We start from the raw sequence: 71,443 nt of genomic DNA on the forward strand, positions 1-71,443 counted from the left end.
TCTTTATATTCAGCTAGAATTTACCAAACTTTAATTCCCCTCATTGCTCCCAGCCATACCCTCAGAGGAGCTGGAATCCTCAATGACCCTCTCTGTTGTATAGATGAGGACACCGAGGCATTGAATGTGATGAAGCTGGGTGAGCAAGCTCAGAATCACAGGGCGTGAGTTCAAAACCACACCCGACCTATTCCCAGACATGAACGCCATAGTACAGGAGGGTCTTGGTGCAAGCCCTCACACGTGCCCACTGTGCCCCACTGTGGTCTGTCACAGGGTCAGGTCTGGGGCTACAGAGGTGGGAGACATGGGCCTTACCCCCACAGGGTCCCCAGCCTGGTCAGGGAGGCTAATGGGTGTGGAAGGTGAGCAGGGCACTCGGAGAACACAGAGAAAGTGAAAGTAACCTGGCGTGGGGGCATCTGGAGGACTTCCTGGAGTCAGTGATAATCACTGTTCTCCACTCCCTTGATATATGACTCATGCCCCATGCTTCCAACCAAGGGCTCAAGAAGGTGACCTGAAATAGCGCCCTCAGGGGTCAGAGATGCCCTCACCCTAGATCAGTGATGGCAAACCTATGACACGCGTGTCAGAGATGACACACAAACTCATTTTTTTGGTTGATTTTTCTTTGTTAAATGGCATTTAAATATATAAAATAAATATCAAAAATATAAGTCTGTTTTACTATGGTTGCAAATATCAAAAAGTTTCTATATGACACGGCACCAGAGTTAAGTTAGGATTTTTCAAAATGCTGACATGCCAAACTCAAAAGGTTCGCTATCACTGCCCTAGATAGTGGTCAAGGTTGCACAACTCTGGGAATATACTGAAACCCATCGACTTGGGCTTTTTAAAATGGGTGAATGTCATGGGATGCAAATTATAACTCAATAAAAGTGCTTTCAAGAGCCTCGCCTTGAGATTTTATTCTCGGACCCACATTTGGTGCTCACCCGCAAAGCCCAGCCCCGTTCACCCTGGGGGTGCCTGCCTCAGCATGAGCCACCTCACAGCTGCGGTGCTGCTGGCTCCCAGCTGTGCTCCTCGCTTTCCTAATAGCAACCTGACGACCACCTCATCCAGAAGGGAGCCCCTTTCCAGCCCATGTCTGTTAGTTTCACGCAGTATTGGGGGGCCAGACTGGAGGCATTTGAACAACAGTCCACTAAGCTTATTACCCAAAAGCAAGCCCTGGACCAGCAGCGCCCGGCATCCTTAGGGGGGGAGGAGAGGTCAGCCCTGCAGAAGCCCCAGCGCCTCTGAGCAAAGGGTATGCACACAGTGTGAGAAGCCTTGGTCTCAGGAGCTGCTTCGCAACTTGGCCTTTAAAAAGGTCGCCCGAGTCCCACCCCAGAGGTCTGGACTTCCATGCTGGGGGTTCACCCGTGTTGCAAAGGTGCCCAGGGGGATGCTAACGTACAGTCACATCGAGAAGCCTGGTCCTGGGCTCATAGAAGCTTTGCTCCCTGCGGTTATTTGGTCCACAGCCAACCCGGTTCGCTCCTCCTCACTTTGTGTCTAGGGGCCAGAACCCGGCCTGAGAAGCGCTGCCGTGGATCCCCTCGCACCCAGCACCGCCCGCGGATTTTTCTGTTTCATCTTCACGGAGCAATCACGGCCATCGGCCATCGCTGCGCTCATTGTTAAACTTGGCCCTGACCACCCTGGGGCTCACAGCAATTGTCCAAATACCCAACTTCAAACAAACAAAGAGAAAATAACATTGGCGAGCCCTTTGTGATAAGCCGCCTTTATCAGCCCCGGTGGCTGGCAGCTGGCATGGCTGGTCAGAGGGCGCTCTTTACACGCTGTAAGTAAACATCACCTGTTTGTCCAGGGTGACACCGGGGCAGCTCCTGCTCCGGGTGTTATCACGGAGGAAGCACTAGGTTGGGTGTGTGCGTATTTGGACAATAACAGCCGCGCTGGCCCTGCCCCAGGGTAACCAGATCGCAGCAGCGGAGAGTTTGGCTGAGGCCAGCGTGGTTATTGCTTCCTGGAAGGGGGGCTGCTGAGAAAGGGGACTTTCACTTCTTCCTGCCTCAGTGGCCCCCTTTCCAGCGTCTAGACTTGGCGTCCACAATGGCCAGGGCCTTCCGGATTCCATCCTCTGTCTGATGCCAGTTTCCGAAGCCGCAGATCTAAATTGGGATTTCCTGGATTCCCAGAGCCTGAGTGTTGGAAGGGGTCCTGGAGTGCGGTGAAGCCAGCCCCTCTCTCCCTTGACAGAAGGGGGGCCCGCAGAGCAGGGTGGTGGAGGTCAAAGGTCACACGACCGGTCAGGATGCGCCCGGGCCACAAGGCTGCCCCTCTGCCCGGCTGGATCTGAGCAGGACCCTTCTCTCCTGGGACACGCATCTGGCAGCAGACACCTCGGCCTGGTATCGGCGTATCCTAGGGCACTGTTTGTACAACGCCGTGCGGCTTTTGCCATAGCTCTGCGGTTTCCTTGTGCAAGCCTGATGGCCAGTTCTCTAACAGCGCAGAGTGTAGAGTGGTGATTCTCACGCCTTCAGGTGCATTCGTGTCCCCTGGGAACCTTGTTAAAATGCAGATTCTGGTTCACGGGGCTCAGGGCAGGGCCTGGGAGTCTCGTTTCCAACCAGTTCCCAGGCAATGCAACGCTCCTGCTGCAGGGACGGCACTTGGAGTGGGGGTCCCAGAGCTCCTTGGTGTCAGGCCACAGAAGTGAAGGGCAGGAGCCCTGTCCCCTTTCCCCGCACTGGCTGCTCACACTTCAGAGAGTAGGCAACCCCATTCTTGTGTGGGCTCCCACCAGGGCGTGGATGGGGTCACCTTGTTGCTTCTCTGCTTGGGGCCTCTCACCCAGCCACACCTGCAGGGATCCATAGCCCTGGGCAGTCCCTCTCCTGGAACCCGGGCTGGGATTGCGGCCACTTTAATAGAGGGTGGTGGCCATTCCAGGCCTGCATTCCAAGGGGTCCTGGCAGCTTCTGCTTCTGCACCGTGGGGAGCCCTGAACTTCCACATAGACAGAGGCCGCATAGAGAGGGAGTGGCCCTGGGGACATGGAAAGGCACCCCTGTCCCAGCGTCCCAGTGGAGCACAGCCCGTCAGATGACCACCCTCAAAAGAGCAGAAGAACCCCAGAGCTGACCCAGCCCAGGCTGCTGACCCGTGTGCAAATAAGGCGGTGGTTGTTGTCAGCCACTATGTTTGGGGGTGGTTTGTTACACAGCAACAGATATCTAAATAGGGACCATGTAATTTATCATCCAACCTGGATATTTTGAGAGTGAAAGGGGGTACTGTCAATAATTACACCAGAACCACAGTATAAACCAGGGCCGCCCCCGGAAAATTGGGAGGTGTGACCACCTAGGGATGGTTAGCACTGCGACCAGTCCATGAACCTTTCCTACGTGGGGGGCATTATCACAATTGTCCCAGTTGCAAGTGACAGAAATCAGACTCTACCTGGTTTAAGCCAGGAAGACTGTCTGTGGACTCAGAATTAGAAATACTGTGTCAGGTATGTTTTGATCTAGGGGTGCACAAGGCTCGGTCTCTCTTCATCTCTGTTTTTTTTTTTTTCTCTCTTTCATCCTCTTTCTTCCTCTCTCCCTCCCTTTCTTCCTTCCTTCTTTCCTTCCTTCCTTCCTTCCTTCCTTCCTTCCTTCCTTCCTTCCTTCCTTCCTTCCTTTCCTTTTCTTTCTTCCTTCCTCACCTAAGATGTTTTTCATTGATTTTATAGAGGAAGGGAGAGGGAGAAAGAGAGAGAGAAACATCTATGTGAGTGAGAAACATTGATTGGTTTCCTCCCATATACACCCTGACGGGGATTGAACCCGTAACCTGGTATGTGCCCTGACTGGGAATCAAACTGTGACCCTTCAGTACACAGGACGACGCTCTAACCACCTGAGCCACACTGCCAGGGCTCTGCCTTTCTCTTTGTTGGTGCCATTCTTTTCCAGCTCTCCCTTGAAGCAGCAAGGTGGTCCCCTACCCTAGCACCGTCAAGCTCATGTGAAGTTCAAGCTCCACACAAGTCCTAGAACTCAGTCTGCGGCACTGATTGGCCACGTTGAGCCCCATGCGGCGAGTCAATCACTTCAGCAGGAGGAAGTGGTACTCTGATGGGCCAGACCTGCGTTGCAAGGACACCTGGGATCCAGGGTAGGATCATCCCCATCCTTTTTTTTTTAGGGCACAGCAGGGTTGCCACAGAAAACCTGGGCTCTTCTGGAACCTGGGAATGGAGTGTGTGGGTGCAGAGGGCCACTTGGCAGCACGCATGGTCCCCTAAGCCCCTGAGTCAAGCGTGTCTGTGTCTCTCTGTGTTGCTGCTTTACACAAAGGTTAAACTATTACTACAGAGCTGCCCTTAGAACAGCCAGCAGCAGCGAGTATATGGCCGAGGCCTATAGATGGTGCTAGTGAAGGTCTTAATGGCAGTCAGGTCCCCGCGTGTCTGGCTCAGAAGCAGCTCACAGGGGCTGCTACTTCGAAGAGAGATTGTCATCCCCGGCATTCCACCAGATCATAACCGAGAGCCTCGGGGGTGGGAGGGCGGCCTTTAAAAGCCGTCCCTGTGCCTTCTGGAGCACAGCTGGGCCAGCCTCACTCAGTCCAAACCTGGGAGAGGGCGGATGCTCGGATCACCAACTCCTGCGGACACCGTGGTGAGTCCGTGGGTTCTCCCGGGGGACAAAGATTCAGAGACTCGAGGTGGAGCCGTGCCAGCATGGCCATTTCCACCAGTTTCCCTGAGCATTTGGCACGAGGTCTGACACTGAAACATGCGACGGAGGCGTTTGGTAAGTGGAGTGAGTGGGTGTTTTGCCTGCAGAGCGTTCGCCCAGACCCTGTGCTCTGTAGAAGAGCCGCCCTTTCCTATCCTGGGACTTGTCCTCCTCCCCGCTTGGCCGGGCAGCCCTAACCTTCCCTTCAGCTGCTGACTCTCACCGTCCTGTGGTCTCTGCTTGCTTTTTAAGGACCGTCACTGTCACTGTGTCCCTTGGCGGCCCACCTCAGTGGCTTACAGCAGCTCCTTATTGTTGGTGGCGCAGCTGGGTGGCCCCCAACTGCCATCTAAGGGCAGCTGGGGCTGCCTCCCCGGAAGGTCCCCTGTGCCGGCCATCCAGGGGCTCAGCTACATGGCTGAGTGTGGGTGGTCCGCTGGGGACACGCTGGGCTGCCAGTGCCGTGTCCACACGTGGCGTCTCCACGTAGCTCCGGTCTCCCCTTCATGGCCACTGGGTTCTGAGAAGGAGCATCCGAGAGAGGAAGACACAGCCTTTTTCTAAATCACCTGTGGGTCCCAGAAGAAACCTCAAAAGCCGTTTTAAAAATGTACTGACATCAATGAAAACAAAAATACGGCTTATCAAAAATTGTGGGATGTGGTGAAAAATGTAGCGTTAAATGCAAATTTAGAAAGGAAGCTCTAACGCCAATAACAGAGCTCCCACCTTAGGAGACTAGAAGAAGGAGGAGGCATTTAGGCCTAAAGCAAACAGAAAAAAAATAAGTTAAAAAAACTGAACAGAAATCCAAGGAGGTAAAAAGAAGAAAACAATAGAGAAAATCAACAAAGTCTAAAGCTGGTTCTTTACAAAGATCAGCACAATTGATTAACCTCCAGCCAAACTCACCAAGGAAAGAAGAGTGAAGACACACAAGGCCAATCTGAGCAAGGAAAGGGGGTGTTATTACTGATCCTTTTTAGGGATGAAAAAGACAGGAAGGGCATTCTACAAGCAAGTCCATTTCCACCATTTGATGACTTAGAGGAAGTGGGCCTATGCCTTGAGAGACGGAAACTACAGGAGGAGAGGCAGAGCTCAGGTAAGGGCCGGGAAGGGGAACAGTTCCATTTCCACCATTCTGTTGGCCAAAGCAGGTATGGGTCTGCCCAGGTTCCAGGTGGGGAATAGTAGACACAACCACTGTGATAAGGAGCATCCTACACACTTACATGCCACCTCTTCCAGGAAGGCCTCCTTATCGCCCCTTTAGACCCCACCCACCCCCTTAGTGCATAAAAGGACTTAGTTAGTATCTTTGCAATCAATATTTCTCAACCCTGGCTGCACAGGAATCTCCTCTGGGAAGCTTTTGACAAATAGCCACACCTAGAACCGCACCTGACATTCTGACTCAACCGGCCAGTGGTGGGGCCGGGGTACCTTTCAGAAGCTTCCCAGGTGATTCTGTTTGCAGCCAGGGCCGAGGACCTCTGTGGTGAACGAACAAAATTACAAGTGATTCTGACTGAACAGGACAAGAACAGCAATTTAGAAACCAAATATTTAGAAACTAAATATTGATGGAGCGGCCTCGCAAAGATTAAAACCAAGACAAACAGGAAAAGATGAGTGGTCAAAGAAAATAAAAATACAAAAGGAGGAGGAGAGAGGAGGCAACGAAAGGAAGGACTGTTGCCGTGGGAGCCTGTGTTGCCCAGTGGAAGAGAAATGGAAGCCTAGGATGTGTCTCAGAACACCTGGTGCAAACCTCTGGCCCAGGTGAGAGGAAAGATGGGAAACTTTCTCCCCAAAAGAAGGCCCGTGGGGGGGGGTCTCTTTTTTCCTAAGAGACACTTAGGCTTCATAATAGGCACAGAAAAATCTGTGTGCAACCATTTTTTTCTGCCGACTAATTTAGCAAATAATTGAAAAATGCTTCAAGATGCTTCTAGAGCCTAACTGGTTTGGCTCAGTGGATAGAGCATCAGCCCAAGGACTGAAGGGTCCCAGGTTTGATTCCGGACAAGGGCATGTACCTGGGTTGTGGGCACATCCCCAGTGGGGGGTGTGCAGGAGGCAGCTGATCGATGTTTCTCTCTCATCGATGTTTCTAACTCTCTATCCCTCTCCCTTCCTCTCTGTAAAAAATCAATAAAATATATTTTTAAAAAGATGATTCTAGATATTTCTTCCTGAACTGACCATTTAAACTGCAAGCTACATTTCCATATGTGAAATGTAGTGTGTGGAGACTTACACACACAGGGACACATGTCTGCAGACTCAGTTAGGATGGCAGAGTCAATCTGGAGAGAAGTCTCTGGTAGCTTGCCATCAGGCTCTGCGTGTAACCCTGCCCTACACACTATTTTTTTAATTGTGGTAAAAAAAACAACACAAAGCATAACATTTAACCACTTTACCCATTTTAAGTGTACAATATATGCACACTGATAGTGTTAAATATATGCACATTGTTGTGCGACAGACCTACGCACCTTTTATAAATACTTGGCTGAAAAGAAACCTTTTCATCAAACTAGAATTCCTGATGCACAGAAGCTATTCTCATGAGATGGGTGAGAAAGGAATGACTCACAAGACAGTGGACAGTTCTTCCCAGCGCTTCCCTAAAAGCCACAGGTTAAGACCGGACATTCAGGTGGTGCTTGAATAAATGTTGATGAACCAAATGAGCTTTAGCAAGTTGGAATGAAGGGCCCAGAGTATTGACATTGTTCAGAGACACATAAAATCCTTTGGGTCTAAAATCTAAGAGATCCAGAATCTAAAGTCCAGCTCAATAAGGAAGGAATGTTGTCTGGTCTTTTAAAAATATAAAACACTTCGAGCATACAGATGAGCACAGAGAATAAAGTCGCCAATAACCATATACTTAACACCCAGCTTTAGCTGACCTCACCATTTTCCATTGTTTATTTGGAAATTATTTTTATGAAAGAAATGTTGCAGATGCCTTTGGAAATCTTCTCTCTACCTCTCCCTGGTCTCATCGTCCCTTTTTCCTTCTGTAGAGTGGACCCCTGTCCTGAGTTTGGTATCCATCATTTCGTTGCATGTTTTTCTATTTTGACCACCTGTGGATTCATTCATAAACAATAGGAAGTGTTATTTCGCATGGGTTTGTGCAAATGCATATTTCCCTCTGCAGATTTCTTTGCTGGCTTCACACCATACCGTGGTTGGAGATTCATCCATGCTGATCATGGAGCTCCATGATTCAAGCTGGCCACTCTGAGATATGCTATTGAATGAACGTTCCCCAATGCAGTCATCAGCTCTGCTGTTGAAGGATGTCTGCACTGCTTCAGAGACTTTGCTGCCACTCATGCAACAGCAATGGGCACGCCTGTGTGTGGATGGAAGGTCCTCTGGGATGTAGCCTTCTAATGTCATCCTGGCTGGAAAGGACACACACACTGGACATTACTAGAGACTGACATTGTTCTCCGGAGTGGTGGTGCCAACCTGAATTTCACGGAGCATATCAACACCCCACAGCAGGCATGGGGAACCTTTTTTCTGCCAAGGGCCATTTGGATATTTATAACATCACTTGAGGGCCACACAGAATTACCAACTGAAATGTTAGCCTGCTGCATTTGGTCACACATTTAATTAACTCACCCCTACGGGCTTGGCAGGGCCAGACCATGTGGTTTCGCGGCCCTCACACGGCCCTCGGGCTGGACGTTCCCCACCCTGCCCCACAGCTTCATTTCTCCAAACTGATGAGTGCGGAATGGTATCTCATTTTGGCTAGTAGGGCTTCCACTTTTGTGAAATGCGAGTTCATATCCTCTGCCCTTTACATGTGGTCTGAATGCTAATTCTCTACATGTGCTAATACATACATGTACTAATACATACATGTGCTGCAAGATATCCTCCAGCACGAGGAGCATCTCTTCACTCTGTGTAGCATGTAGTCAGGTCTGGCAGCATCACATTCGACAACCTAATCCTTCGTGGTTTGTGAATTTTCAATCTTGCTTAAAAAAATTTTTCTGTGCCCCAATACAATACAGTTTCCTACATTTTCTTCTAGAGGATTTAAGACTTTCTTTATACATTTACAGATCCTTAACTATCAGGAAAATATTCCTGTAAATGATCTGAAAATGTAATTTATTTTTCCTGTTAAATAACCAGTTTCTCAGGACTGTACAAAACCCAATCATTTACCCACTGATTTATAAGATACCTTTCTCTTATACCGTATTTCCCACATCTTTCCAAACCCACTTCTGTCCTAATTCTTGGTGGTTCTAATAAAGATGTAAAATTCATTGCAGATGGTGCTTGAAGCCCCCTGGCCTAGACAAGCTCTTATCCATCCCTTCCATGTTCAAATCCAAGAGCATGTGGACCAATGACTATACTTCTCCTATAGTTCTAAACATCTCATCACCACCCGCTACCTTCGATGTTGCACCTCATTCCCTTCCTCCAACAGTGTATGGATTCCAGAGTTGCTGTAGTGATCCAACATCAAGTTCTTAGCAGAATGCTTGGCAAAAATGAGACACAGTAAGTTATACCTATAATTATTATGTTCCTGCAGGTCTTCCCATCTGAAGACAATGACTAGTAATTAAAATGTCCTTTAATTGTAATTACACAGCTCCTGATGTTTGAGGAAGCTCAACAACTGTCAGGATGACTGAGTGAATAAATATTAGTCCTGGCCAAACACTTCAGAGAAACAAACCAAATATCCAGTCACCGAACTAGCTCAGGGACAAAGCTTACCTCCTGTCCTTTAGGCAGTGACAGGCTCCCCAGGTAATTCTCCACGTGCACAAGCGCCGGCGAGTCCCCACAGTGACTCATCCCCCTGCAACCTCCTCCCCTGAGGGTTGGAGACCAGTGAGTCGATCTCCATGTGTTTCTGGATAAACGTTTATTTATTTATTTATTTTTTTGTTAGAAAATGATTTTTCCCAAATGACTGATTTGGTTGGTTCATTTTTCACTGACTTGAACAGGCAAGTTGGTTGAGCTGAGCAGTGGGTCAGCCAGCTGGTTTCCACACTGGCTGCACCTCTGAGTGACCGGGGACCTTCCAGCCAGCACCAGGGCTCAGACCCCAATGCCAGAGATGCCAACCCAATGTCTCTGAAATGAGGCCTGGATATGGGTCCTTTTTAAAGCTTCCCCAGGTGATTCTCGAATGTGAGGAGCCAGGATTGAAAGCTGCTGCATTGGCTCAAACACTCACAGGGGCCACCCGCACCTCCCCTCGGGGCCATGGCCACCTGAGGCGAGCAGTTGCTGAGCTGTGCGCTGGGGGTCGAGGCTCGGCTCCAAACGTCTGATGGCCATTTGGTCTTTTTTCGTGAGGAAAACGATCCGCTGGTGCAGGTGTTGGGCATGTCGGGGGCAAAGCCACTGATTGATTGGTCCCTTTGCAATGGGTCCAGATGCTCCAGCCTGGGGTGGGGGCAGCTCCCACGGAAATGCTGACAAAAGAGCAGCGCAAAGAGTGAGATGGGAAGAGTAGCTAGGTTGTTCGCTAAAGCTCCAAGTTGCCTGACACCAAAAAGAAAGTTTTACAAAGGACGGAGCAAGGTAGAAGATCTGTGTGCCCTTTGAAATGTGCAAAGCACTCAACAGCTTGCACATGCTCCTAGAACAGCTGGTTCCACAGAGGAATGGCAAACGAAACAATGCAAAGAGAAGACACCAGCCTCTCCGTATGTTCCCCTGGCAATTCCCATCAGGAGAAATCCTGGCTGTGGTTGAAATAAAGTTTTACATCAGTTTCCTATCCTTTTCATGTATGATGTCAAAAAATATCACAGGCCCCTCGGATCACCTTTGTACTTTTAATATCGGTGAATTAAGAAAATACCCTTGCAAAATGCCTTCTGTGAATTTCTAATACTCTTAATTTTAGAAAACTGATCATTGCAATAGCATGCACTTAAAACAATCATGTGTGCAAGACAGCATCTTGTCTCTAAGGATGCTGTTGCTATTATTGTAAGAAAATGTCTGTATTCTTAAAAGACATATCTATAATAATAAAAGCATAATGTGCAAATCGACTGGACAGCTGAACAGCGGAATGGCCGCCTGGACAACCTTCCTGATGACCTTCTGAATGACCTTCCAGACGAAGCCGGGGCTGCGAGGGCCTACTCTAGCACAAATTTCGTGCATCAGGCCTCTAGTATTTAAGAATGTAGGAAAGAAATGACATGAAGTCTGGGGACCATGGCAACGTCTTACATAGTCACATGTAATTGGTAGGCATGGGGAGCTCATTAGACTATTTGCCTACTTCTGTATATACATTTTCATAATAAAATTTGAAATAAAGGTAATACTTGGTCCAATATGAGTTCACAGAGCCCTTAAAATAATTTTGTCCCTTTCCCCCTCTAACATCTGTAGCCTACAGGTTGGAATCAGTGATTTTAGATTATTAGCAAAAGTTTGTCATGTAGGTTTTTTTGGTTTTGGTTTTGGTTTTGGTTTTAAGCTCTTAGGTCAAAATGGCACAAAACAATGATTACACCTCTCTTTGCTCATACACCCAGCTTTTCCCATTGCATCCTGTACAAATGATTGCCAACAGCCTATTGATCAATACTGATCAATTCCCAACCATGTGTTAGGGTCTGGAATGGGTTTAATGACTCCGAAGAGACACAGATATTCCTCCCCAAGAAGCTCACGATTGGTGGGAGATGGGTGGTGAACAATTAATGGGAAGTTAATAAATCATGGCCAGTTAATAAATCAATGTTGGAGAGAGAGGGGCAGGTGCTGCTGTAAGTGCACCGAATGGGGGCGGCTCCGCGGGCAGGTGTCGGGGGGCTTCTAGAAGGAGTGACGTTTCAGTGGAAGGCTCAGTAGGAGCACCTGAAGCCAAGAGGGAGGCACAGGCACTTCACTGGCATTCCCGAGAGCCGCAGGCCCCCACCCCCAGGTTGCCTGTGGCCCCGGCTCTGGGGTGAAGGAGCTCTCTGCTTAGCACCATCTGATCCTGGAGAGAGCAGAGGGCGCTCTGCCCGCCGCCTTCCACCCTCCTGTCAGCAGCTGGCCCTTAACAAGTGACTGATCTTCAGCATGTTTGATACGAAGCGGGGCAGCACAAACAATCACCTGCCACGGAGGCCATCTTCCTAAAAGACACGGTGACGATCGGGTTTCAGATGCGTGGGCAGCGTGAGCCCTGGGAGCTCTCCCTCTAGACAGGACATTGATCTTCCCCGGCTGCCTGGGACGGCGCGTCAAGGCACAGCTCATATTTCCCGGACCTTTCACTCGGCAGATAAACGCAAGGAGGCCGACGATAATCTAAAGGTAGAGGGGAAAAAAAAAAAAGATATACCAAAAAAAATAGCGTCCAGCAGGACAAGTGGTGCGGCGCCCTGCCCACTAAGAGGCATTCCAGAATCGGCCAAATGGCTAACACGTTTGAGTGTTTCTCAGGTGCCAGGCGCCCCGCTCGGCACTCTCTCTGTGCTGTGGGATTTACTCCTTCGGATTCTTGGATTTGAAGATTTCTCATGTTCCGATCTGAACTCTTGATCTCCCCGCAACCCCCAAAATGTCTGCTCCTCCGGCATTCTGGCCAGGCCCCTTGGGCCAATCCTGCGGTGGTCACAAATGAAAAAGGTGAAGGGAGTAAGAAGTTACAAAATAGTCACGGGATGGAAAGTACGGCATAGGGAATATAGTCAATAATGTTAATTAGCATGTATGGTGCCAGGTAGGAACTAGAATTATCAGGGGGATCACTTGTAAATTATACGATTGTCTAACCCCCATGCTGGGCACCCACAACAAATATAAAATAATATTGAATGTCAACTGTCATTGAAAAATTTAAAAAATTCCAGGGGTATTGACTCCATAGCTCTCTCTGTCCCTCCCAGCCCACACCCATTCCATGGTCTATGGTGACCCCCATAGTGAGTTGGGAAGGATGTACCCTGCTGTCCTCACTGTGGAGATGACAAAAAGGGACCCTCAGAGAGGTCGAGGCCACCTACCCAGAGTCGCCACACTCATAAGTGGTATGGCCTTGGGGCCCCAAATCTTAGTCTGTGCCTTTCTGTGACCTCATACTCCAGGATGGGACACATAAGTGTTGATTGGCATGAAAGGGGATATTTCTGGCTGGAGTGGGGGAGAGCAGCAGGAAGAGGGGCTGTCTAGGTACCTGAGAAGCTGGGATTTAGGAAATCAAGACTTGGAGACCTCCCATGATGGGGTTGCTGTGTCTGGTCTCCACCAAGCCACTGGGGGCCCAAGTCCACACCAGCCAGAGGACAGCGTCCCCCAAAGGTCCAGAGGGGCTGGCCAGGCTCACTCCCGATGGTTCCCTGGGAGACATCATTCATCCTCAGACTCGGGCCTGACGTGCCGCCTCCAGCCTCCTCACCTCACCTGCCGGCACAGTGAACCCCTCCTCTCTGTACTCCCAACCCTCTGCTCGTCTGCTCCTATTTGTATGGCAATTGTTTGTAGTCATCCTGCCCCTGCGTGAGCCTCTGAGAGGATGACATGGGGTCATTTTTATCCCTACATCTGTGTCAGCCAGTGTCCCCTTTCTCTCTGATAGGTGTCAGCATGCATGCCCAGCTTCCACCGTCCACATTCCAATTGGCTTATCATTCAACATGCCAGTTCCCCTCTTATCAAGTAAAATGCTTTCCCCACCCAAATTCATATGTTAAAGCCTAACCTACAATGTAACTGTATTTTGAGATGGTACCTCTCAGGAGGTACTTAGGGTTAAATGGGGTCATAAGGGTGGGGCCCTGCTCTGATAGAATTAGTGTCCTCATAAGAAGGAAGAAAAGAGAGCTCCCTCTCCCTCTCCCTTTCCCTCTTCTTTTCTCTCTCCCTCTTCCTCTCTCTCCCTCCCTCTCCCCCTCTCTCTCCATAATGAGTAAAAGCCATGTGAGGACACAGCAAGAAAATGGCCATCTACAAGCCAAGGAGAGTGTTCTCTCCAGAAGCCAACCCTGCCAACACCTTGAACTTGGACTTCCAGTATCGAGAACTGTGAAAAAATAAATGTCTGTTGTCTAAGCCCTCAGTCTGTGGTGTTCTGTGGTATTTTGTTATGGCAGCCTGAGCAGGCTAACACATCACCCATGGCCAATGAGTGGGCATGTCACTCACCCTGACAAGCTCTTCCTTCCTGGAATTTGAGTCTGGTACCTATGGACCCAAGGCTAGATATGGTTGGCATCCACTCACCCGGACCATGGCCTCCGAAAGCAAACTGCCCACCCCAGTCCTGGAGCTGTCCAGGTTTCTGACCATACTGTGACCTGTTTCTGGAATTCTCCTTTCAAGCTTATGAGCCATCCCAGAACAATCCATGAAATCCTTTTTTCTTCAGTTGGAAATGTTTCCACTGCAACCAAAAATCCGCAAGTAATGGAACTTTCTTTTGATCCTTCCTGGGAGTGTAATATTAGTTACCAGCCTAATTTGAATGACCCTTAACTCAGAAAAACGCTTTCACTCTTCATGTCTCTGGAGGAGCAGAAGCAGCAATGGGATTCCCTTAAGGTGATTTTTCATCTATTATCTTTTCCCCTTCACTCCTGGAGACAGGGAGATGGAGATGAATGGGAATGAGTCATCATCCTGGTTAACCTGACTTCAGCCACAACGGTAAATATGTGGATTTCCCCCCCAAAAGTAGATGAACACGATGGACTGACAGTTGGGATGAAGCCAGAGCTGTTCTGCCACTGCCACCAAGATACCGGGAAATGATCCTCCTTTTTATTTTGCCAAAGGATGATCCCTAATCATAAAGGGTAGGGAGCCAAGGGAAGTTCATTCCTCGTTGCTGTTTTGCTTTGCAGTGCTAAATCAGTAATGGAACAGCCTGGTCCAAGAGTTTTCCTCCCAGCATTTAATAAAAGGCACAGGTGTGGCTGAGGGGCACTCAGCCATGTGTGGCTCAGGGCAGTGAGGAAAGCTGGTTCCAAGAGTTTCTATCTACATGAAATCAGTCTTGTTCTGATTTAAGACGAGCTTGTTGCCAAGTAGCAAAACACAAAGAACTCCTTTCTTTTCCAGTTTGGATGCTTTTATGGGTTGTGCATGTGTGCTGCTTTTTAATAAAGGTCTAGTTGAAGGCTTATTCCAAAACCTTTGGCCAAGTCTAAGGAAAAGTGTTGAACGTGAAAAAAGAAAAAGTGGGCATAGTTTTGGCATTCCTTCACTCCAAATTAGAATCATTGAAGGGTTGTTTCCAAGGATGGAAACAGATGAAGGAAGGGATCTGGTGTGCTGGGGAGTTTCAGGAATCACCATCATCATTACTGACATCACTATTATTATTGCCATCATTGCCACCAATATCATCATCATCACCATGATCACTATGATCATCATCATCATCATCATCATCATCATCATCATCACCATCTTAACACCACCATCCTCATCACCATCATTATCACTATCCCCATCATCATCATCACTAAGTTTATTTGACCACTTATGTGCCAGGCGCAATGCAAACACCTCAATGTGCATTTGCATCTCTCTTTCCCTTTCCTCCCTACTCTCTACTCAGTTTTTCTTCATGGGACTCATCTCTACTGGGCATCACAACGTGTATATATTTGTATATTGATTTGTTGTTTCCTCCTTCTCTCTCCTGCCCAGAGTGTAAATTCCACAAGGGATTTTATTCATATCATTGACAATGGGACTCCCAGGACCTAGTCCAGTGACTGTCACATAGTAGGTGAGTGATAAACAGTAGTTGAATGAAAGAATAATATTAATGACAACTGGAGATACTATCACCACTCTCATTGTAGAGATGAGGGGAATGAAGCTCAGAGAAGCTAAATAGCTCACCTGAGGTCATGGGTACCAGTGTTAGCAAGCAGTCAGGTAATTAACACAAGTCTCAGGCTCTTTAACCTCTAGACACAGTTGTGACTTCATCTTTCCTCAGAATTAAAAAGACGTGGGTACTTCAAGACTTTTAACCCTCCACATCTCCAGTTATTTTTCTGAAGCAAATGGAATGCATCTCTGCTCTCCAAAAGAGGGAGAAAAAAACATTTTCTGAGAGTGGAAAATCACCCACATCTGCTTCTCTGCTTGACATAAAACCCTGAGCTTGTGTTCTCCAAAACTCTTAATTAACGACTTGCCAAAGTAAGAACCATTTGCCTAAACCAAGGCAGGGATAGAAGTTGATTGACAAGGCTCTAATTAAACCCCAATTTATAATCTAACAGCCTGGATCTTTCAGGTCATAAAGGACTTTGATCCTAGAAATTGTGCTAATAAGAGTTTCCCTACCCCCACCTCCTCCATCTCTGTCTGGCTTCCCTAACTTCAGGATGGGTGCTGCAGAGGTGGGGCTGCAGCCTTGTTGAAAAGAAATTAGTTCCCTGCAGTGGCCAAATGAGCTGTCTTTTAAAATAACAGCAACCCCACATGGGGTCTTGAGATAGCAATCTGACCGTGGGCTCCCTCAGTGGGGACCTTTGCATAGCGATGCATGCCAGATGGTTCTGAGACAAATTCCAGTATCTGTGATGATGGAGGGGCTGCCACTGCTGGGGTGGGGGAGGGCTGGGGATGGACTAAGGTGTGTGGAGGGGGTGCTGCTCTTGTGCGACTCAAGGGACTTAACCCTCTCTCGTGGTTTTTGGGCAGCAAGATTGGAGGGCTGGGTGGTTTGAGCATAGTGTGGATGTGGGGCAACCAATGAAATGACACCCAAGGGGAGTCCTTTCCTTAGTCAGCTAGAGAGGTCAGATAAGTAGTCTCAGATTTGGGGGCTTTGGAGACCAGGAAATTTAAAAAATCTGAGTGGGTTGACACAGGCTCGCCAATTTTTATTGCATTAATTAAGTACCTGAAAAGTAACAGGCAAACAAAAAGATTAACAAAAACAACAAATCTCTATTATCTACCACTGTACCCAATTAATGTATACGAAAAAGGTTTTGGCACACACAACAAAGTGGAAAGAACATCCTCACAGACAAAGGAAGACCTTCCCGAGAAAGGGCGGTTGTGGGCCGTGAGCATACTGGTACATACTGATATTAGCCTTATTTTTCTCATTTATCCTTTGTTGAATTTGTTGTAGATCAGTGAGCCCAAGGTCTAATACTTGTAGGATGACCATGAGTCCCAGTTGGGCTGGAACAGTTAAGTTGGGGCAATTGTTTACTAATTAATGTCTACTAATTGGTTTTTATGTCTCCTTTCATTCTCAAATGGGCTCCAGTTTGGACAACCAATTACATGGCCACCTTGAGAATTTGGGGACTTCTAGTAGAGACCTTCTCAAGACTTTGACTTTACTCCATAACCCTGTGGATATTTTCCCATGCTCTTTAAACAACACACGTTTGTCTTAAGATTTTAGTAGAAGGAAGTGGGACCTGGTGCTCTGAGAAGATTTGCTTCTCCTTCTGTCACCACCCTTCTCTCTTGTCTCTCCCTCTCTTTTTTAACTGCTTTATTGAGATATCATTGACATAAAAATCACTTATATTTAAAGTATATAACTTGCTGTTTTGTTATACATTGTGAAAATTCTTCTTTCTTCTTTTTTTTTCTTTTTCTTTTTTTTGATGGTCTGAAAGGTCTTTGTGTAGATGAGCAAGAAAAGAGATAAAAATATGCCTACGATTCTGTCAAAATATGTCATATTGGCTTAGAAAACAGAGAGAGAAATCACCTCTCCACCTGCCAGTGTGCAGAAAATTCACTGGGTACTTGGCGCCTTATTTCAGCAAATAGAGACACTCCATAAACAGGCAACAGGATGTAGTCAAAACACGGAGCTACTTGTCTGCTTCCTTGATTGTATTTTATACTCACATGGTGCAATTTGCCTTCAGGTCACCCATTAAATGATAAAAGAGACACGGCACTCTATTACCATTTTCCACACTGTCTGCAACTATGTGCATGCACCCGTGTGCTAAGGGAGGAAGGACATAAATTTGATAAAAGGGGTGTTGTCAAGATGAAAACCAAAATAAGCAACTTTATAAAAACACAATGTTTATGTTCATTGAGGGAGAAACAGTGTGCCTGTTCTAGAAAGACCACTGTCCTGAATGTTAGGTCCACCTAAACATCCCAAAATGCCAGATGATGATGATGGTGGTGATGACGATGATGGTGGTGGTGATGATGGCGGTGGTTGTGGTGGTGGTGGTGGTATCAGTAACCAAGGCAGCCCCTGAGGTCCACGGGGCATCCCCGCTTGGTCAGTGCTGACTTCTGTGCACATGAGCGTCACACACTGTCTTGGAAAGTGAAGGCAGGAGACATGAGTTGGTGCCCACTCCCCAAACTAAACCACTTGACTCTAAAAACATTAGATTTAATTGGAACTTTCTAGATTTTCTGGTCCAATCCACCCATTTCATCCTCCTCTCACCTGGTCAGTCTCACACAAGGTTGGGGCTTACTTGGTACGCTTGCGTCAGCTGAGCAAAGCCTGTTCTCTGCCAGAACATTACGTGGGGCACACCTTTCACCTCCTGGGCGATGAAGGACCCACTTCCAGGGCACTCGCTGGCAGCTGGGGAGCCGCTGAGGTTGGTGGCGTCAGGTCCTCCTCAAGGGAGCAGCTGGGCTTACAGTCCTGAGCTCTCATGTCTCAGTGACCAGATTGTTGAATAAGAACAAATACCTGCTTTGTATTTATTTCCTTTTGCGGGGTTCAGGAAGAATTGATGTTGGAGACGAAGTCAAAGGCGCTGCCAAAACAATCGAAGCCCTCTGAAGGAAACGAAAGCCAAGTGCCAGCGTCCCGAGCTGCAGCCAAGATTTAGGAAGCTTACATACCTGACCCGACTTGATTTAGGGCCCTTTTAGGCTGACATTTAATATGTGACTTGCCTGGTGGGCAGGCTCCTCGCAGTGTTTGGGAAAGGCTAAATGGGATTGGAATGGCGATGACCTCATCCGGCGCTTGGCACTCTTCGGATCTGGTGCCATTATTGAGCTCAGAGCAGCTCGGTTTGTATAACTGCAAGGCCAGCCCCACATACCCTGTGGGACTTGGAAAGCCCACTGTTTACCCTGGGATGGAAGGGGGTGTTATGGTGGGAGAATTCAGGCCCACCCAGGGAGACCCATGCAGACCGCATAGCAACCACTGGTCTTATTGTGAAAAAGATGCATGTAGAGTTAATCAACCAGAGGGCACATGCAGAACTATGGGATGGATGTTCTGTGGGATTGTGGTCTATACGTCAGAACAGTTTCTGAGATGAGAGCGATCCAAATGAAATAGTCTGATTAAAGAATTGGTCTGCCCACCACAGGCATTGTTCAAAGAGAGGTTAGATGACCACTTTGTTGGAGATGTTGTTGAAGGGTTTCAAATGCTAGGGAGGGAGGGGTTTGACTACATTAAATCTAAGGTTTAGAGTCATTCTATATAATAAAAGAGAAAAATGTAAATTGACGTTCCCTCTGCTACACTCACCAGCCAATCAGGAGTGAATATGCAAATTAACCCAACAAAGATGGCAGGTTAATTTGCATACATAGGTGCTGGGCGGAGAGCCGGCGGCTTGGGGGGATGTGGCTCCCTCGTTCTCTCCCAATGACCGAGGGAGCCACACACCCCCAAGCCACCAGGTGGAGAGCAGAGAGGGAGAGCTGGCAGCTTGGAGGACTTGGCATAGTGGGAGGCCATGGGACGGAGACAGAGTAGAAAGGGAAAACCATGATCATGGGGAGCACCAGGAATTCTGGGAATAGTAGTTTTGGTGGCAGCCCCAGGACCAGAAGCAGAAGCTCGGAGTGCAGAGAGCACCAGGAATGCTGGGAATCATAGTTCTGGTGGCAGACGGATCTCCTAGACACTAGAGCAGCCGTGGGCAAACTACGGCCCGCGGGCCGGATCCAGCCCGTTTGAAATGAATAAAACTAAAAAAAAAAAAAAAGACCATACCCTTTTATGTAATGCTGTTTACTTAGAATTTATATTAGTTCACACAAACACTCCATCCATGCTTTTGTTCCGGCCCTCCGGTCCAGTTTAAGAACCCATTGTGGCCCTCGAGGCAAAAAGTTTGCCCACCCCTGGACTAGAGCAAAGTGAGCCTGGTGGAAGTTACTGTTGCAGTGGGGGATGGAGGGAAAGCAAAGGTGAGAGACATAAGTAAAATCAGAGTGTCTAGGAAAAATTAAAGGGAAGGTTCCTAAAAGGTATCCTTTACTGGTGGAGATTTCCAGGAAATCTTCACCAATAAAGCAAAGAAAAAAAATGCCTCTATTATTCTGTGAGCAACAAACCAAACTGAGTTGGGGTCTCAGACAATTCGCTCATGTGATTGCAAAGACAGACAGAAACTCCCGGATTGGAGAGGGCTCCCCTGAGGGCTCCCAGATTGGAGAGGGTGCAGGTCAGGCTGAGGGAACCCCACACCCCCCAGTGCATGAATGTTGTGCACAGGGCCTCTAGTTCAATTATAAGAAACAGGACACAGTCACTATCGTCTGTTTAAGGGTCTCTGGTATATAGTAACATTTCACGTAACTGGGGTTTCAAATATCAGGCATTCATAACTAACTGGCTAAAAAAGAACCAAGAATTAGCAAATAAATAGATAGATAGATAGATAGATAGATAGATAGATAGATAGATGATAGATAGATAGATAGATAGATAGATAGATAGATAGATAGATATATAAGGAACATGACTCTGAGGAACCTGAAGGGGTGCTATGGAGTTGGTGCTGTACGTAGGAGAGTGCCTGTGATTCTCGCTTGTGACCTAAGGATTCCTATTTTAGACACAATTGTAACAGGCTCGGTGTGATCCCCAGTACTCACCCATTTCAGTCTTACCAGTGCAGGTTTCTTTGTCTGGTTTTCTTAACTGGGGTGCCATTGGGGAACCCCAGTGTGATGGTGAGGGCGGTAGCTACACTTCAGGAGGCGAGATGCTCATTCAACCAGCCATGCACTTGCTGTGTGATATTGGCCACGTCACTTCACTCCTTGGGCACCTAGACTGCTGTCTGCATCAATGGGAATAGGTATCTGTGGAATGAACAAATGCGAGGGTTATTTCAAATAACCTGACTTAATCCTGGGATGGCAGCCTCCCTACTTGCTGCAGCCCTTCGTGGCTATAAGGAGTTTAAATGCAGACCTCTCAGACACTCTATAACCAACTCCTCACACCTCACAGGGTGATAAAGGATGAGAAATATGCTGCCATATTTTCAAAAGTTTATTTCATTTGCAAAAACCTCAAAATTTACAACCCTAAAAACCACCGTTTTCACTGTTGGCTTGGAACATCACCAACCTGCCTATTTAAACTCATATTTAACTCGCTATTTAAACTAGTGTGAATACAGCAGGCATCTCAAGAAGGTCAGCCTTCCTCAGACCAACTGACTGACCTTTTTGCTTTTCTGCAATTTTGCAAGAAGGGACCTGGGGCGTGAGCAAGTCACAAACTGCCTGATTTGAGCTTTTCCCTTCTAATTAAATTCAAACCATTAATCAGATGAGAGACCGTGTTCTTTTTGCCTTTGACCTCTAGTCTCTTTGCTCTTCGAATCTGTCACCCGGGAAATGTTCCCCTTCTGGGAGAGTGCTCGCTCTGAGCTTTTGAAGTTGGCAGAGAAACCGGGAGGGACTCCTGTAAAGCCGTCCGTCATAGCTCCGCTATCTCTGCAGCAGAGATGGAATATTACTGTGCCTTTGTGGCTTAACCAAGCAGTTTTTGCATTATGTGCCCAAGGATGTGTGTGGCCTGTCTTTTGAAAGCATATTACTCTGCAGAGGACCCCTCTACCTTTCTTACGTGATTGGTTAATGGGCAGTTGCTACCTGCCAGAAACATTCTGGACAGATTTCAGTAGCGACTAGTATCTGTTTCTCCCTTGAAGATCAAGTTCAGCAAGGTAAACTAGAAGTGACAGCTGAAAAATAAACATTTTGCAGTGTGTCCTCTACTTTGCTCAGAGGTGACCTTAGCCTAAGGGGACAAGGCGAGGTGGAGGTTAAACTCGTCCCACCAAAAGGGGGGGAAAAATCTAGAACAAAAGTCAACCTCTGGGATGTGAACCCGAGATGGGGGAGAGTTCAGGGCACCACCTACTGCTTGACACTGCTGTGTAATGAGCGGCGGTGTCTGGTTGCCAGAACGTCATGGTTATCGGCCGCAGGGGCTTATGCGGATTAACATCTGAACGCAGAGGCCGGCCCGCTACTTCGGTCCGCTTCGTTTGCTCATGTGAATTGTGTCCCGTGCTTACACACCAAGAAGTTGCCGGAGCCGTCCCTTGTGGGAAAGGGCTCATTCCCGAGCACAGGCGACTGCTCTGGTGAGCCCTGCCTCTTGTTCCGGGGCCATCAGGCTCGGCCATCATTCTGCATCCATTACATTCATGGCGGGTTCAGGTTTGAGCCTCTCTGGAAGGAGACTCCATTAGCTTCTGGTGTTTTCTCCTAACGAGAGCTTCATGCTGATAAACCTGGTCACTTTGAAAGTGGAAGCATCCGTCACAAACCAGCTGTTGCAGGTGTTGAAATATGGTCCCTGACCTTAAAGGGTCACCTCTAATTTACTTTCTCTCTGTCTCTGTCTCTGTCTCTCTCTCTCTCTCTCTCTCTCTCTCTCTCTCTCTTTCTGATTCCACGTATCAAATGAGCAGAAACAAGTTTGAGACATTTTGCGGGAAAGGTGCTCACTGGATAAGAAGGTTTCATAGACCCATATTTAGGCTTAAAGGACCTTCATAAACGCACAGGTGCTGGGACCCAACCCAGAGACTCCGACGCATCCGTGGAGCATCGCCCCTGTATCAGCTTCGCCAGGTGACCCTGAGGCAGAGCCAGCACGACGACCAACGCCTCATAACGTCAGCCTCATGCAGTTACATAGACCGCAGCGTCTGGGATTTGATAAATACCGTGCGTGAATGAATAAAGCTACTTGGGAGAAGGGACCAAGTATTGGGACTCCAAGGTTTATAGTGGGTAGACCAGCTAGTAGTCAAGTTGGAGCCCCATTCACACAGTCGCGCACATATTTCTCACAGATCACAAAGGAAATGACTTCATACTTCACTTGCATTTCGAGAGGAGCGAGAGGAGCCTCCTGGCACGAGGCAGGGTTGGCTGCTGTCTGGCCCGGCTAGGACACAATGGGTAGACAGACCACAGATCTCTCTCTATCTGCCCGGCACCAAAGGCAACGCTTTATGGGAGAAGTGAGGGTTTGGCCACTGCAAAGAGAGAAGTCACAGTCCTTTCTTGTGACTTTAGTCTAAAAGTCTTCAGCTGCTGCATGCATATTTTGTTGGCCCACGAGGTGTTTAAAAGTGGGGGCATGCACATAGAAATGCAGACATCCTGTTGTTGCTCTTGATAAATTCAGAAGACCTGGCCACGCGGGCCAGGGCTCCCCTCTGGGAAGGAGAGACAAGCTCAGCCATGGCTGCCACTTTGGGCAAAGTCTGGGTTCTCGGTTTGCCCCTGTTCCCACCACTCCTGATCGCCTGCCCCCGTCCGCTTCTCTAGTCCACGCCTCCGGCCTCGGCCCTGGAGGCACTCGGTTTGTAGCACCTCAGACAGTTGGGGGAAATGTGTCCTTGGCAACGTATTTACCAATAACGTTGAGGAGAGTCACCCGCAGTTGAAATTCCTGCGGAGAGGCCGGATCGGGTCACTGATGGGGGAAGCCGATAGCCAGGCGCAGGTTAACGAGCCTTTTGCTCCAGAGAGGATATATAAATACACCCCAGAGGGGCCCTGAACTTTCCCCACCGATCTGATCCGTCTCTAATTGTTACCAATTGGTATTCCCTTACGCCCATGCTTTCTTTGTAATAGAGACGTTGTTCTCATGTTCCCCGTAGGGTGACCCTGTATTCCAACTGCCCATCCACCGGGGTCACACGGACTTCCTGGGATGAGAATGCTTGGGTTTGGGGGTTTAAAGCCTCCTATTTTCTTTCTGCCCTAAAGCAGCTCCGTTTATTTTAAATCCAGACGCACTGACACCCTTGAAGCTACCCTTCTTGCATACGTATCGCTAAGCAAAGTCAAGAGAATTTCACCAAAGGCGTGAAACACGCTTTTTGTTTCATTTGTTTGTGCATCTCTAAGAAATGACACGTTAGCGGGAGGACGCCTGTGGCGGCAGGACTCTGTCCTCGCTGGCCTTTAACCTGCATCGTCATAGGTAATTGTCTGTAGAATTGTGAGCTGGTGATTGTTTTAAATCCCACGCCGCGCCCTCTGACCTCTGACACGGCGAGCATGTGGTGGGTGAGAGTGAGTTCAGCTCCCAGGACGGCCCTGAAGTCTGAGCTGGGTCCAATGTCTGAGGCAGGACTTCGCTCAGAACACGGTGGCGGGTCCAAGCAGGTGCGGACTGCACGCTCCTCTGCCCCTTCGTGTCCACCTGGCCCTGATCCGCTCAGATGAGCAATGAGCTGCAGCGGGGAGTAAAGAGGAGTGACTCACGTCTCTCTTCCGCCTCCTCCTCCCGGGACCGCTCAGCCCCGGGACGGTGTGCTGTGGGCACAGGAGAAGCAGGAGTGGGGCTGGGCTGGGCTGGGCTGGGGGAGGAAGAGCAGGGACTGACGGCAAAGGGCACGGGGTTTCCTTTCGGGGAGATGGAAAGGCTCTGGAATGAGGTAGAGGTGGCGGCTGCACACCGTGTGAATGTGCTTAATCCCTCTGGGCTGCACTCCCCGAAATAGACACAAAGGCACGTGTTGTGTTATGTCTATGTCACCACCACAACAAAAAAGGCAACAGGGAAAAGAGACTCTGCAGGGAGAAGAAATTAAAACAAACAACCATTAGTAACCTATTCACAGAATAAGAGCATAGGTCTTTCGCTTTCTTCCTGAAGGATACTTTCTCTCTCTCTCTCTCTCTCTCTCTCTCTCTCTCTCTCTCTCTCTCTCTCTCTCTCTCCTCTCACCTCATACACACACACACACACACACACACACACACACACACACCCTAGGCCCTGCAAGCCCAAGGCTGGTGACCACAGCAGCCAGCTGGTCACTGCGGCACAGACATCCCAAAATTGACGGGGTAGAACAGCTAAACAACATCTTAGTCATTGGAATGACCAACAGACCAGATCTGATAGATGAAGCTCTCCTTCGACCTGGAAGACTGGAAGTCAAAATGGAAATAGGCTTACCAGATGAAAAAGGTCGACTACAAATCCTTCACATCCACACAGCAAGGATGAGAGGGCATCAGTTACTCTCTGCAGACGTAGATATTAAAGAGCTGGCCACAGAGACCAAGAATTTCAGCGGTGCTGAATTGGAGGGTCTGGTGCGAGCGGCACAATCCACTGCTATGAACAGACACATAAAGGCCACTACTAAAGTTGAAGTGGACATGGAAAAAGCAGAGAGCCTGCAGGTGACAAGGGGAGATTTCCTCGCTTCTTTGGAGAATGATATCAAACCAGCATTTGGCACAAAACAAGAGGATTATGCAAGTTACATTATGAATGGTATTATCAAATGGGGTGATCCAGTTACTCGAGTTCTAGATGATGGAGAGCTGCTGGTCCAGCAGACGAAAAACAGTGACCGCACACCATTGGTTAGCGTCCTGTTGGAAGGCCCTCCTCACAGTGGGAAGACTGCGTTAGCTGCAAAGATTGCAGAGGAATCCAACTTCCCCTTCATCAAGATCTGTTCTCCTGATAAGATGATTGGCTTTTCTGAGACAGCCAAGTGTCAGTCCATGAAGAAGATCCTCGATGATGCATACAAATCCCAGCTCAGTTGTGTAGTTGTGGATGATATTGAGAGACTGCTTGATTATGTCCCTATTGGCCCTCGATTTTCTAATCTGGTATTACAGGCTCTTCTTGTGTTACTGAAAAAGGCTCCTCCTCAGGGCCGCAAGCTTCTTATTATTGGGACCACTAGCCGCAAAGATGTCCTTCAGGAGATGGAAATGCTTACCGCTTTCAGCACCACCATCCACGTGCCCAACATTGCCACAGGAGAGCAGCTGTTGGAAGCTTTGGAGCTTTTGGGCAACTTCAAGGATAAAGAACGTACCATAATTGCACAGCAAGTAAAAGATAAGAAGGTCTGGATAGGAATCAAGAAGCTGCTAATGTTGATCGAGATGTCCCTACAGATGGATCCTGAATACCGTGTGAGAAAATTCTTGGCTCTCTTAAGAGAAGAAGGAGCGTAATCGCTCCCTTGACTTTGAAAATGGACTTTTTGCAAACACATAGTGACCAAGGTAAAGATGGCCTGGGATCGTCACTGGATTTACTCAAGACCCTAAATGAAGTGAATTGTTCCCTGCCTTCAACACGTGCTCACTCTGCATGATCAGTGCAATAAAAGTCCCCTCCTTGTGCTTAAAAAAAAACAACAAAAAAACAAAAAAAACATAACACAACACGTGCCTTTGTGTCTATTTCAGGGAGTGCAGCCCAGGGGGATTAAGCACATTCACACGGTGTGCAGCCGCCACCTCTACCTCATTCCAGAGCCTTTCCATCTCCCCGAAAGGAAACCCCGTGCCCTTTGCCGTCAGTCCTCGCCTACAAATAGGGACCAGAGTCCCACTGAGGATTCGGGGGAAACACTCCCCCTGGGCCCAGTGACCCCAACTTCAGGTCCCAGGCTTCATGCTGCATGAGAGGAAGGAGTGTTGCCTCGGAGGGCACCCTGGCTTTCCAAAGCCTTGTGTGGGGGCCCGGACAAGATCACACTCAGGGAACTCTCCGCCTCTCGGCTGCCGCCCTGTCATTAATTACATGGGTGTGTTTATTCCTCCCAAATGCTGAGCTTTCAGGTCAGAACCAGGGTCGGGCCAGGTCTGACCCAGCCTCCCACAGGGCAACCCACGCACAAGATGCCTTTGCTGCCAGGTCAGGGCTGCCACCCGGGGCTCGGGGTTCAGATGGAGGGAACAGATGTGGCCTGTCCCCGCTGTTTCAGAGCCAGCAGGATTGGCTCAAGGAGATTCAGCCGAACCCTGTGTATTCGTTTGCTAGAAAATACCACAAACTCGGTGTCTTAACACAGCGGAAGTGCGCTGTCTCCCTGGCAGCCTGGGAGCAAGGTGTTGGCAGGACTGGCCCCCTCTGAAGCCTGGGGGCGCCCCTTCCTGTGTCTCTGTCTTCACATGCCATTTTCCTAGCAGGACACTAGTCATATTCAAGTAAGGGTCCACCCACTCCAGGATGACCTCATCTTCTCAGCTAATTACAATGACTGCAATGACTCCCTTTCCAAATTAGGTCACATTTGGAGGTCCTGGGGGCTAGGGCTTCCACATATCTTTTCTGGGGGACACACTCAGCTCCTGACACCCCGGAATCCCTCTGCACCCCGGCACCTCTGAGAACCTCTTGCCTCCTCCGGGAAGCCCACAGTGCCTGCTTGCTCCCGAGCATCCCTGGTCCTCCCAAGGGGCCCCCCAAAGCCCCAGCGTTCACGGTCTAAAGGAGGCCTAACGTTACAGCCATGGTTTTAATTAAGGCTTGATGGGCCATGTCATGACATCATCAATGAAACAAGCATCGTAAAAAATAACTTAATATGAAGTGTGGGAGGGCAGTCCAGGATTTGTCATGAAATCACATGCTGTAGCCACAAATGCCACGTTAAGAAGCATCAGCGGCAGGGTGTCCTCTGTTTATAAGAAGTTCCACTCGCGCTCACCGCCTCTCCGTGGCGCCTTCGGCCCAGACACTGCCCGCGAGTGTGGAATTTCATTCGCACCCGGGTTGGTGAACTGAGCAGGTTAATTCCAAACCACGGGTCTGAGTCAAGTTCTTGTCTGGAAATCACACACCGAAATTCCGGGCAGGCTGGAGCAGCGGGGGCCGGGCCGTGACGAGGTCTTGGAGCCGAGTGTCACGGCGCAGCCGGGCAAGCAGCCTGGGCCTCCAGAACAGAAGCCAGCGGGGATCCCAGGGCTTAGCATTAAGCTCAGCCTTAAGTACGGGTTTGGGGACGCCCTTGGCTGGGTTCCCCTGTGGCTGTCATTCCTTAAAGCTCAGGGATGAATGCAGGTCTCATAACATTTTTCAGCGCCACGTCCCGGTGTACATGCCGTAAAACACTTGCGTTAGGGGACTAGAAAGACCCGGGGTATAATGCTATTTTCTGCCATGTAGGAGGACCAAGGATGAACGGGCCTGTGAGTAGGGATCACGGGGGGCAGGTGGGTGTGGGGCTCCTGCTCAGAGCCCTACCCAGCTGTGCGTTTCACCGGGGCACCGGGCCAGGGCGCTGAGGCCAGCATGGGACCCGCCAGTCGTGCTGTGACTGCGGGGGCTGCTCCCAGCAACACGCCCGCCCAGAGGGATGTCACAGGCTCTGGGGGACAGTGTGCAGCAAGACAGACAAAGCCCTGCTTTCACAGACCTCGTAGCCCACTGGCCAGGGAGAGAGGAAATATGAACAAGTCACAAAGGTAAAATAAAAATAAAAAAATAGGGCAATACATCAGACGGTATTAACTGCCATGAGAAAGGGTGGAGCAAGATGATAGGAAACCTCTGGAAGGGCTGGCTAGGCCTGCGGCTGCGGTGGCTTTGCTGAGGCCGTGGCATTGGAGGGGGACTGAATGCTGAGGGGGAGCCACTTTCGTGAGTCGTCAAGGGCAGAGTGATGGGTGACTGGCCTGCGTACTCGGAAACCCCAGCTAGACAGGAGCTGGTGGCGGAGGGGCAGAGAACAGGGCTCCGAGGCCAGGGCAGGGCGGTTCAGGGCCAGGCTGTGCAGGTGGACAGGACCGGGCCCCGGAGGGCGTGCCGCCGCCGTGTGGAAACTCACGTTTATTCCATGTGCGAAGGCATGTTGCATGACCACCTCTCACAGTGGATATGTGGGGGACATTTGCAGGGTTAAGTCTTCCTCCAGTTTCCCAGTCCAAATGGCATTCCTGGCAAGTGCTTCAGAGGAATACACACTACAAAAGGCTGCTGAAAAGAGTTTCCAGCTCATCGCCGTGGAATTCTTTCTCTTCCCTCTCTACACATCCTTCGAACTCACAGCGGTGAGGAGGCGGGTGAGCCACTCCAGCGCCCGCCATGTCTCCTCCGGGAGGTCCAGGGGGCCTGAGCCCTCCGTCAGTCTCGGTCCCAGAGGGCTGGACTCAGGTTCCAAAGCAAAGTGTGGAAAAGGGACCAGGGCGGAGATGACCGTTTCGACACAGCAGAAGAGGCCCAGGGAAGGTAGTTACATGGGGAGGGTTGGGTGGACATGTGATGTCTGGCTGACACCCACCTGAGCTAAATGCACCGTACACACCTGCCTGCATTTGCTTTTCATGGGGGAACCGGCACTGGAGGACTGGCAAAAAGTGACGGCTGTGTTTGTGTCCTTCATGGCAAACTGGGTGGCAATGGGAGGTAGTGGTGGGGAATTAGTTTTCACTACAAACCCTTTTACCTTGTAAAGGTTTTTCCCGGTACATGTGTTATCTACTGGAAACAAATGTATATAAAAGCCAAGCGACCAGAATGACTGGAACGACCGGAACAACTGGAATGACCAGTTGCTATGATGCCCACTGCGGTAGGCCAACAGGCCTGATGAGGGTGGGGCCGGCCGGCCAACCTCCCACAGCCCCACCCCCTGGCCAGTCTGGCCCCTGATTGGTCCCCCACCCCGATTGGGGGTGGGGCTGGCCACCTCCCTCGGCCCCTTCCCCTGGCCAGCGGGACCCCACCTGTTCATGAATTCATGCACCAGGCCTCTAGTATGAATAGAAAACAGTTTTATGTGGAAGTTGTGACCACCATGAGGTCCTCCTCTATGAAAATAGGACATTGCACCATTGCACAGTGAGATCATGAATCTTATAGAATCTTGGATCTAAAAGAGAATTCTAAAGTTCTGCCCCCGCCCCCCCCCCCCCCCACACACACACATCACAGACAGACAAACTGAGGTCCCCTGATGTAAAAAGAGCCTGGCTGATTCAGGCACAGAGGGATTGACACCAGGTCTTCTGTCACCGGCCTCCTCCTCCCAGGAGAGGCTGTGCTGGGTCACATGCTGTCCCTGGAAATTTCCATTCCTACGTTTCTAAAATTTGCGGTAAAAAGAAAAAGTGCCCATGTGACGGCTCCCATGTTTTCCAAAAGGAAACAGATGTATAGGCTGACGGGCCCGTGGGCCAGCCTGTGTGTAAGAAGCCTAGCGCCCTGTGCTCTGATGGGTGGTGTGTTCGGGACCCAGAGGAGGGTCGATGGCAAGACAGGGGGACTGGGAGACCTGGGCAAATCCCAAGCACAGCGGATTTTATGTGAAATAACTGCCCAGGATTTATGTGATAATTAATAATTAATAGATGAATACAAAATACTTCAGTTAATTTATTTTGAACCTCGCTTTATGCAGCAGTTACCTTCTGTCAAGAACACTTCTAAGCACTTCCCCAAAATTAACTGGTGTCACATGAGCACTATATTATGGTCATTTCAAGGGTGAAATTTGGAGTGGCGTAGACTTGGGTTTAAATCCTGGTTCTGCCATTCTTATGACCAAGGCCAAGTTACTTGGTCTCTGAGTCGGAGTCTCAGGTTACTCATCTGTAAAATGGGGATATTACGAACTGTCTCAGAGACTTGGAAGAAATGAGGTAATGCCTTAGTTCAAACCATACAAAGTTACTGATTTCCAACCTGTTTTCATTTACAAAACTGGCAGTTTCATGTCGTTCAAATATATAGTTTAGCCCAATGCCTGCACATAGAACGTGCTCAATAAATTCTAGCATTTTTTTCTTTTCTTTTTTAAAATATATTCTATTGATTTTTTACAGAGAGGAAGGGAGAGGGATAGAGAGTCAGAAACATCGATGAGAGAGAAACATCGATCAGCTTCTTCCTGCACACCCCCCATTGGGGATGTGCCCGCAACCAAGGTACATGCCCTTGACTGGAATCGAACCTGGGACCCTTCAGTCCGCAGGCCGACGCTCTAGCCATGGAGCCAAACCAGTTATGGCTCTAGCATTTTTTTCAAATTCTTTAGCTTAAGGGGAGCTAAAACAGCATTTATTGAGCACTTCTTTCCAGCCTAGAAGACTGCATTTCTCCCTTCCTTTTCCTCACATCCTTTGATTGAGCCATTGGCCCCAAATTATTCCTCACCAGGCTCGCTATAACGACTGAAAGGCTCTCACCGAGTCCCAGCCTTTGAAAAGTAAGAAATGTCCTTTCACGGTTCTGTCCTCCATGGCCTCTTGTTTGCAGTGGCTGTAGCACCGTGGAAGAGGCTGCCCAAGGCAGGCTCCTCGCCGTCCGTTGTCCGTGGGTTTGGGTCATGAATCTGGAACAAAGAGTTCCCAAGGCGGGGCTCCTGGTGATGCGAATTCCTCAGCCATCTGTCGCCCTTGCAAGGTGGGGGGTCCCATCACAGCTCTTTGACAAATGCACAGCTCCTGAGCCAGGGAACCGCGGGAGGTGAGATTCACATGGGCTAATTATATCAGAAGATACCCTCACCCGGAGAGGGACCCTTTCTAGTCCCTTTCCTGCCAAAATACGGCAGCCACCAACATGGAAAGGCCATTCTGCCTGGGGTCCCGCCCCTCAGATGTCAGCGCCTTTCTCCGGGAGGGAGAACAGATGTGTGCGCAAATTGCTAGCTCCTACCCAAATGGAGAGGTGGCCCTCATGCCCAGGTCACACGGCTCACTTCATGGAGAAAATGTCAAAGAGCGTCGACATCTGGCGGCTCTGGGGAGACCAAAAGGATGGCCACAGGAGCCAATCCCCGCCGCTCAGGAGTGAAACCAGAAGCCTCCATCCCCTCAGGAAGCAGCCGTGGCCGCCCACGCCGGACATATCTCCCTTAGCAACGCTAGTCGTTTTACGTGTGTCGAGGGTAACATCGCAGGTCCCGATCATCATCACTGAATTATATAAATATCCACTCAACTTGTCAACCATGTTGAGCACGGCATGAAGAAAGGTTAAGGGGTAAAAATGTTAGGGGCTTATACTAGGTAGTTCAGTCTGCCAGGGCAGGCACCGGGCTAACGGCATTGCTTTCTGATGCGGTCACGGCCAGACGCCGGGGTAGTGACCTGGTCAGCACACATCCCATCAATCACGGAGAAGGCTGAAATACCTGCCCACTCAGCCACTGCTGCCCCAGCCTCCCACCCCCTGGCGGGCTCCAGAGCACAGATCCTCGGCCACCGGGTGCCCCCACAGTGGAGCAATCCACAGGTACTTTATAAATAAGCATTGTCATCATGAAGGAAAGGTACCAGGAAAACAGACTTGATTACATTGTAAGGATACAGCATAAAACACACACTCAACAGGTTAGAGAACAAAACGCTGCTTCTCATTTGCCTTTTAGAAATCGCGATATCCTATACAACGGTCCCTACTCGTAAATAATGCGTTTTCACAACAAGCTTGAGAGAATGAGACATTGCTGATATGAGAACATCTGAGAGTATAAAGCAAAGTATCATGCATTAGTTTTTATTTCGATAGGTAAGAGTTAGAAAACATACACTTCACGTATACAACAAAATCTAAAATAAAAAAATATTCTTAATTTATATCTCTTCTACATCTTTTTACCTAAAAGGTCAAACATCTTGTTCTAATATTGAACTTTTAACATGTTTTTATGAGCTCTTGCCATTTTTCATTAACATTATGTATGCTAAAGAAAATGCTACTTGAAAAAAAATTCTGTTAGAGAAAAATGGTGTTTGTTGGCTGAAAGCAAAAATCAGTCAATCAATAAATAGCATGTCTTTAGAGAAAGTTGCAAAGGAACCTGGTTCGAGTCTCCTTGGAGGTCTGATTTGAAGGCTGGGCACAGAAAATATAAGATGAACCTGGAGTACCCCATTGTGCCAGAAAGTAAGAAAATAATTTTTTCTTTAAAGGCTGGGCCATGTCAAAAAGACACAGGAGCTAATCCAAAGTATCTTCTAAGGGCCAAACTAGGACAATTTGAACAACAAAATAAATAACAAGAGTATTGGATTATTACCCAAACAATAAAATAATACCCATGAGCCCATAGTGATATAAATAGGTGATTGAATAAATGGAGGAGAAGGGACAAATCTTTCCTACAGAGGAATTCCAAATAATAAATGCACATGGAATGAGGGAAATAAGAAATCACCATTAGTAAGGTCCACTGGTGAATGCCAAAATTAGTAGGTAGGACATTACAGAGGAGCAGAATAGTTGCATAGCCTCTAAGTTATCTCCCCTACAAGATTGATTGTTTGCTGTTATGCTTGAAGCACATGACCACACAATCTTTGCTCCGCCCTCCAAGAGGTCCCGCTTCAATGTGGGCTGGACTGAGTGTCTCTCCAACCAGACAGAGCATGGGAAGGAAGTGATGGGAACTTCCCAGGGGAGGAAGCTGGCAGACAGCACTCTGAGTGACCAAGGTCAACATCACCTGATGTTGATAGCCTGCACCCCCTGATAGGATGGGATGAGAAGGACACATCACTTCTGGAATATTCTTCCCCAAGATTCATAACCTCCGTTTAATCATGAGCAAACAGACAAACCCAGTTCAAGAGATACACTGCAACATACCTGATCAGGACGCTCCAGAGTCACGGCCATGAAAGAGACGTCTGAGAAATGGTCACAGACAGGGGGAGCCTATGGAGACATGGCAACTGAAAGGAGGGTGGTGTCCTCAATGGGGTCCTCGTGCAGAAAGAGGACGCTAGTGGAAAAACTGGGCGAATCCAAATGAAGTCTGTGGCTTAGTGTTATTATAGCCACGTCGGTCTCGCATCGATAAATGTCACTGGGTCATGGGCGTTACCAGTCGTGGGTGAAGTGTATTCACAAACTCTCCGTATGAACCTCAAAACTCTTGGAAAATCTCGAATTATTTCAAAATGGAAGGTTTTAAAAAATGGACCTGGATTTTAGGCTTCCTTCCCTCCTGCTATCACTCTACGATCAGATCAATTACTTTAATAGAACAGGAGAAAGATGAACCAGAACCCTCAGGCACTGCTGGTGGGTTGTGACTTAGAACAACCACTTTGGAAAACAGTTTGATAAGAGCTACTGCACCCAAATGTGCAACTATATTCCACTTCTAAGGATATACGCAACCAAGTAGTGTGTGTGTGTGTGTGTGTGTGTGTGCGCCCAAAAAGACATGCAAAAATGTCCATAGAAAATGTATTCATAATAACATAAAACCAGGAGTAACCCTAATGTCCATCAACACGAGAACGGAGAAATAAAGTGTGACCTGGTCACACAGAGGTTCTCAGAGTGAGGCCCAGGGCGCGCAGGGGGTCCCCAAGCCTCCTGAGAGGTCAGTGCGCGTTTCATAACCTCACCAAGATGCTCTTTGCCTTTTCACTCTCATCGCCTGAGTATCTGGAGGAAAATTCCAGAAACTACCTGGCTGTTGGGTGAGACACAAAGGGATTTGTAAGAAGGAAAAACAATGCCACTCAGCTCACTGCATGTTTTGAAAATATAGTTATTTGTATCAAAAATATGTTACTTATAATCACATGTAATGAGTTTATTATCATTCCAAATGAGCTACTAAATACATATGTTTCTGAATTTCTCTGTTTCGTTTTATTTTCAGCAAACACTCATGGACAAAACAAAACGAAATATCTAACCGCGCGCTGTGGCCCCAGCCGTGCTAAGGAGGGGAAGGTGTGCTGCCACATTGCCGAGGGGAAAGTCTGAGCTGCTGCTACGCGGGGCTGGCCGACTCTCACAGACACCGTGTCCAGTGAAAGGAGCTGGACGGCAAGAGCATGTGCGCTGATGGGTTTATAGAGGGTTCGTGAACAGCGGAGCCATCGCTCTGACAGTGATCAGAACAGCGGCCTCCTGTGGGGGCGGCAACCAGGGCGGGGCACCAGATTCAGGGCCTGGCATGGGTCCAGCTCTGGGGCTGGGGGAGGGTCACACCGGTGTGTCCACTGGACAAAACTCATGGGACTTAAGATCGGTGCACATTCCCCTGTCTCTTATCCTTTCATCCAAAAGGGGGGTACAGGATGCTCTTGTCTTCACAGTTAAAATAACTGCACTGCTGGACAGTGAGCCCAGCTTCGGAACCGCTGGCCCTGAGTTCCGGTCTCAGCGTTTCACTTGCCACCTCTCTGAGTCTTAGCTCCCGCACCTGTGCACCGTCAGTGTCGAAGGAGGATGACGTACAATCACGCCCAAGCCCCTTAGCACAGGCCCAGCGCAGTTAGAGCTTCCTAAACGCTACGATTATTGACACCCTTTGTGGGTTCCAGAACCTAATTTTCACCCATAGCCCCTGCAACACGGGTGCGTTTGCAAGCAGGACCTTGAGAAGCATAGCGCATCCTCACATTCCCCGGATGTGCCGGGCTTGTTCTAAACCCATGCGTGGATGTGTGTCCTGGGCGCTCCTGGTGATGCTAGGAGCCAGGCCTCGTCTTCACCATCTCGGTTACACGAGGAGGAAGCTGAGACACAGACCCGCTGAGTCACTACCCAGGTCCCCCTGCTGGGCGCTGACCACCAGAATGAACTCACGGCCTCCCTCCGCGGCACCGGCTCCTCCCTGCCCACCCTGAGTAAGCATTGTGCCTGCGAATGTCTCCTGAGAATGGGCCCCTTAGCCCACCACAAGGAATAGGTGTAGCCTCCCCTTCCTCCCCCAGTCATGCCAGCCTGAGTGCCAGGTGCCCCTACTGTTCAGTCAGCGCCCGGAGCTCCCTGTACCCACTCCAAGAACTGCCCCTGAATCGCAGGTGATGAATGGGCCTGGTCCGCTGGGTGTACCAAGCCCTTCACTTAGCCCTGGGCTACTGGGCCTTTCCTCTCCCTCACCCCAACACGCCCCAACCCTCTGTGGGCCCCCTGCTTCTCTCCCAGGAAGCAGCCCCAAGACACCCAGATGCAGACCAGGCCCCTCTCCAGGCCGCTGGGCTCCGTCAGCTCGTTAGCACAGACAGTCACTCCCCGCCACGGGGGCGGGGGGCGCATCACAAGCCAGGAGCCGTATTTCAAACAGTAATTAATTGACGACATAGTAATTAATGGGCCACATTCCTGCTTCGGTGAAGTGCATAGCTCCGTGCTCCTGAGCTGGGGACAGGCCACGCTCTTGTTTTCTTTTAATCTGGTCTGAGAGAGGGACCCAGCCCGGTCCCCGTGAGTTCATCGGTGTGGCATGTGTGGCCTCTGCACGCTCAGAGATACGAAACGTCAACCGTCACGTCCCCTCGGGGCCCCGGGGGAGTGGGTAAGGAGCCTAATTAGCTGTGGTCCCCATTTATTAAAAGTCATAAATATTCTTCTTGGAGACAGGGTGGGAGTTGGAGGAGGAGGGAGACAGCGTCTGGCTGGTGTGTGTGTGTGTGTGTGTGTGTGTGTGTGTGTGTGTGTGTGTACGTGTGATTGACTTTCAACCAAGTATGAGGCTGTCAAACCTCCCTTGAAGGCAGAGGTATGGCGGGGTCCGTGTTTAGGAGCGGGTCCCGGTGCCATGAGAGAGAGCATTTAGCTGGAAGGCCTGTCACCTTGGTTTTCCCAGGAAGAGAAGTGTCATAAAAATGACTGACGTCATCATTCACCGCCCCAGTATTTGCTAGATTCCTACTCGATTCTCAACCTGGTGCACAACTCTGGGAATAAAGATGGATCGCACATGGCCCTTTTTATCAAGGACTTGGCGGTCTACTTGGAGAAGCCAACAGGGAAACAGACACCTGGGCGTACTATTGACACAACAACAACAACAAAAATAACAACCAGCATGCTTGGGCCACAGAAGGGCATCGCAACAGCATATGAGCATCTGTGGTATAGTAGCACGTGCACTTCCCACTAACTCACTCGGCGGCAGAATGTCCGAGCTACTGAAACTGCACGTGAGAACGAAGTTTCAAGATACTGACGACGGAGCTGTGAAAGGAGACACCTGACTTCCGCAGGCAACAGGGTCCTCTGGTGCTGTGGATGCTCCTGCCGCGGCTGCCTGTGTCCAAGACAGAAGCAGAGGCCGCGTTTCAGGGGGAGATGAGTGAAAATCGCCGTAGACCATTTCCCCATCCGGTTCGTGAACCTCCCAAGTTCCACGGGTCCACGCCGTGCGGGTGAGGAACTCCAGCTGTGGGACGCCAGGCCGTGGAACGGAGGAGCCTGGGTCCCAGAATCACACCGTGGAGGGGAGCGTGCCTGCCCACCTGAGAAAATGCCTTTCCACTGGACTCCCTCCCTGCCTGTGCCCTGTGAGTCCCAAGCAGCAAGTGGGATGGTGGAAAAGCAATTCTTAACGTCTTAACTGAGCACAACCAGCTCCATTTTAAACCTAACCCTAGCTGTGTTCGAGGGCGTCACTGCATTCCAAATGGGTTAGCGTGTCACATATTCTGTCTCCGGGGAGGCATAAAGGCATTGTATTAATATTTCCCAAGGCATGCAATTACTTGAAAAAGCCCCAAATAGTCCAGACTAACGAGTATATTTCTCCCTGAGCCGTCTGGAAATCTAATGTTTGATGGGGTAGCGGATACAATAGGGAATGGAAGGAGGGAGGGAACACTATTAATTTTTATAGCGTGTCCGTATGTGTTAAATGCTGCCTGAGATGCTTTTCATATACTGTCGCACTGAACTAGAAGCTAAAGACGCTGAGCGCTGGCACGGCCTGGCCTTGGAAAAGCATGTCAGTGGATCCGTGAAGGTGCAAGTAGCAGATATCCAAACTGGTTTCAACACTAAAGGGAATTATTGGTCCCTATAACTGGAAAGTCCAGAGGTAGGGTGGGCCTCGGCACCAGCTGCTCCCAGCAGTTGCCGATGTCAGCAGGGCTGTGCTTCTCCTCTGTGGCAGCTTCTCCTTCAGGTGACTTCCTCTGTGGGAGTCAGGGAGCTGCCAACCGCACCAGGACTCCACGCTTCCCTGTTCACCTACATGAGAAGCGAGAAGATGTCAATCGCACCTCATCCAACCCAGGTCCTGAGATCTGCTCTGGTTGGACTAATTTATGTTGCAACCCCATTCTTAAATCCATAACAGTGGTGACAAAGATGGAGGATGTGATTGTGCCTAGCCAGCCCAGAGCACACAAACCACATGACGAAGAGGTTCAGCTTCCTATTAGGAAGGGAGAAAGGGAACAGAGCTGAGAAGCAATGAACTACAGTCACGGCAAAAAAATAAAAATAACGTTAACAATAACAGCAAACTTTCCCTGAGCAAATTGCCATGGGTCCAGTACCCTGCTACATTGTTGTCTCATCCCATGTGCATCTCAAACATGTCAAAGCCCTGCAATGTAGACACTTTTAAACCCCCCCCCCCATTGTGCAGATGCGCAAACTGAGACCCACGAGGTTCAGCACTTTGTCTAAGCGCCGGGTCTCATGGGGACCTGGGTCTGACTGCAGCCCTCCTCTTCACCACCAAGTGGTACTGCTGCCTTGAGAGGCCCTGTCTCTTCCAGCCTCAGTTTCCCCATCTGTAAAATGGGTTGGGGTGACTTTATAACCTCTAAGTGCCTTTACAGTTCCAAAGTTCTAGGTCGCTTGGATTTCACCCTTCCTGGGAGTCAGGAATCCTCATTCCTACTCTCGGCGCATTACTCACCTCCCACGAACCTTTAGCATTCACACTTCTCTGGTCTCCAGCTCCCTGCCAATGAGGTAGGGGCTCAGGAGGTCAAGGGGCTGGCCCTGTCCATGGCGTATTTCAGGCATGCCTATTGGAGGGGGAGGGACCCCTGTACCCCTGCCCAAGGGTGGCGTGGGGAAAAGACCCACCGTCTCAGGAGAGAAGACTCCTAGTCTGACGGCCAAGACACAGGAAGGAAGACCAGACTCAGGACCCGGCTCACGACCGCCCTCACCTGCAGCCTCTCCACAGAGGGAAGGGCTGCATTTACCATCCTTCCTCAGATGGGCAACTGGGATCAAGTGCCATGTCACCCAACCGGCCAGTGGGAAACCTGGGAGTGATCAATCCAGGCTGTTCTGTTCCCCAGAGCGCACGGGGCTTTCAGTGTTGTTGCGAGCTTGTGCTTCAGCCAAGACGTTGCACCCCATAAAAGCAGGGTCAATCCGGCAGCACCAAAGGCTGAAACAGAAAAACACACTCAGAGCCGGGGACTCTGCTCTCTAGTCCTGACAACCACGGAGGACGCAGACACGCGTTGGGTTAAGTAGACTTTTTCATGGTTCAGTCACTGGAAGAGCTGGGACACTGATCATATCAACTGAATTGTCACCAAAATCGCTTTAAAAAGTGGGTTTTGTTGTCAGATGTTCATTCCCTGACAACCTGGCCCTTTATGCAGACACGTGTGCAAAGTGGTCTTCGGTCATGAGAACTGGAGTCTGTGAGGTGTTGTTAAGTGTTAACGACGAGATCTCTGGGAGGCAGCCCTGTTGGCGGCGCTTGCTCATGACCGTGGTGTAAATACTCTTGCCATGGCTGGTTGCAGGCTCCCCGTGTGACCTCACTGCATGGAGCAGAGAAACACTCGGTCAGCTCTGCAGAGCTGGTGTGAGTGACTCCCGCACACCACGGCTGGAGAGAGTGGTTACTTTTTCATGCAAACGGGGGCATCTTGGCGGGCCTGAGGGAGACACAGTTGATGACTTTACTGGGCAAGGGGCACAAACAGGGACCTTCCCAGGTAAACTGAGGCACCTGGTCACTCTCATTAGAGACCAGAGAGGCCTTACAGACCATCTATCTAACTCTTTTTTTTTTTTCAGATGAGGAAACTGAGACTCCAAAAGGGGAGATAATTTGCTCATGAAATTGAATCACATTTCGTAAATTACTATTGTAATACCGTTAGCAAGAGCACCTCAAAAGGCAACAATTAAAAACAAACAAACAAACAAACAAACAAATAAACAAAAAACCCCAGCTGGCTGCACTAGGGAGAAAAGTGCCTGTCAGATGCCATGGGAGACCTGGTAATGGCTTCATTATCTTGGGGGGCGGGGAGCAGTGTGAACTGGTTCTACCTAGTGATTCATGAAATTGCTGTCACCTGAAGAGTCATTCATCATTGAAGGTGGGAGGGGCGGCACCTAAGGCTGCACATTTGGAGCACCTGCAGCCCGCACAGTGGGAGGGGCACTGCCTGGGGGTGTGGAAACCTGGGCTCTCACTTCATCTTGGCCTAAACTATCTGGGTCCTTGGGCTCCTTGCATCTCCTCTCTGCGTTTCAGATTCCTTACTTAAAACAAGGGCATTAGTTTGCAAGTGTTTTTTGTTGTTGTTGTGATTGTTTTTCTAAGAAATGCATTTAGGACATGTGTTAACCAATTTTACAATTTCCTCACTCCCCACCACTCCCTATTGTCTAACAGCTTGCTTCACTCCATGTAAATTTCATCACTGGCACATTCCCTAAACCTGAGTTGCCAGATGTAGCAAATTTAGTAAAAGTATGTCCCATGTAATATTCGGAACATATAACCCATGTGGTATTTGGAACATAACTATACTAAAAAAAAAAAAATTCATGTTAATCTGAACTTCAAATTTAACTGGTCATCTCGTATTTTACCTAGAAATGTTACAAAGGCATTCGAGCTTCAGACCCCTAGACTAGTGGGGTCTATGGTATATTCTAGCTCTTAAAAATTGAATAAATACTTAGGGCCATTCATTCACTCAGTAAGCACTTACTGGTTACCTACAGCACATACATTTTTGTCCTCTGGAAAGTACAGCTGGAGCTCTTATAAGCCCAGAATTGATGTGGTTCAGTCTCAAAAAACAAAGAGCCACAGTATAGCGATCGAAAGTCATTGCAGGACCGCTCCAGTCCTTCACAAGTGTCTCCAGAGTCACGAAGTCACCTGCACAGCGCCCCCAGGACCCTCCATGTCCCTCCCGCCCCTGCCCAGGCGCTGCACCAGCTTTTCACACTAATTCCTTCCCCAACTCTCTCAACTCGGAGCCCCTCCTTCCATTACTCTGCTGTAGACCTGCTGCTCATTCGCTAAAGGCTTTCCCTTAGAAAGACAGAGGGAGGTGGGGTGCGCCATTTAGACCAGCAGTCGCCAACCTTTCAGACCTCACGGACCACCAGTGGTCCACGGACCACCGGTTGGCGACCCTGATTTAGACGATTCTGTAGTGGCCCTGGGAGCAGCGAAAACTCATGGACATGTCTGTGTACTTTGTCCCGTTATCTGAGCACATGGAAAGCCATGCTCCTGCCTTCGAGGGGACTCAGCATACACACAGGGCACAAGAGACGCCCAGAAAAGCCAGTCACAGTACAACTGCAGGGCAGCGTGTGTGGCCATTTAAACTCTGGGATCATAAACAACAAAGCAGAAGCAGAGGAAGAAGTCCAGGTGGGCTGGACGAGGCAGATCCACTTTCTTGAATGGCCTCGTAGCAGAGACTATCCCGGTGATGCCCTCACCCTACTGCCTCCAAATCCCAGCGCTCACATCTCCTGGCCGAGGGCTGTCCAAAGCCCACGTGCCTGCTGTCCCGCCTGCGCACAGCGGGTGACAGATGAGAGTCGGCAGATACCCCGGCTCCTTCTTGGGCGGGATAATTCCCAGGTCCTTGCTCTACGTCAGTGGTTCTCAACCTTGGCTGCACATTAGAATCACCTGGGAATCTTTTTAAGATCCTGATTCCTGGGCCTCATCCTCTGGAAATTCTGCTTCTTTGTTATGAGGTGGGACCACAACATTAGTAACAAAGAAACAGAATTTCCGGAGGATGAGGCCCAGAAATCAGGATTTTAAAAAGATTCCCCGGTGATTCTAATGTGCAGCCAAGGGTGAGAACCACTGGTCTCCGTCATTTCCCAGGTTAGCTTGCTGGTAAGGACACCCCAAGCCCCTCCGCATTGGGCTCCTTCCCTTCCTGGTCACCTCTCCACTTGCGCACTCCTCTGCTGACGTCCCTGGGATCCTCTCCCAAGTAAATGACTCCTGCTGGCATGTGTGTCAGGACTGCTTCTAGGAACCCCACACAAGACAGACACCCAGAGTCCAAAAGATTGGCCAGGCCCGCCTCTGAGGTCGGAAGGAGCCACCAGCTCAGGTAGGAAAAGGTTTGCTTGAAGAACATGTAGGTCGAGCCCCAAGTTAACGCCTTCCCTCCCTCAAGAGCTCAACAACTGGATTAGAGGAGGGGCCCCCGGTTTCACAGATGGCGCCAACGGGCGCAGAAAGACCCGCGGCATATGCCCCGGAGCTAATCTTCTTGGGGTTGCCTCCTCCCACCCCAGGTCCTTTCTGTTCTACAGAAGAGAAGGTGGGATCACAGCAGTGCAGCCCTCTGGCGTTGCTTTTTCAGGGGTACCATCTGGATAAGGATAAGTACCCCAATAATAACATAACCCAAAAGAGGGCTTACTCTGCGCCCCGCACTGGGGGAAGCACTTTGCACGAACCACTCCATTTCATCTTCACAGCCGCCTGAGGCAGTACCTTTAACATCCCGGCTTTATGTGTGGAGACAGAGAGGTTCACTGACTTTCCCAAGGACACACAGCAGGGAAGGGAGGAGCCAGAACTCACGCCCAGGCAGCCGGGCTCCAGAGCCCACACCCTGAAGATGCCAGCCCTAAACGGACCACAACCAGGTCAGCAGTGCCTGATCCAGAATAAACAGAGCCAAGGAGGAGGGGCCACGCGGGCCTCTCCTCTCTCCTGTCTTCCTCACAAAGGCTGTCGGCCGAAGACCAGGTATTAGCCCCACCCGCTTCATCTCGCGGACCAGTTAACCGCAGGTTGCTCAGAAGTTCCAAACGGCGGAACAACACGGGCTTCCAACCTCTTTGGTTTGGAACCACATCCTGCGGGAAGTCTTGCAAGTTTCTCATTATTTCCTAGTTTATCCTGGATGGAAAACCCATGCATGAGGAAGGTGGTTGCGTCCACCCCCAGCGCCTGCTAAAGTCTACAGGGCAGACACGGCAAAGGGAATTGGAGATCACTGACCCCCACAGGAATCTTCGATGGAAAGGATTCAAGCAGCTTCTCATCTTATCCAAATCTCTCCACCCACTACAACATGACGTATTTCATTTGTAAACCATTCAACCCTGTAATCCACTGATGATCCATATGTGCTCCATGCCTGCCCCACGCACTGGCCAGCCTGTTACCATGTTCCCAATACTGGCTGGCCAGCTCTTGCCTTCGGAGGAGACAACAGGGCAATCTCCAGGCAAGATGTGAATTCGGGAACCACACCACTTGCCCTCTGGTGAACTTGCAGCTCCCTTCTGTCCCGCTGACCCCCAAATTGTCTGCGCCACCGAGACGCCTGGAAGCTGTGAGGACAGCCCTGGGCTACGGCTCCCAGCCACTCCCCACACACTTGGGCTCAGAGCCCTGAACAGGTCACTGAGACCAAGGAGAGGAACTCTGAGTGCACACTGGTTCCCAGTCAACGGGAGGGTGTGACGGTCAGAAGAATCGGGCTTGATTTGCCTGTTTTCCCTGAGATCACGGCCTCAAGGTCAATCTGTCAGACCCTCCTGACTTGAGGTGGTGCCAGCCCATTTGTAGTTCCAGTTTTGGGGGGAACCTCAACATCTAGAGAGTCACCACGCCCCTCATGGGGAAAACACTGAAATGTTTCCTTCTTGTGGGGAGGAGAGGGAATACCTTCCGCAGAGGGTGTATAGGGAACCCCGATGCCAGGACATGGCGCGGCATTCAACGTCTCTGCTCTCAGCCAGAGACGTCCCATGCGGAAAGGGCTATAAAGGGGAGTGAGGGAGCTGGGGAGCACCCTAAGGAAGGGGACACAAGGGGACACTGGCCTCTGTCACCGTGTGACCCCGGGCCAATCGCTTTCGCTCTCAGGGCCGAGGTTTGCATGTCAATACAAACAATAATAATAGTGACAATCCTATATAATAAAAGGCTAATATGCAAATCGACCGAACGGCAGAACAACCAGTCGCTATAACATGCACTGACCACTAGGGGCAGATGCTCAACGCAAGAGTTGTGCCCTGGTGGTCAGTGTGCTCCCACAGCGGGAGCACTGCTCTACCAGAAGCCAGACTCAAGGCTGGCAAGGGCAGCGATAAGGACCCCTCGGGGAATATCTGACTGTCAGCAGGGAGTGGGCCTAAACCGGCAGGTGGACATCCCCCAAGGGGTCCTGGACTGTGAGAGGCTCAGGGCGGGCTGAGAGACCCTCTTCCCCCTTAGTGCACGAATGTCGTGCGCTGGGCCTCTAGTAACAATAATAATTGCTGCGTTTTAATAGGCATCACTGATTGCACGTGCCTCTTGTGTGCCTGTGTTGTCTTATTTGAACATCCCAACCATCACTCTGTGAGGGAGGCACTCGCATGCGTCTGCCTTTACAGAAGGGGAAACTGAGGCACGGGATGTGACGTAACCTGCACAGGTTAGTTACAAAGCTGGGATGGGAAGCCAATCATTAGACTTCAGATCTGCTTTCTCACCCACTGTGCTTGCTGCCTCCCTGGTGAGGTGGGCGTACACGGGAGCAGGGGTTCCTGACCGGGAATACCCTGATGCAGAAAAGAGACAAAAAGGGGGGTTATCGCAAGTTTCGGTGGGTCCTTCCTGTCCCCTGACACTGACCAGAATGTGTAGACACATGACATTTCTCCCCATTCTTAGAGTCTTAGAACCCTCAGAAGGTTTAACCCTCGAACCTGATTATGAACCCAAACCACCAGGTTGGTGATCTGTGAGCCCCCACGGGCCAGCACTAAACACTCATCTCAGGGATAAATAAATGGCTTAATTTCCCGGCCTGTGGTTGCTGTCCTACCTCCCTCTGTGTCTGCCTGCCTCCTGCTCCAATGCCCCCACCCTGGCTTACCAAGCCCAGCCACCCTCCCCTCCTGAGAAAACTGCCTCCAAGGCAAGTCTGTCACTGTCCCCACCTCAGGTCATCACCCCTGTCTCTTCCACTCCCGCCCTCATCTCACCACCAAGGAGGGGGATTCAGAAGAGGGGGCTGCGGTGAGAACGGTGTGATTTCGGGCAGGCATCTGATCCAGACACCACTGTACCTGGTGCCTGTCTGTCTCACTGCTTTTCCAGGGGTAGCCGGACAGTCACAAGTGTGCATGGAGTGTCACGCAGACCTGAGCTCAGGCTCTGTTCCCGTCACTGCAACACTCTCTGCCCCAGCCTCGATCTTCCCATCTGTGAGATGGGTCTAATGATGCCAGCCTCACAGGTTGCTGGGAGGAGTTAACAGGGGGAACCCTCTCACCTGGGCACTGCTCCTGAAGGCCAGCTGTTGTGCTTGTCGCTGTCATCGTGGTATTGATTGTTATTAACACACTAGAGGCCCGATGCACAAAATCGTGCAAGAGTAGGTCTTCCTTCCCTCTGGCACCCGGGACCCGGGCTTCCCTAGCAGCCCCAGCCTTGTCTGGAAGGTCGTCCGGAAGGATGTCTGGTCTAATTAGCATATGATGCTTTTATTATTATAGATTGCTCTGTTGGACTCCTTCCAGTTCTGCACCTTCAGGACATAGTCCTTTGTCTGTGCTCCAGAGCAGAGCACAGGGAGAACAGCAGACCTTCCAGAGCTGCCTGGAGCACGTTGGCCTGGACGATTTCACACTCGGGTTTTCCTGGGTAACGTGCTGCGTGCTTCCTGGACTCTGAGCAGAGACACTCGGACCGCTGGTCTCTGCAGCATAAGAGTGATGGCTGCGTTTGCTTAGAAACATGCAGAGGCCCTTTCCATCCTGATGTAATAGGCGGCTACTATCCTGATGTGACAGGTCTAGGAGACTAAGAAATGCCGCCTACCAGACTCTCAGGGCCCGTCCTCACGCCTCCAGTCCCCACCCCATGCACCAGAGAAGCGCCCCCTCCTTGTCAGGGCCCCCACGCTCCAGGCTGCTGGTGAAGGCAATGTGGTCGCCACATGCCCCGCACCCAACGGGGGACCCTGGGCAAATGTTATTCCAGCGATAACAGTGATGCCACTTAGGATAACAATGATGAAAATCTGCATTAAAGGACTTTAAACTGCTGATACCTGCCCTCTCCCCACTCAGAGAGAAGAAAGGGATGCGAATCGGTCACTTGAACCAGCAGCTGTGTTTCATCTGGACTTCATCTTTTTTGCTATTGTCTTTATTAGCGGGATTTCTTTTTAATGAGTAAGTTTTGACCTAGCAGGTGTTTTGAATTTTTGTCTTGTTCACTTGCCTACATGAGGAAACTCAAATAAAGACCAAGGCGTTATTAAAAACCCAGTGGAAGGCGGGTGCAGCCCTCGGCCCTCCCGGTCCTGGGTGCAGTTCCTGGTGCAGCCACTAGGAGTCGATCTTGGGAGCATTATCTATTCCCCAGGCACGCTGGCTCCTCCAAGCCCCCCTGAGCCCTCTGCCAGCTCAGGCAGCCCCAGAACCCTCCCCCTTTTTGTTAATGCCCTTGAAGGGCAGACTCAGGGTGACTGCCATACCTCCCCGCCCCCCATACAAGGAGGGTGCAGACTCGCCTCTTCCCAGTTATTCCTGCAGAATCCGCTCCACGTCTGTCAGGCAGAGAAAGAAAGGAACAAGAGATGCAATCTCTAGGTGGGGCTCCCCATCCAGGGGCTCCTTCGGGTGCGCTGCAATCTCAGTGCCAGCCACTGAACACCAGGCACGCTGTTCAGTGCAGTATGCTGAGCAAGGCTGTACATCACCCTGCAGAGGGGCTCCTGGTTTCCCAGCATCCTTTGGGGTCCAGGAAGCTCAGGCAGCTTGCCCAGGATCTTTGCAAGAACCCAAGTTAGAGCAACCTCCTTTTCCCACGCCATGGCCACTCTAGCTACTAGAACAGGCCCTGCTGATGCGTATTACACGGTACAGGACGGGCGGGGTGGTATCACCTGCAGCTGGAGGACGTGGGGGACTGGCCTTTGCCAGGGACAGCTCTGCCGCTTCTCCATGGCTCTGGAGGCTGCAGGAAGGGGCGGGGGGGGGGGGGGGGCGGGGCTTGCAGGGCTCATTCTTATCTCTGCCAAAATCTGGGCCAGGACAGGATGGAGCAAAGTCCGGCTTTTTTCATCTCTTATTGGCGGCTTTGGGGAAAAGCGTGTGTGCAGAGGTTGAAATTAACTAAAGTGAGGTGGGGGATTACCGCAGATTCCTCTTCCTCGGGCCATCCTGAGAAAGGAGAGTGACCGGCCGGCACACGGCCACATGCCACGCCTCCTCTCTGGGGAGAATTAGTCCTAAGAGGCCGTTTGCTGATAAGGGTTAATCCGTGGCTAAATGGGACTGCACCAGAAGTAATTAACATTCCTTGCCTCAGTTTCCCTTTGGCTGCACAGCACTTACTGGGCGAGCAGAAATCCCCATTTGCTGTAATGAGTCCATCAGCCTAAGTCTTTCAGTTCAGCATTGTCTCCACAGGGCTCGTCTGGCTCTCTGGGGCTGGTTTAAGCCCCCATGTCAGGCGGGTGTCTCAAAGTCTAGAGAGGCCCCGCATCTCCCCGTCTCCTTGCACTAAAACAGTTAATCCCGAGCCACAAAGAAGCCCTGCAAATCAGCGGAAGGGAGGGTTAAAGGATTTTCTACGACAGTCTCCAAGACCAGAGCAGAATGGAGGCCATCCGTGTGGATTAAGATGATGTGGACATTGGAAGGCAGAAAGTTTTTCCCCCTTTTTCTTTCTTTTATTCATTGACACTCACCACTCACTACTCTTAAAAACAGACCCCCAAGTTTCTCATCTTATTGGGGAAAAGGAAATCCCAGAATGCAAAACCTCCAGGACACCCACGTAATGACAATGAAGAATAAAAACAAATCAAAGAAGGCCGCGGGCCCCTGTGCAGGGCGGCATGGGGCAGGATTTTGCACCCCTTGAGTTCTGCATCTTCGCGAGGCACTTGTTTTGCCTGGGAAAAGAGAATTGGGGACGGGGGAGAGAATGTTCTGGAAAATGATTTCTTGGTTGATGTGAAAAGTATAGAAGGTGGGTTGTCTTTTATTATTACATATTATGGATTTTTTATTATAGATTCTCTGAAAGCTCGTTCTTCAATGGAATGGAATCTTCACAGTGCCTAACTCCAGGTTGTGCTGCCTGCGATTTAGCAGGAAATAGTGGTCCAGCTTGGTTGCAAGGATCCATAGCAGCTGTCCCCACAGCCCCCGTGCAACAACCCCCGTGTGAGTGTGACAGCTCATGTGCATCACGCCCCCTTCCCCCTCCATTCTCTATCCACATACTAACATCTCCCTGCCCCCCTGTCCGGCACACACTGCCCTGTGCAATTACAAACTGCCAGTATTTTTCCCAGCCTGGGCTCATCTGACTCACCGCGTGGACCCGTCACCATTTCCTCTAGTAGCTGTTACCGGTGCAGAACTTCTGCAGAACCAGCTAGCTTTTCCCTTTGTGCCATTCATTCCATGCGTCTTCATTAGACTGCCTGGTACCGTGGGATCACTGCCCACTTGCCTCAGAGGGAAAGGGTTTTCTCTTTTTACATCTTTGTTCCAGGTGAGAAATGGCATAAGCAGAGGGCATTTAGGCTGAGCAATGACCACTGTGAGTCAGAGTGAAGGGGACACATGGAAGCGATTGGGCAGCAGTTAAAACAGAAAAGGACCGCAGTCCCGACAGCTACCGTTAGACCCCAGGGAAGGGGCTCAGAAGACCATACCTGCTTGCTCCCACTTTGTCCTCACTACAACCTCATAGGGTATGTGTTCCTAGTAGCCCATATTACAGATGTGGAAACTGAGGCTCAGAGAGGTTAGGTAACATGCCCGGGCTCACCCAGCTCTCGCGAGGCACTGCCTCACAGCAGATCCTATCCTCCTGCTCGTTGTAGATGATCAGAAAAGGGCCGGGGGCTGCTGTCCCGGGCCAGTGAGTCACTGAAGTGTGTTTCTCTGTGTGAGTCAATGCGAGAAAGGAGCAGAGCACCAGGTCCAGCCTCACCTTCGGGGGCGGCAGGTTCCTTCCGCGCCCGCACAGTCCTGGGACCTGCTTTATATCTGCAGCCAGGCCCTTAGCCTGGACTGACTTTCAAGTTTCCTTTGAAACCTCGAACATTTCTTAACAAAGTCAAGCCTGTTTCCTTCCCAGTTCTCATTTTTCTTCCACACTCAAACCACAAAAACCCTTTCAGAAAGCACCATTAGACACAACCCCACCAGCCACACCGAGAGGATTTGAGATTAGGCTGAAAAAGCCCATTCACTGTTGCTGTTTCCCACATACCTGGCCCAGGCCCTGAAAACCTGTCCCGAGGTTGGAGTGTGGGCACCTCACGCCGTCGGGGGGAGAGGGCGAGTGAACGACAGAGTCAGCAGAGGAAGGAAGGGAGAGAGAAGAGCAGGCTCCGCGGAAACTGCAGCAGGGAGCTGCATCCAAAACAGGAGTTGAGAACCGTTTCATGATCATGAGAGACTGGCCACATGCCAGACACTGCACCCTCATCATCTCCATGATGTAGTAGTCTGTTAATGCAGTGATGATGCCACGTAACAAACAGCCCCGAGATCTCAGAGGCTTCCGATGACAAATACGTTTCTTTCTCTCACGGGCCTGTAAGTCAGGGTGTGTCTGCTGTGAACCAGGTTTCCGTCTTCTCCGTGCCTTCCATTCTAAGACGAGCAGCTACACCGACATGCTTTTCGCGTGATGGATGGCAGAAATGTTAGAAGGTGAGTAGGGATCCTGGATCCTCTGGAAGTCTCGGTTGAGAACTCACACTCTGTCTCCTGTGCCCACATTCCACTGGCCGAAGCATGTCAGTGGCAAAGCCATCACCAACAGGGCGGAGAAGTACGTTCCCACTAATGTTGTGGCCCCACCCCATAACAAAGAAACAGAATTCCCGGAGGATGAGGCCCAGAAATGAGGATTTTAAAAAGTTGATTCTCATGTGCAGCCAAGGTTGAGAACCACTGACATAATAGAACCTACCCCAGGTAGGTTCTGTCATTATACCCATCTTATGGAGGAGGAACTGGGGGCTGACAGGTTAAGTTTGTGTTGGGCGGTGGCAGAGCCAGCCAGATGGCTCCGAGGCCGCTGCCAAGGTGGACACTCAGAAATGGAAGAACAGCGTCCCTAGCTCTCCAGGCAGCAGCCCTTCACAGCCTCAAGGTGCCTTCTCTTCGACCAGACAGGTCTCTCTGTCACCGGAGGCAGAAAATACTGATCTTTAGCTAGAACTAGGCTGCCTGGGTCTAAATCCTGGCTTGGACCTCGCCTCTCTGAGGCTCAGTTTCCTCATCTGCCCAATGGCAGCAAACTGGCACCTGTAATAGAGAGTAACCACGCAGATGGAAGGAGCTAGTGTTTATGAAATGCTCAGAAGGACGCCTGACCCACAGGAAGTGCTCCGTGAATGTCTGTAACATCCCAGCAAGTCAAACAAAGAGGAATCGCTAACGGCTGGAGTGTGAGGATAGGACCTCACACGCCACAGTACAGATGCTGGCATTCACAGGGTCCCAGGGGACTCGTGAGCACAGCTCCGGGTAACGTTCGGGTGGGGAGTTTTAAAGAGTATGGGACCTGCCCTAGCTGGTTTGGCTCAGTGGGTAGAGCGTTGGACTGTGGACTGGAAGGGCCCTGGTTCGATTCCAGTCAAGGGCACATGCTCAGTCTCGATCCCCAGTAGGGGGCATGCAGGAGGCAGCCGATCAATGATACTCTCTCATTATTGGTGTTTCTATCGCTCTCTTCCTCTCCCTTCTTCTCTGAAATCAATAAAAATATATTTTAAAAAATAAAATTAAAAAAAAAATAAAGAGAATGGAACCCAGTTCCTTGCACCGTTCCATCTGTTCAGGGGAGGAATCTAGCGTAGTGGTTGAGAGATGGGTTTTTAAATGAGGCAGAGCTGGTCCCAGCCGGGGCCCTGCGCTCACAGCTGTGTGACTTCGGGCAAAGGGCCTCCATCCTCTAAGTCAGGTTCCTCTTCGGCCAACTGATGGCAGTGAGTCCCATGTCAGGGCTGCGGGGGATCAGAGCTAATGAGCAAGGGATTGGGTGCAGAAGCATTGGTAGGACCCCAGCTACATCTCTAAGCCAGAAATTAAAGAGATACACAGAAATGTAAAATAATACCTCTCTCCTCACTAAATGTTTTGTTTTGTGAGAGAGTTATTTTTCACAAAAATGGGTTTTCCTGTGGATGTAAAATGGGCAGCTTATTATTGTTATTTTTAAATGAATCACTAACTGACTGTTTTGTAAGTGACTTCGTTTTACTTTGTAACGTGGTAATATGATAGGAGAAGCTCTTCAAGACCCTGAATCCTTTTCAAGGGTGTCAGGGGTTCCTGGGATGAAAGGTTTGAGCAGTGCTTATTCCAAGCGGGGCTTCTCGAGCCTGCTGTGCATCGTGACCACCTGGCCCCACTCCGGGCATTTCCGGTTTAATTGGTCAGTTGCTGGGCCCGGGCACTAGGATTGTGAAATCCCAGGGCATCCTAATGTGCGGCCGGAGCTGAGAAACAGGGCCCAAGGCCCTGGCTCCTCTGGGCTGCCGCACATCGCGGGCGGGGTCTGAATTGACACCCATCAGAAGTCTTCTCTCCTTCCTGTGCCTGCTGGGCCAGAAGTCTCCCAGTTGGAGGCTGCACTGGTCCCGGTGTTTGTATTGTTCGGGTTGCACAGGCCCTCAGCAGCCCCAGAGCGCACCTTCGGTAATGTAATTTAGACGTTCCTTTGCAATTGACAAACCTGCGCTACAAACCCAAACATCGATCTTGGACATATTGTGTTGAAATGAAAAGTGACCTGCGGGGAGATGTTGTGGGATGAGCAGAACAGGGTGGGCTTAATGGAAGCGAGCAGGGCCTGGGAGCTGGGCCTGCCTTCCTCCTCTCGGGCTGCAGCAAGTTGGAGAGGAGTCTGCAGGAGGGGCTTGGCCACAGCCACATTCAGGGTTACTTAGTCTTTATGATTTTTCCCCAAAGGACAGCATTTCACAAATCAAAAAATGAATTCTTATTTTCAGGCATGGAAAAATAGAGCGGGGAGGGTCTGGCTAACAGAACTCAGATGTGGCCCCCTTTCTCCCGCCTGGTGGAGCACTGTGCGTCCACTTCTCTATAGCTGATCTGGAAGCAAACATACATCTCAGGGGATCTGGAGGCATTGCTGCTCATGCATGTGTGTGAGCACGCCTGGCCGGTGCCAGAACACATGCTTACAAGGGAGGTTGGCAGAGAAAATGGGCATCACACAGGGTAGTGCCAGGAGGCAGTCAACACAGTAAGACTGGGCCCAGGTAGGGAACAGGTGAGCAGAGCCTCACTCCTGGCCTTCTGCTGGCCCCAGGAGGCCCCTGAAGCCAGGTGTCTGTCCCCGCATGCACTGGAGGAAGCTCCCAGTGGACCCCATCCACCTGCAGGACAGTCCAAGCAGTGTTACACCTCAGCCCTCAGAGTCCAGGGGCCCACATCACATGGCGGAACCTACTCCCAGCAGCTCTCGCATCCACTTCTCCACATGCCGGTCCCATTCTCGCACAGGACACGCACACCCTCTTCCTGCCTCAGTTTCCTATCTGCAAGCAGCAGAACACTGCGTGCTGACCTCAGACGGAGTTGCAGGGGGCACACGAGAGAATGCAGGTAAGCAGTGCTGCCTGGCATCGGGTAAGGCTCTGTTCCCAGGGGCTGCCCTGAGCTCTCCCGTCCTGGTCTGCAGGACCCATGCCCAGGTTGCTGGCCTGCCTCCATAAGAGGGAGAAGAGAGGCCATTCTGTTTTTCCTAACAGTGTCTGAGTGTTCTGGTTCCTCACATGCTTGTCAACACTTGTAATTATCAGTTTTTTAAGCCTTAGCCATCCTCATGGCTGCGTGGGGATATTTCATTGTGAGAATGATTTGCATTTGAATGAGTGAATGTTTAGGATTAAATATAGTAAGATAAAAGTTTAAACTTTAATTAGAGTAAACAGAGAGAGAGAAAAACAGAAATCTGAAACAGCCAGCATCAAGCCTCTTAGCAAGAGAAGTGCTAGGCAAATCTTGAGTGTGACGGGTTCCATCTGTGATGAAATCATGCTATTTCAGCTGAGGGTAAGGAAAATCAGCAGGAAGCACAACATCCCCCATCACAGCTCTCTGTGAATTCACTTCCTGCTCCCTTCCCGGGCATCCCGGCCCCATGTTTGGAGGCTGACCTGACATATCACGGTGACCAAGGGGGTCCCCCACCTTCAGAAGGAACCTGCAGCCCTGGAGGATGGAAGAAACCGGCCAGGTGGCCTCAGAGCCCGTCTGAGGAACCTTCTGCTCGATGACAGTCTTGACTCTCTCCCTCCCCGAAAGGTGTTGGCAGGGACCTCCTCCCACATGAGCAACATACATGTGAATCCTTGTGCCAGGGTTTGGGGAAACCCAAAAGACAGGAGGCCCGTTGGCTGGGAGAGAACACAGTGTTTCCAATGGAGCCGTTCGGAAAACAAAATCCACAACGTAGGGTCCTATTAAGAGAAAAGGTACCTGATGAATGCCATTGAGCAAGCGAAGGTCTCGGTGTCTCATGGACACCAGCCACGCAGCCTCGTGAGAGCGCACAGCTCTCCAACTGGGGTGACACATTTCATGGCTGAGTGTCCTAGCACCAGTTGGCCTAGACATACAGTCTTCCCCTTCTCCACTGGTGATACTTGAAAGGAACTCTTAAAACCCCATCTGAATGGACAGCCCACCCCGTCTGCCGGGTCACCCGCAAGTCCCCACATGGCATGTATGGGCTGCCTGGACCTTCGCTGCCATGCTCTCTCTAAAAATAGGAGCCCCACCCCCGCAGGCTGGGGAACCACAGGAAGCAGTTCAAAACCACTTCCAGTGGCCACCCTCCTGCTCACTAAGCTAGGAATAGCAGTGGATTAATGGACTGTTTGCCTGAGCCATAAATCAAAATAGAACGGGCTGCGTTGGAGCAATCCTGGCATTCACGCCATCTGTCTCCTGCGCAGGGAGGAAGGTGCGTCCTGTGGGCTCTGGGAGCTGAGAGGCGATTCCGGGAGCTGGTTCCCCCACCCTTGCCCCCCGCAGCAGCTCCTCTTGGCAGGGCCCCCCAATCCTGAGAACCCCGAGCCAGAATTAAGTCCGCGGAGTTCCATAAACTGCAGCAAATGAGCTTGTGCCTCTTTGAATCTCTGTGACCATCACTGCTCCTCCGGGCAGCCGCACCTCCCCCTCCCTCCCCTGGCTGCAGTTCCAAATAGGTGTCTCATTCCTGGACTTGACCTAAGTCCCGCCCCCACAGCTCCTGATTTGATTTGATTTGATTTGATTTGACTTGATTTTTCTGCCAGCCCAACCAGAGGAGAACCTGAACAGCTGAGCTCAGGCAGCGTGGGTTTTATCTGCTGTGTGTTTTTGTTTTGCTACAACGCTGACAACCTGCGGCTTGCCTCACACTTTGTAAAGTTCATGGCAGCCGTATAAGAAAAGACCGAACGTGCCAGCTAACCCTGTTCTTCATTACAGTCACCACAGTAACGTCAGCCAGCTGGGGTGCTCTCCTCCACCAGACACCCACTGCGGGGAGTGGGGGCTGCTAACGGGGCTGGGCCCGCCTGAGACCTGGGCGTGAGCCTCCAGATCACGTGCAAGGTTTCCGCAGGCGACAGGAACAGCAAGGTTTTCACCACTTGCTACTGCTTTTCTCAGGGCAAAATCCTCAGGGAAGACACTCTTTTTTTTTTTAAATCCTCACCCGAGGTTATTTTCCCATTGATATTTAGAGAGAGTGGAAGAGAGAGGGAAAGACAGAGAGAAATATCAATGTGAGAGGAACACATCGATTAGTTGCCTCTTGCACATGCCCCGACCCGGGCCCCGGCTGGGGAGGATCCTGCAACCGAGGTACATGCCTTTGACTGGAATCGAACCCAGGACCCTTCGGTCCGCAGGCAGATGCTCTATCCACTTAGCCAAACTGGCTAGAGCACAGAAGAAACTCTTAAAAGCCCTAGTCCTCTCCATGCCACGCCCCCTCCCGGGTGTCCCCCTCAGCCATGCAGTCTCTGTGCTCTGTGCCCACGTGCCAGACACAGTGCATCCTCACCCTCCTTCACCGTCCCCGACATGCTCCCCACCCCCTCACCTTCCTCTGGATGTGGCTCCAGTGTGCTCTGGGATGTCCCGCCTCCCCTGACCACTGCTTCAAAAATGGAAACCACACAGCCCCAGACGCCTCCCTGCTTTCTGCTTCTCCACAGCTTCATCCCCATCCTCACCATCTCTCTCTCCATTAGGGTCTGAGCTACACATACCAGGGTTCTGACAAGAAGCTGGGGAGTATTTGGAGTTTGTTGTGGGCTCAGTTGTGTTCCCCAGAATTCATATGTTGAAGCCCTAACCCCAGGGCCGTGGGGTGGGACTGTATTGGTGACCAGGTCTTTAGACAGGTGATGGATTGAAATGAGGTCCCCGGGGTGGGCCCTACCCCAATCTGACGGGTGTGCTTCTAAGAAGAGACACACGCAGACGGAAGACCAGGTGAGGGCACAGGGAGAAGGCGGCCGTCTGCAAGCCAGGGAGAGCGGCCTCAGAGGAAGCCAGCCCTGCCCCGGCGGAGCAGGGCCTCTGCACTTAGATCTGGGACTTCCAGCCTCCAGATCCAAGACAGAATAGCCTGTGTTGTTCAAGCCACTCAGTCGGTGGCATTCTATTGTGGCAGCCGCAGCAATGGAATACCGTGTTCAAGACACACTTGGTGGGCGAATGAGTGAATGAATGAGGGAATGAATGAGGGAATGAATGAGTGAGTGAATGAGTGAATGAATGAGGGAATGCATGCTAGAACTTGTGAGACACATCACACGTGAGGGCAAGTTCCTGGCTACATCCCTCTGGACCAGGGAGCCCATTGGTTCCTCTCCTTTCCTTACCTACAGCACCTTAGCCATTCTGCCCATTTTGAGGACTGATATCCAGGAGATGGAATGTCAATCAGCCAGAAAGTGTTTTCTGAGCCCTTGTTCTGAGAGGGGAGGGGGGTGTAATGTAGACTTATACTCTTCGTCAGTGTGTAGTCTTTAACTGTTTTATCATCTGGTGGTAGCTGCAGTCTCCTCAGGATAAAGCTGGCATGAAATTCTTCTATTCAGTGCAGTTTGATTTTGCTGTTTTTCTCTACTTGGCCTAAGCAGCAAGACCCACTGGATTGGGGAGCGTCTCTGAGCGTCTCCTCTCACCTTTTAATTCACCCCTGTGGTCCTTCCCACCACAGGTCATTGCATAATGAGGTCAGCAGATGACTGGCTGCTCCCGCTATCCAGGGCCTGAGATGCCTCAGGGAAAGGGACAGCTCGGGCCTCTTCTCTCCGGAGCCGATGTTCAGGGTGAGGCTGGGAGACCAGAAAAAAACAAACCACAGCGACAAATAAACAGAAAAAGCAGTAGCGCCATTAAATAGGCGAAAATAAATACAGATAATCAATGGGCTTCCCCAGTAGGGGAGGGGCTGGATCTAACGCTACCAAGCTCCCAGTTTGTGAGGACAGGAGGTTGGGAGTGTTGGCCCGGACAGATGCCAGGAGAGGAGTTAGGGACCCTTCAGTCTGGACAGAGAAAGGGGGGAAATAAAATGAAGTAAAAATAGTCACTGAAAATGCCAGGCCAGCCGCACGGCTTCTACTAACCTGCCTGCCGCAGCCGTCACGTTCGGCAGCCCCCTGACCTCCCGTTCCTTCTCAGTTCGGATTTTCGGGGCCTTTCCCTCCATCTGCCAGGAGCCACCGCTCTGGGGAGGCTCCTCATTAGCGCATTTAGGCCTGAGTTTGTAGAAATCAGGAGGAGTCCCGGGCTCTGAGGCACAAGAGCTTTGCCACGAAGCTTTGACTCAAGGCTTAGAGCCAAGTGTGGATGGGGACAGGCACTCGCGGGCCTGCTCCCGGAACCGGGACCTGACCCAGGTCCTGGAAACAGCAGAACAGCGGTGGGTTTCCTTCCCTTCCCGCGCCCGCTGCGTGCGCGGGGACACAGCGTGCCTCTGTTTACTCGCCTGAATGCATGTCTGTATCTTGACCGAGAGTTAAGTCCTATTTGAGGCCATGGCCCAGGTTTGCCACAGGGTAGTGGGCGCTGGGGATAAATTTAGCCTCTGGTGAAAGAGCAAAGTCTTCTGAGGCCAGACATGAAGCCACCATCCTCCCACGGAGCGTATGGGGTTGGGAGTGAATACCGCGTTGTCTCAAAGCACGGCTTCTGTCTTGGCCATGAGGTTTCCTGGTCTCAACTGCCCCTAATGACATCCTTCCCGGTGGACGGCTAAGCCCGTGTCATTTGTATCGTATGTCGCGGTGCTGTCTGTGCATGGTTTGGGAAGGCTAACTCTGCCCCGTGACTCAGTGTTTTAGGGACTCTTATCAGACTGGGGCGGCTAACCATCCTCCACCCACCTCGTCTGTGTGTCCACAGGGAGGCTACGGTGGGGAATCCTAGGTCAGGAGTGGCAGTCTCTCACCAGATGTTTTTAGTCCCGGGTTCGAGACAGAATCCAGCGCGGCGTTGTGAAGTCAGCTGAAGTAAGAAAGGCTGTCTCGTGATTTCCCTAAGTTGCTCAAGGCCTGGTTTCCCAGGCTCCTGGGTCAAGGCTGGTTGACGGGGCTCTGGTTCCTCACAGGGCAGGTGGTCCAGCATCTGCAGTCCAGCTTCCTCCACATCTGGGCATGAAGTGGCCCCGGAGAATCTGAACGCACTGACCAGTAGGGCAATGGTGCTGCGGGCGCTGCTGCCATGGTTAAGGCCTGCAGACTGTAAGGGCCACTGCAGAGTTGGCTGGGGCCACTTAATTGAAGGCAGCTGGGAACTGGGCACCAGGGTAGGGCAGCTGGGGAGCTGGGACCGGGGCTGGCAAGGCCCCTGCAAGATGGCGAGAACCAGCGCTGAGCTTTAAATTTGTCTCCCCAGGAGGGCCAAGGTCACATGGAAGGTCTGGTTCCTGAGGAGAAGGGGGAGGAGGTGGCATGGGGGCTGGCACCCTTTTAATACAACTTTTGGGATTTCCCTTTTTAATACAACTTTCGTTGTGTCATAAGTCAACCGAAGATACACACCTGTTTACCTGATCTAAACGTTTAGAGACTCTATCATTGTGTTTCTGGCTCCTCCTTATACTTTTACTATAAAAAGAGTAAGGTGCGTTATTTGGGGCATGAATATGTGTGACAATTACCCTCACAGTTTCTTTGTAGGAGGGTGCTTCCCATGGCTGTAAAAGGTAGAGCCCCTCCACCGATGTTGGCTCTCATGGCTGTTCTGTCTGAGTGTAATGCTGTCATTCATCTGAAGGGACCTAGGGGACTGTCATCAGATAGAGAAGCAGTGGGCGCTCAGACACTTCGTTGAATAGATGAATAAATTATAAAATAAAAAGGAATCATTTTGACATCTTCCATCTCCATGTTAGAACAGCTTCCCAATTATTCAAGTGTAATTCTGTTTAGCGATTTGGTGTTTTCTGCCTGTTTATAGACTTGTTTCCCACAATTAATTAACTTAGATTTATCTTCCAGTGAGCTGCAATATATTCCATTGTAATTTTTTTTCCCCAAGAAAGACATATGAGTGGTATATTTCTAAGTCTTGGCTTTATTGCTTTTTATAAATATCCATGCTTTTATTTATTTATTTAATTTTATTGGGGTGACATTGGTCAACAAGAGCTCAGAGGTTTCATGTGTGGATTTCTGAGATACAATATCTGTATCTAGCACCAGGCGCCCACCCAAAGTCAGATCTTCTCCTGTCACCTCATGTTAGGACCCTCTCTGCCCCCGCCTCTTCCCTCTGGCAACCACCCCTCTGCTGTTTGTGTCCATGAGTTTCAGTTTTATATCCCACATATGAGTGAAATCATGTGGTTCTTAGCTTTTTCTGTCTGACTTGTTTCACTTAGCGTAGTGTTCTCAAGGTCCATCCGCGCTGGTATAAATGGTGCCATTCCATCCTTTCTCACGCTGAGTCACATTCCATTGTGTATATGAACCATATCTTCCTCGTCCAGTCCTCTACCACAGGGCACTTTGGTTTTTTCCATGTCTTGGCCACCGTGAGCAATGCTGCAATAAACATAGGGGTGCATATATCTTTGCATATAAATGATTTCCAGTTTCTCGGGTAGATACCCAGGAGTGGGGTTGCTGGGTCATATGGTAGCTCAATTCTTAATTTTCTGAGGAATCGCCAGATGCTTTCCATAGTGGTTCATGCTTGCTTTTTAAAAAAATTTAGGCAGTAAATTCTAAGAAAGCAAACAGTTGCCCTATGTATTAACTCCTCGAAAACAACATTAACTTGGCTATCTGTTCAAACATCTCTCCGTGTACATATACAAATAGAAATCTGAAGTGAGCTCGTTTGATACACACAGGTAACACCATCCATGCTGTTTTAAAGTTAAAATATATTAATTTTACTTGAATTTAATGAGAAAAAGTAACACTGACATAATTGCTGAAATCGTATTTTTTACCACAAAAGAGGATGCTTACTTATTTTTATTTGATTTTTCAATTACAGTTGACATTCAATATTAGTTTATATTAGTTTCAGGTGTACAGCATAGTGGGTAGACAATCATATACTTTACAAAGTAATCCTCCCAATATTTCAAGTACCCACCGGGCACCCTACCTAGATTTAAAATATTATCGACTGTATTCCCTATGCTGTACTCTACATCCCTGCGACTATTTTGAAATTACCAATTTCTCAATTTCTTCACCTTTTTCACCCATCCCCCTCCCCTCTGGCAACCAACAGTTTGATGTCTGTTTCTGTTTTGGTTTGTTCATTTATTTTGTTAAAAGATAATTTCTAAAAGTCAGTCTAATGCTAAGAAAAGGGAGCAGGAAAGCTGTAGGGAGTGACCCCAGGTGCCTGCCCTTGAGGAGGCGCTGCTTAATGTGCCCACGGGAGAGAGGAGGGAGCAGTGCCCGCCAATGGCATGCAGCCTGTGCACTTCCACAGGTTTGGAGATGTCAGCTGTGTTCTGAAATAATAACCCTGGTGTGTAAAGGCCCATATGTTGTGTTTAGCTGTGTAAATTCAATTCTGCAACGATTACCCAAGTGCACACAGTTCCATATTTATATGGTTTTCTATTGATCTCCAATCATGTCCACAGTTCCTCCACTTTTGATCTTTGTAAGTCTCTTATTTAACTCCATTCCATCGAGTAACTCTCCAGTGGCCCAAATAGGACTAATGAGGGTGAGAGTTTCCTTGTTTTGCTTTCAGAAATACCTACTTGCTGTCTTCACACTCGAAGGACGGTCCCCTGGACTTCCTATGCTTTGTCCCGTGGTCTTTCCCTCAGGATTCTGCAGACGCTGCTCCGTCCCCGCCCACGGGAAACGTGGAGGCCTTTCAGACCAGCCTTACTTTCTCCCTTTAGCACCATCTATAACTTTTCTCCCTGGGGGCTTACGTGATGGTTTTGTAACTCTACATTTCCTGAAATGCCGTAAGGGCCAGTGGCGTTGCCATCTTCCCTGGATGTGTGGAACGACCTCCCATTGGCATTCTAGTTCTTCTAGGTCAGGGGGTGCTTCCATAGCATCTCTACGAACATTCACCATAGTTCACAGTTGGGGTCTCTGTGTGTTGAATTGTCTTTACCTGTCCTGGCTGCCTACCATCTTCTCTGTGCTTGCTGGGAGCTTTTCTCTCTGTCTCTTTCCTTTCCATGCACTGCGATCACCTCAGGATTTTCCTCTAGCTAACTGGTCACCTGTGGCTACTTCATTCCTTGCTGTCTTGAAGCAACCCTGGGAGCTGTGAAATACTGCTTTCCCGTTTTTCCGCTAAAGTAACTTCCGAGACCAGGTGGCCAGAGAGGAGCTTCTGCTCCCGGATTATCCGATTCCAGGGGGGCGAAGCAGGACACAGACGCCATGGGACTCGGGGACAGGGTTGCCAGAGAAAACAGAAATAATTTTTTGGATAAAGCATGTCCCATGCAATATTTGAACTTCAGATAAACAACCAAGAATGTTTTTAGCATGTAACTATGTCTCATGCAATATTTAAATTTCAGATAAAAGTGAATAATTTTTAGTGTCTCTGTTGGAATATTTTAATGATAAATAATGAGTCATTTTAGTATAAAGTATGTCCATGCGACGGAAACATTGTTTTCATTGTTGTGGGTTGAATAGTGTCCACCCAGACCCTCAGACTGTGGCTTTATTTGGAAATCGGGTCTTCGCAGATGTAATTAGTTAGGATGAGGTTGGGTGAGGGTGGGCCCCGAATCCAGCGACTGGTGTCCTTGTAAGAGCAGCCCTTGAAGACACAGACACACAGAGGAAAGGCTGTGCAAAGGTGGAGGCAGATGGGAGTGATGGCTTCTGGAAGCCAGGGGATCCCGAGGGACCCCTGGATCCGCCCCCCCAGCACCCCACCTCCCCCCCTCCCCGTCTCAAGCTGCCAGAGGCAGGAAGGACCCTTCCCTGGAGCCTCCAGGGGAAGCAGCCCCACAGAGACTTTGACTTCGGACGCCAGGCCTCCAGAGTGCGAGGGGAGCGCGTTCTGTTGCTTTAAGGCCCTGGTTTGTTACAGCAGCCTGGGAAAACGAATATATTTATCTGAAATTCCCATTGAACTAGGCCCCCTGCACTTTAATTTGCTAAACGTGGCCATGCTACTCAGGAACCACTCGGGAGGAATGGCTAAAGGGCCTGTTAATATCCCTGATCTGTTGGTGAGCTGGACAGGGCATCCACAAGGGCTCGGAAGGCGGTGGGGGGCGGGGGGCTCTCCTGTCTCCTCCTCCACCACTACCACCACCACCACCACCACCACCACCACCAAGTCCTCGCCCGCCCTTCACCAGACCATGGTGGGATTGTCTGCCCTGCACTGAACCCTCCCAGCAGGCTTATGCAATTGGCCTCCAAATACAGCTGTACCACCCCCCCCCCAAATATCCTGGGTTGCTTAAGACCCTCCTAAAACATAATTGGATCTAGAAGAGCAACTTCAGGTCCCTACTCCACCCCCAAAAAAGGTAAAATGACCCAAATTAAATCTCTCACCAGCCCTAACCCATGGCGGGGGAGAGGGAGGGAACAGCTGCGAGTGAAATGGTCTGACTGAGGAAAAGCAGAGAAATAGAATTTCCCTGGCGCCCGGCATCACCAGGGAAGCCATGGAGGGAAGCCGTGCCCACTCCGACTGTGAGCCACTTTATGTTCCAGCAACTTCGCTTCCATTTTCTCCTTCAAAGAGTGGAGGGCGGACTTCCTGTGGCCCCGCCACCTGAACGACGGCTCTGCTCTTTGTCCCGGGGAAAATGCTGGGCCTCTCCAAGGCCCTGACACGGAGACCGGGATGTCGCTTCTCCCCAGCTCTCCGCTGTCCCTGGGGAGGGGCAGGCGCTCCGTGGAGCTCACCGGCAGCTGAATAAATGCCCGTCTGTCAGGGAGGAGTGTTTCTCCACCTAATTGCCCGCTGATTGTGGGACCACCCACCAGCCCAAATTACCCTCCATTTGCTAAGCTCCGGCCGCAGAGCAATCCTGTGATGGATTCGGTGTTCAAAAGGAGGGCAGTGCTCGCTGGGGACTGGTGCCTGGGTCTCCGGGCGACCCTAGACTTTCCTGAGGCCCCGCAGGACCTTCGTAAGCCTGCCTGTGCGCTTGGATGGGTCGCCTTCTTTCTCATTTGGGGTCAGTGGACTTGAATGATGTCAGGGATACCAGCAGAATCGGCTCCAAGGACTGAATTCCTCGCAGGTGCTCTCATACTCGCCCCTTTACACGGGGCCCTGAGACGTGGGGAGTTGCAATCCGTGGCCGAGGTCCCGTCAAGGGTTAATGAGCAGGGCTGACTCGGCCCCCTGCCAGGGCCCCTCTGAAGTCCTCGCTGTGTCACCTCATGTGCATGCCCCTCGTTATGGTCTGCAGTGTCCTGGCACTGCTGCGTTTCAGCCTCCTGGCCTCTGTGAAAAGGGAGACGTTATAAGATGGTTGGAGCCCGGCTGGTATGACTCAGTGGTTGAGGGTTGACCCATGAACCAAGAGGTCCCTGGTTCAATTCCTGGTCAGGGCACATACCTGGGTTGCAGGCTCAATCCCTGCATGGGGGCATGCAGGAGGCAGGAGGCAGTTAATCAATATCACTCTCTCATTGATGCTTCTATTTCTCTATTCCCTCTCCCTTCTTCTCTCTTTAAAAAAAATCAATAAAAACATATTTTTTAAAAGGTGAATGGAGTCCACGAGCCTGGGGTTTGCACAGCCTGGGCACCCAGCTCCCCGACAGTGTGAGAGCTGGGCTTGAACTCAGATCCCAGGAGCTTCTCTGCCAGGAACAGTGACTCCGTTAACAATGTGTTTGGCGTGTACCCGTCCGTCCAGCACTGGTACTGAGAGCCGTCAAAGATGGAGCCTGAACTTATCTCAACCTACTTTGGGGAAAAGCTCAGATTCACTAATTTTTTAAAAAGTTAGTCGTCCTCCCCATTTGCTACCCAATCTCCAGGGGAAGTCAGGAAGGGCCAACTTCTGTCCCATCTGCGGCCAAGTTGAGAGCGCGCGGCTTTCGGCAGGACGGGCAGCTCTGCCTGCGTCACCCTTCCCTGCAGCCAGCGCCGTTTCAAGGAGCTTTCAAGCCTAAGGTTGCCAAAGAGCCTTCCTTTCCCATCTTTTCTTCTTTTTAGGGAAACGGCTGCAGAGAAGAAAGAGCTGCTGGGAAGCAGCCATTCCTTGGAACAAGAAGCCACGTTCTGTGCCGGGAAGCCGCCTGTCGCGGTTTTCCCCGAAGGGCTCTGCCTTTCGGTATTTAAAGTTGTCAGCGCGCCTGGCGCTTGCCCTTCGACATAGCGCAGGCTCCGAGATGCCAGTACTCATCAGCCTGGAGCGAGACGTTTACTGCCGTCATTACCGGACAGAGCCGGCTCCATGAGCACGGCCGGGCCCTGAGACGCCCGGGGAGCTTGCAGGCTCTTGTTTTTCTCCTCTAATCGTTTGTCAAGTTCCTCGACTGGATTTCTTCAGCCTTCCCAAGCAGCCTTTCACAGAAGCCCAGCAGGTGTCTGCAGCCCCCGAGACAGCTGTGCGCCCCCCAGAGACAGGCCACACTCCGGGGCCCTGCTCCGTCCCTGTCCGCTGGGCAGGGGCCTTGCTTTTCGCCAGAGCCCACTGAGACCTGCCGGAGGCTGGCGGGAGGGCGGTGCCTGCGGAAACAAGAGGCTTTTGAAGCAGAAGGTGAATGAGCCTGGCTGCGGTTTACATTCTTTACCTTCATTTTAACAAGTATTTCGACCCCCTTGGAAATTGCTTCTCTGGAATAATAAACAGAGCCCACATTGAGTCCCGGGCTGGCCGCGGGGCTGGGCGGCGGGCTGGGGGATGTTCCCCCGCACTTGGGGAGGCACAACAGTAGCCGGCTGAGGCCTGCGCATTGGGTGGGGGTGGGGACCTGCAGCTCAACTGGCTCTCACTTGGGGAGGTGCGGTGGGATTGGTGTGGCAAAATGAGGTTTTGGGTTTCACATAAGCAAGTGAAATAGTATATAAATAATAGAGAGTTATGGAGGAGAAGGGAGCCAGTGTCTGCCTCTTGGTCTGTTACTCATCATGCCAGCGCTGGTGACTTTTCGGGCTCATTCATCTCCGGTCAGAGCTCGAGTGAGTAGCGGCCGGTCGGCAAGAGCAGAATGCGAGGTCTTGGGCCTGAGAGACGGGGGAATGGCCACGGAGAGTCCACCCATTCACTGAGTATTTACGAAGCATCTGATAGGAGCCAGGCTGTTCTAGGGATCAGCACGGAACAGAAATTCTGGGGAAGCACGCCCGGTAGAGTCTTGCCCTCCACAGTGCGTCCACACCAGCACTACGGACATCCTGGGAGGGCGGTGGGAAGGCAGAGCCTGGGGCCTCCCGGGTGGGCTGAGGCAGAGCCAAAGTGTGAGGAGACAGTGCTAGAAACTGAAAGGAAGGTGCAGGAAGGAAAACCCATGTGCTTTGATCCCCATCTTAAGATATACAGGCATTTTTTGTTCTTATTGTTAATCCTCACCTTAGGATATTTTTCCCATTGACTTATTTTAGGGAGAGTGGAAGGGAAAGAGGGAGGAAGGAGGAAGAGAGAGAGAGAGAGAGAGAGAGAGAGAGAGAGAGAGAGAGAGAAACATCAATGGGAAAGAGACCCATTGATTGGTTGCCTCCCTCACACACTCCGACTGGGGCTGGGGATTGAACCTGCAACACGGGCCAGGGCATATAGAGACATATCTTTTAAATTCGCTTATTCACATACTCATTTTTCAGCCGTGAGAAAGTAGATGGGAGACGGTGGTGATTTGGGCGCCCTAAATCTTTGTTAAAGCTTAAGTAATTATCTCTTTTTTCTACGAGCCTCAAGCTTCCAGGAAGACATGAACTCTCAGGCTTGCTCACTGCTGCATCTTCAGCACTTAGCACAGTACCTGGAGCTTAGTAGGTTCCCAGACACTTGATGGCTGAAGATGTCGATTCAGGCCCCCATCAAAATCGACAAACAGCTTCTCAGAGGGCAGGTAACCCCAGAAGTCTCCCACAACCGGGCCAGTTCTGAACCTGTGACCTAGAGGAATATTCCACTACCCACATCCGCCCACCTCCCTTGCCAGTAAAAGCCAATTTGTAAAATTACCCAACAGCCAGGCAGACAAGCACAGGGATTGTTGGGAGCTCCTGTCCACAAACACAGCGTGAAATACCTGCTTCTCCAGGATCCGGGAAGGCCATCTCCGCTGTGGCCGGCATCGCCCTTCTCCCCGGGAGGGTTCTCGGCCACCCCTGGGCTGGAGTGGGGAGAGCGAGGGCACGTCTTCCCACGTGGGCGCCGTCCTCTGGGCCGATGCTCCCTGCCGCCCGGTGGGCATTCTCGTCCTTCGGAAAGGGATCTTAGGGAGAGTCGCACTCTTCGCAACAGAAACGTGTTAAAGAGGTTTGTGGTTTCTGGTCCTTGTGTGTGACAGGCACTGCCTCGCTCACCCTCACAAGAAGCCTTCACTCCTCGTTATAAGTGGGGCTGGGGCGGAGGTGGGCTGGGGTGGGTAACGATACCCAGGGGTGGGCCGCACGGACTTGGTGAGAACTTGGACTTGAAATGCAAGCACAGCGTCCAGTACGGGCCCCTGTTTGTTATATGTGCACTCTTGCCATCTCCTCCACCACGTACTGCCCTCACACACCTGTCAGCGAGAACCACCCTAACTCCGTTTCCAGATGAGGCGCAAGGAAGGACACGCACTTGCCCAGGGTGGCACAGCTTTTATGCTGATGGAAGCAAACCTAACCTCCGAGGCAGTCTGACTCTACATGGCCAGACCCTTAACCTCTGGGACACAATTTAATAGTGGAACAAGCTTCCTGTGGATCTGACGAAGGATGAGTGTGGAGCAGATTGGCCCTTCCTCAGGCATCACAGATGTTAGCGCTTACAGTACCGTTCACCCAGCAGACACTCAACGCTTGTTGACGACTCCAAAGAGCTTTGCTTAAGTGACTTATATCTACCGATATTTATAGAATTTGATATTAAAATGGCTAAAATTTTAGAATATTTTATCCATCAAATCACATAAACAAGAATAAGAGTAAATGCATTACATGTTAACACAAACCACATATTTTGGAAAAAAATAACCATACTTGGCAAAATATTAAAAATTAGAAGATTCACATTGTTTTACATTTCTGTCGATCGGTTTTATGTCTGGCTTAATAGGAAGCAGCTGTATTCTCTTATCTGCTTCTGCATTCAGTCTGGGGCAATGTGTCATATTGGTGAAGCATATGAAAAAGCCTGGCCACACATAGATAGGCAGTTGGAAATTAAGAAGCACAGTAGCAGTCCTTTTGGATAATTATGGGGACTATTCTCTAATACTACACCGAAACTCAACAAGAGGTAGCTCCGTAATGACTGGTTGCCATGTGGAATCTGAAACCCAACCAATGAACGTTTTGTACTCTGCTACCGTACAGTACAGTGGTCTGTTGTGTACTGTTGTGTATTTTTTTTATATTTTTGTTATTGATTTCAGAGAGGAAAGGAGAGGAAGAGAGAGATAGAAACATCAATGATGAGAGAGAATCATTGATTGGCTGCCTCCTGCATGCCTCCAACGATAGAGCGTGCAACCCAGGTATGTGCCCTTGACCAGAATCGAACCTGGGACCCTTCAGTCCGCAGGCCGCCGTCATGTACTTTGAATGGATCTCTTGCCCAGGCATAACTTTCTAGCATCCCACATTGGCCATTTGGAAACACTTGGTTCACTTGGTTCACTGGGTTATGCAATTTCAAATGTTGACACATGTCATTATACATTTGTTCATATGACCACTGATCTCCTCAGAAAAATGTTAGGTATTAGGAAGTGGTCAAGCCCACCAGGACCGATACAAGTTTGCCAAAATTCTAATTTTTGCTTAAAATTTTGAATTTTTCCTGGAAGTGACAGGCTCACTTTGTTCATTCTCAAAAAAACAACGTCTAAGTACGGATGTATGAATGACCATCGTTTATGTCCATTATTCTTTTAGAGAGTGTTTCCTGAGACAAGTAGGTGGTTCAGCTCCTAACTCAGTCTCTCAAGTGCTTTACCTGGAGACTTCCAGGTAGAGGGCGTGGTTGTCCAGGCAGCGGATGACAGCAGACACGCTCCTCGGGTATTTTTTGTTTCATCACATGGAATATTAGAAAGATATGCGCTTAAGAGGGAGGGTTTAATATTAACTATTTTGCTGCTTCATGAAGGGCATTATTGAGTGAAGTATTCTTTTAAGTGCAAGTGTGTGATTGAGACTCGTGACACCCAGCAAGTGTGCTTGGGTGCCACTGCCTCGATCCTTGCTAAGGCACCAGCAGTTTAACCCACCATTGATTCTGCACAAGTGGCGCAAATATCAACACTGCGAAAAAGGCAAATGACACCTTAGTATCACGAAAACAGTGCGACCTCATGGATCCCCTGAAGAGGTTCCGGAAACCCTCGGGGCCTAAGGACCACAGTTTGTAAGTGCTGAACTGGGCTGTAAGCTCCACAGTGGGGTTTATGTCTGTCTTCTTTGGCTCTGTGCTTAATGGAGAATGGGAGGAAGGAAGGGAGGGAGGGAGGAAGGAAAGGGGAAGGAAGGAAGGAAGGAAGGAAGGAAGGAAGGAAGGAAGGAAGGAAGGAAGGAAGGAGAAAGGGATATTGGTTAGTAATACAATATACTGGACTGAAATGTAACTCCCAGGCCAGCCCCAAAGCCACTGCGGGGTGGTGGGAGAGGGCGTCACCGTGGCCTCGAAGAAGCTCCATCTCTACTTCCGGCTCAGTCCTGTGTCCGCACAGCCCCCAGGAAAGCAGCCTTCTTCAGGGGAGCTGATGCGGGGTCATCAGGGGGAGGGTGGGGTTCAGGGGCTCAACAAAGGGTGGGGAGCATCCAAAGACTGAGAGCAGGGAGTTGTGACCATGTGGGCTGGAAGCAGCAAAGGGAGAGAGATGGGAAAACGACAGCCAGGAACCCAGGGAGCGGAGAAGTCCCCCAGCCTCTCTCTGACACACCCTCCAATGGGCTTCTGGTGTCTCCCATTGGCTAATCCCAACAGGAAACAGGAAGCAGGAAGCTAGGGGATGCCCCTCATTCAGTCCAGCAGGGCCGCCTCCCAGGCACGGAGCAGCATGACAAATGTCTCTGGGGTGCTAAATGGAGAGCAACCAGCACAGCTTCCATGGACATGCTCAAAGCACAGCACATGCCGCGTCAGCCTTAAGGAAGGGCTGCAGGGTGACAGGCCTCCCGTCTCTCAGCCCATCTCTGCCCAGCATGATACCAGCATGCTTACTTAAGCTTGAATATGACAGTGGGGTCTACGGTCCCCTCTGCCAGCAACCTCCAGCCCTTCCCACCCCAGCCAGTCCCCTGGCCCCCTCTGACCCCTCATGGACATCCGGGCCTCGTTCTGTCAGCCTCTTCTTATTGGATCATGACTCACCATGATTAGCCCTTATCCGCACCAAGCATGGTGTCCGTTAAGCCTCCAGCAGCCTGGGGAAGGAGCTGCTATTGCTTTCCCGTTTCGTGCACAGGGAAATCAGAAATCAAAGTGACAAAGCAACCAGATTGAGTGACAGTGAGTGGAAGAGCCTGGAGAATCAAAGCCGGGCCACCAGGCGCTGCGTGTCCAGCACAGGGGAGCCCAAGGACAAGGCCCTGAGTCTACAGAGTCCCCAGTTCGAATCCCAACCGCGGGCAGCCTTGGCAGCTCACTTTCCAACTTCTGCTGCCTCCGTTTTCTCGTGTGACATGGAGAGCGCTTGTAGGTGCTAAGACTTCTCCCGCTCTGACAACGCCCAAGCCCAGCAGGCTGTGGGCATGTTGGCGCCGCCTTCTAGATCTGAATGTGGCCCCAGAACCACATCCGTGCTGTAAGGTTCTGTGGGCAAATCACTCACTTCTGCTCATTTGGCCCTGTGCACATGTTGGGATCAGCAGATGTGAAATTCTGACACTGCACTTGGAAAACTTCCTCCATCTGGATTTCTGCAACCCGCAGGGAGTCATTTGCCAAACACATGTTTCACAAAACATGGGCCCACTGCGCTGGGACTCGTGGAACTGATAAAATCCTTTCCTCTGGTCATACGGATCCTGCCCAGGCAGCTCTCTGGCTGGGAGAGATGCAAGACCACGCCGGATGAAGGGAGGCCGTTGGCTTCCATGTGCCACCTGGGCCCTGCTGATGCCAGGGCCACGCTTTGCTAAAAATATAGATGTGTAACATGTGCTGTTAATAAAAGTCAACAGGGTCAGTGGGATAATGGAAAAGAATTCATTTCTGATGTCAGGCCAACGAGTGCTGTTGGGAGGAACATTTATAAGTGTGTCCAGGTATCGCACTCGCTTTTCTAGATAACGTTCAAGACAGCTGGGGACCACTGCCGCTGGTGTGGCTAATGGATTCAGAAAGGCTTGGAGGGACCAGGACAATGATGGATGTGAACGCTGCTGCCAAACTCCGCCCAGAACAGGTTAAAATGCCAGCTTCCTCTGAAACACAACTTTTTGAAGAATTATTTATTCTCCTAACATTGTGGGGAAATATACATAACATGAAATTGACTGTGTTGGCCATATTTCAGTGTACAGTTTTGTGGCATTAGGTACATTCACACTGCTGTGCAACCGTCACCCCCTACATGTTAGTTCTGTTGTACTGCGGTTATATAAGGGAATTCCTTGTTTTTAGGAAATGTGCACTGTAGTATTTAGTGGTATAGGTGGTTCTTGTCTGCAGCTTCCTCTGAGAGGGGGAGAGAGAGAGAGAGAGAGAGAGGGAGAGAGAGAGAGAGAGAGAGAGAGAGAGAGAGAGAGAGAGAGAGGATACAGCAGATATGGTGAAAATTCATAATTCATACTTGGATAATCTAAGTGAAGAGTACCATGAGAATTTTTGATCCTCTTCTGTATGTCTGAAATCACATAGAAAATAAGAAAAAAGAAAGAAAGAGAAAAGAGGATGTGTGCTCTCCAAGGGGCAACAATGGAGAAATCAGACAACTAATTCAAGAAAAGGAATGGCGGTGGGAAGGCACGGCGGTGCCTCTCCGGGAGTCAGCTGGCCTCTGGGAGCCAAACACCAGGCGCGGCTGTACCGACAGCGCCCTCCCTCAGAGCACGGGGCGCGTTCTCCCAGACCTGCTCGAGGTGTCATGGTTTCAGTCGTCAAAGGCACCCCTCCCGCTGTATCGACTCTCATACTGGCCGTGGGCCAGGAATAGCTGACATGCCTTGCACATGTTGACAGACTGGAGAACATAGAAATGTGAAGTGTTTATCATGTCTGATGACATGACACTTGCAAAGACGTAGTGTGTACACTTAAGAGCACAATGGGGTCCTGCAGTCTTAAATCAAGATTTCGTGTCTCATGCGCGGTAGTCATGGGCGAGATATTTCTCAAGCACAGCCACGCCCATCAGCATGAACCGCATTATGTAACACAACGTTAGCCGAGTGTCTGCATGATGGGGTAACCCCACCACCACCGCTCCATGGAGCATTTCCTCGGGGCCAGGCACTGAGCTACATGCTGCTGTGACCCCCACTGTAGACAGGGAACCCCGAGTGAGGGGAGCACCGATAACTAACCCCAGTTACTCTCTGCTGTGCAGCAGACCCAGGCATACTGTTCCCTTTGACTCTAGAGGTCGTTGTCTGCGTGTGACACAATATCCCCACCCCGGCATGTCACCCTGCTCAACACACACCATTCGTTCATGTCTACACGGCATTTGACTCAGACTGCACTCCAATCAGATGCAACTTAAGATCCCTTTGTTCCCCTTTCCCAGGGTCCACTGACAGGGCCGATGGTATCTGGACATTCCAGTTCTACCACTGGCAGAGCCATGTTAATTGTACCAAACCACCATGGATTGGAACAACCGCCTCTTTCAATCTTGTCCAATTTGCCCAAAGCCATGCAGCAAGACCTCAGAACCCAGCCCTGCTTTCTCAACACATCTGCTCAAAACACACGGTGACTGGGCATCACGCACAGGCACGGCGCTGCTAGCAAAGGGGGCAACTAATCCACCCGTTGACCCATTTCCAAAATGACTGTCAAGTTCTCCTGATTATCAGGACTGTCATTTCTATGTTTCACTTCCCTTTTCGAAGTTTCAAAAATAAAAACAGGTCAGGGATGCATGGGAACCAAAGAAATAACAAAACAACTGCTTTTCAAACTTGAACAAACACCCTTTGG

The 71,443-nt window shown here is 50.3% G+C and overlaps 1 protein-coding gene and 1 long non-coding RNA gene across 2 annotated transcripts; one reads left to right on the forward strand and one right to left on the reverse strand.

Annotated features, from left to right (window-relative positions):
- Nucleotides 1-7,638: 7,638 nt before the first annotated feature.
- On the reverse strand, nucleotides 7,639-9,248 carry LOC132216375 (uncharacterized). Its single transcript, XR_009448739.1, has 3 exons — nucleotides 9,164-9,248; nucleotides 7,920-8,143; nucleotides 7,639-7,819 (listed from the first exon to the last, which is right to left on the reverse strand). It is a non-coding gene; the product is annotated as an uncharacterized LOC132216375 (long non-coding RNA).
- Nucleotides 9,249-13,680: 4,432 nt separating this feature from the next.
- Nucleotides 13,681-26,119, forward strand: LOC132216264 (vesicle-fusing ATPase-like). The gene is made up of 2 exons (XM_059665435.1): nucleotides 13,681-13,766; nucleotides 24,791-26,119. The coding sequence occupies exons 1-2, from the start codon at nucleotides 13,681-13,683 to the stop codon at nucleotides 25,944-25,946; spliced, it is 1,242 nt and encodes a 413-aa protein (XP_059521418.1). The 3' UTR covers nucleotides 25,947-26,119.
- The last annotated feature ends 45,324 nt before the right edge of the window (nucleotides 26,120-71,443 follow it).

This window comes from Myotis daubentonii, chromosome 15, assembly GCF_963259705.1.
Source record: "Myotis daubentonii chromosome 15, mMyoDau2.1, whole genome shotgun sequence".
Lineage (NCBI taxonomy): Eukaryota > Metazoa > Chordata > Mammalia > Chiroptera > Vespertilionidae > Myotis > Myotis daubentonii.

Excerpts from the sequence above, each read along its gene's own strand:
- LOC132216264 (XM_059665435.1), top strand. The coding sequence starts at position 13,681 with ATGGCCATCTACAAGCCAAGGAGAGTGTTCTCTCCAGAAGCCAACCCT. Across the intron at positions 13,767-24,790 it reads GACTTCCAGTATCGAGAACT|ACATCCCAAAATTGACGGGG; the intron begins GTGAAAAAATAA and ends ACTGCGGCACAG.